General features: G+C 42.2%; 2 protein-coding genes across 3 annotated transcripts in view; both read left to right on the plus strand.

The window, feature by feature from the left end:
- The window catches only part of klhdc3 (kelch domain containing 3), a 56,412-nt gene extending 55,524 nt beyond the window's left edge, over positions 1-888 (plus strand). For both annotated transcript variants that reach the window (XM_061961035.1, XM_061961046.1), the window contains one exon: positions 1-888. This exon is cut by the window's left edge and continues 1,295 nt beyond it. The gene's annotated coding sequence lies outside the window, so the exon portion shown is untranslated.
- Positions 889-38,267: 37,379 nt separating this feature from the next.
- On the plus strand, positions 38,268-53,778 carry npas4l (neuronal PAS domain protein 4 like). Its single transcript, XM_061962424.1, has 7 exons — positions 38,268-38,665; positions 38,766-38,905; positions 38,994-39,099; positions 44,171-44,417; positions 44,494-44,603; positions 48,045-48,174; positions 52,244-53,778. Exons 1-7 carry the CDS (start codon positions 38,488-38,490, stop codon positions 53,373-53,375), a joined length of 2,043 nt encoding a protein of 680 aa, XP_061818408.1. The 5' UTR covers positions 38,268-38,487; the 3' UTR covers positions 53,376-53,778.
- The last annotated feature ends 18,311 nt before the right edge of the window (positions 53,779-72,089 follow it).

Genomic DNA, 72,089 nt, shown 5'->3' on the forward strand with positions numbered 1-72,089 from the left:
TTTATATCTCTGGTGGGTGTGCTCCCTAGGGCTGGTCACAGTAGGGTTGCTGATGTTCTCTGACATGGCTAGAGAACAACTGTGTTGCATACCAATAGGTTGTTACGCCTGCTGGCGTAACAACTCGCTAGTGAACACCAGGAACATTAACAGCCCTTAAGTTTAAAACTAAATAAACTTTTTAGACAAAAGGCTAAACTTATTCAACATACAGGAAGACTCCAGTTACCTCGATTCAACTTTTGCAGATATCCATTAGCTGGATGACAGAGAATATACACAGACACATTCTTCGTAGTAGCCACAACTCAATGTTCAATCAAGTAGTGCAGAGCTGCTCTGCCGACTTTTGTGGGAGACTTCCAATAACTGCCCTTGTGTCCAGACACCCTGAGTGAAGCTAAAAATCTCCTGGATTGTGGTGTTTTTGTGTGGATATAAAATATTGTACCGTCTGCCTGGATGTTGAAAGGATGCCAAGGCATTAAAGCCCAAACATACTCAAATGCAATGTACACGGAACGTTGTCCGCAGAGGTCCACGCATAATCAAAACAGACGTCCGCCAGACCTATGCTGTGTGCGAAGTTCAAATTTTCTGACTATGCTGTGCGTAGTCCTGTCACACATAGCATTGCCTGGAGTTTTTTATTTATTTATTTTTTTACATCAACCCACTTTGTGTGACACCGATCAGGCAACTATATGAATGAAATGTTTACACGACTCACTGAGACAATTTCCGACAGTTGATGTGCCTAGTGAGTAGTTTCTGGTTTCAACACTTACTCCCTCTCCTCCTTCCTTTGCTTTGCCTCCATCGTTTGCGCAGCCTGTAGACATTCATGGCCTCACAGACAGTTGGAAATTAAATAACTCTTACGTCTTACCACCACCCATATCAGTCCAAATGCTACACATAGATGTCAAGTTTGCTGCTTTTCTTGAAAAACTACCATATTTTTTCTTTTTTTAAAAGAAGTTTCCTGTTGTTGTTGTTTTTACTTTCGTAAAAATTTAAAAATCCAATCTGATACTGCAGGTGACTACAGTTACAGAATCCTTGCTTGAGCTACAGCAGTTTGTGCACAGCAGTAGTGGTAGTGGACGGGGACGGTTGGGGATCTCTCCCATACACCAATTGTTGACTTTTAGAAAATCTACACATTTGCACTGTGCAATTAGACTTGCATTCCTCTAAATGTATATATTGTACAACAGGTATTAGACAATCCAAGCAGTGTCAAGCCCCTTTCCTCATGACCTGCTTTTCGAGAAACTAGGAAAGTGTGCATGTACATACTTTTAGACATGATACCAATGTATAAGGGCTCTCTTTTAGATTTCTCACTGCAAAAAGAAAATCCCACTTTTGCATCCATCCATGTTCAATTTACAGCTAAAGGCTGCGCGCTAATATTCTAGTATCCTTGATGGCCTCAGCCAAAGTCTGTTCTGCTGAAGTTTCTTAAGCATTAAATAATATTAAGAAAATTAATGATTTTACGAACTGCCAACATTACCCAGACTGGCATAGATAAAGTGCATTTGTGGTTGGATTGTTGTCCATTAGGTTCATATTTACAGCATCAGGATCATTATGTGTTCTTAGAACCTGAGGAAACATACCAACTTCTCGCTAAGTGATGTGGTCATTGTAGTGTTCATCGTTTTTCGTGTCATGGAAGGTTCAAACTGAGTTATGGAAGATTTGAAGAATAGGTTTTGATTACACAGGCATTATGATCAATACATTGTAGAGCTTGGCAGCTTCTTTCTTGGAAAAAGTCATTGTAACACAACTAAGTTAATAAGGTGGAGATAATTAATCTCTGTGTTGCCTTTCTTTCAGCATTGGAACCACACACTTCAGTTGTTTCTGATGCAGTACTGATGTCTTTGTGAAGGACAGTTTTCCTTTAGTAATAGTTTGCATGTCTTTAACTTATTTGGCTGACTGACAAATTATTTTGACTGAACTGGCTTGCACCGTAGCTGTTAACCAATGAGTGTATGTCCATGATGTAAGACTCCACATTACTGCTAAAGCATATCAGGCAATCAGACAAGATGATGCTGGTTTGTGAACAAGTGCAGGTGGTCTTTGGGTTATAAATGACTTCCGTTCTTATGACGTGTCAAGTCAATTTGTTATATCTATATTTACCCTTAAAGGACCCATAGCGTCGAGATGAACACAATTTCACTAACAAGTTCTCTTTATGCATTGTTTGTTCCTAAAACTAAATCTTCCAGTCTTTGGTTTTTGAGTAATAGGTATAACTAACTGTACTTGGAACGCCCCTTTTCCATCGCCAGACTCTATATGCTGCCCCCTCTTGATGAGACGTCATCTACAGAATTGGAGCCCATTTACCCGTGTAGACAGTGTGGCTAAAGGCATGTAAAACTATTATTTTGATTACTTCATTGCATATTTTGGTCTCCTTGGTCCATGATTACTTTAGAACTGATATGATTAATGTTATGAGAAAAAATATATTCAAAATAATCACCATTTCTAGACTTCCCTGCTCGTTTTATGTCCTCTTCCATAGACACCATAGCCTGTGTTTATTCATGCTCTTTTGGCATTTTCTCAAGCATCTTGAGAAAAACATCAGTAGAGGAGGATTAGGGTTAGAATAAGCGTGCCTTTTTCTCTCATTTTTGAGCTCCTCTTTCTCCATTATTCTGCAGGTTCTAACTTAAGTTTTTCTCCCATCGAGTGTGCTCCTGATTCTCGGGATCGCATTTGAGTTGAGTCTTTCAAGCCAAACTCTGATTAAAACCCTTCTTTGAAGACATAATCATTAAGAATACCACTGCAAATTGTACTCCTCTCACTTTGTCCGTCCCATTATGTTAGAGGGGTCCATACTTTCCTCATATTCTCATCATTTGGAATTATATGCAGGCTGACCCCTTCTTTAGTTGTGTTGCTACAACCTGCAACAATGCATCAGGCAGCCATATTTACAAATGCCTTTAAATTATGATGTTCATTTTCACTTCAATGGCAAAGGTTTTACTTTTATTTGGCACACTGTCATCAGAAGAGCCTGTGTATGCCTAAGAAACATGATGAAGTGCAAAATGTCAAGTAATAAGTTCTTCTCAGTGTTAGGCACGTGATGTATCCTTACCACTATCCGTATGTGCACTGTTACTGGTTTTCAAGCAGACTAAAATTTGTTTTTTATTTAATTAATGTATGTCAGTTTGTAACCACGAAATGTGACATGGAATGAGGAAAACCTTTATGGACACAAACCAAGTCTAATAGTTGGCGTTCACACACACACAAATGATATACACCAGTCCCGCAGTGTAAAGCAGCCAAGCAACTCATATGTGATGTGACACTGAAAGGACATTATTAAAACTAATGTAATTAGTGATGGAGTTTTTTTTCTCCTATTTTGTGTAAAGATTATGGATGACAGAATTCTTCAGGGATAACAACACTTTGTAAAAAACTTTCTCTGAAAATGATACAAACACTTCCAGCTGGGCAATGCTGATGCTTAAGTGTGTTTATTTACATATGTTGGCATTACATTCTTATTGGTGGTGATTAAACCCTCCCTATTAGATAGAGTTAAAATACAAGGAAAGCGGTGTGCCTTGCTTTCAAAAATGGTAAATGCTCTTGGAATATTGTGCCAGACGATTTAATTCTGACATGGTAGCATAATAGTGTCTCCAATCAATGGGATAACTAATTCCTTCCTAACAAATACTTAGAAATAACAGAACAAAGTGTATAATCTTTCAATTATACACACACACTTGGCTATTGTTGTATTTTTTTACTTTTTTTTTTTTTTTTCATTTTCTTTGGAGATTGTAAAGTTGGTCAGGACTTTATGTGCAATATTCTTTATGACAATACCAGGAATAAATCTGAGACAAGTTGACTTAACTGCCAAAATGTCTTTGTGTGAAAGATCCCACATCACTTACCAAAGTAGCAACACAACTTTAATAATGCAACATCATGAGATCATCAATTACAAGGGGCTTACAGAATACTGGTAGAGTCAGTTAAGCTAGAACTAACCAGCACTAAGCTGGAAAATTCCTGCACACATAAAAAAAAGTCAAAGTTAAAGTCCCAGCAATAGTCACACACGCACACACAAGGTCTGGTGAAATTACTCTCTGCATTTGACCCATTCCCATGTTCACCCCCTGGGAGGTGATGGGAGCAGTGAGCAGCAGCGGTGGCCGTGCTCGGGAATCATTTGGTGATTTAACCTTCATTTCCAACCCTTGATGCTGAGTGCCAAGCAGGGAGACAACGGGTCCCATTTTTATTGTCTTTGGTATGACTCGACCAGGGTTTGAACTCACGACCTTCCAGTATCAGGGCGGAGACTCTAACCACAAGGCCACATACCATTTCTTTTAAAATAATACATACCTCACATAATGCTCTTCCTTCAGACATTGTGCCAGAGGTTGATATGCAAATGATGTTTTAACAAATCAACCGCAGCACCTACCAATTAATTTCTAGACACCAACCATACCAATTCCTAAATGTGCTTGGAGCTATTTGTGACACGCTTCGCAAGATAGACGTAATCTCAATAATATTACTACTATCGATACCGTTAACAAAAATGTCTCCAAACAGCCTGTAATATGGGTATTTTGAATATTATATCATTGTCTCTGTAATTAGTTAATGAGGTCATTAGAGACAACAATCTTGGTGTCATTGGTCTCAGCGAGACATGGTTAAAAGCAGATTAGTTTTTTTCCGCTTAATGAGGCATCTCCTCCAAACTATGCAAGTTCACATGTAGCTCGTCCCCTTAAAAGGGGTGAAGGGGTCCTACTAATCTCTGATGTAAACCTTAACCTTAGGCCCTGTTTGCACTAAGCTGGATACGGTTATCCAGGGTAAATCACACCTAACCTTATCCGTGTCCACACACAACAATGCCACCGTTTAAGACCCCCGCCCCCCTTGGTCCGCCGGCGCAACGTAACCTAGTACCTATGCGCGGAAAATGCGCACATAGTACTCATCTCCAGTGTTGCTTTGTGTGCAAATTCTTGAATTTAACATATCGGAACAATATCCAGTGTTGTGGCATTTCAATTAACTGGAATCCAGTGTGCTGTGGGGCCCTATTGTAGTGAATCACAACTGAGACATCATTAGTTAATCAAATCTTTATTAGACACGTAAAACAATGTGATAAAGAACATTTATCAATCTAGGGATCTAGATGACTGGTCAGGACACTCCTCACTCTTTTGTCTTCACCTTCATTGTCCATTCGTTTTTGGTGACTTTATATATTCTGGACCTAGACGTTGAGTCTGCGACATACATGGCGGACAATAAATGATACAGTCTGCTTTGCCAGTCCAAATGCATTCGCTTTTTTCTTCGACGGCCAGGTAATACAAAGCACTCGCTACCATTTTTATCTAATCCACGGAAGCTCGCATTCTCATTGTCTCTCCTTCGACAAACGGATGAAGTTTTTCGCTAAGTAACATCACAGCTGACCTGGACATTCGAAAGTTCTCTTGCCGTCTACGAAGTGTTGTATCCGAAATAGCTACAATCGCTTTCTCTTAAGGTATTTATGTGTGATTTTTTTTTTTTTTACAAGCGTCTGTACATGTAGAGGAAGGAGAAACACGGGCATGTCTGGATGATATTTCCAATTGTTAGCTCCGAGCTACAAAACTGTTTCATTATGAAGCTGGCTGTGGCGTGTTCTGTCTGATGTCATTTCCTGTGTGGGCGAGGTCTTTCTGGCGTCACTTCCTCTCCGAACTCACTTTGTAAACGATCAACGAGTCCATACAAAGTTAAGTGCTGGAGATTCAAGAATTTCCCGGCTGACTTACCCGTGTAAAAATTTGTCCGAGGAAGGGGACCTTAAACGCTGGTTTAGTGTGGCTGAAACGGGGCTTAGACTAAATAATTATTCGGTTAAGGGGTTAAACGACTTAGTGTAGACATGGCCTTAGCTTAAGTAATAGATATATATAATTTGAGGTTCTTACTACGGCGTTGGTTACACCTTTACCACTCCCCTGGCTATTATCTACCGCCCCCCTGGGCCTTATTCAGACTTTATCAAATGATTAATTTGAATTTGTTGCTGACCTAGTGACTTCTGCGGATAATATATGGTAAATGTCATGGGCAATTTTAATATCCACATAAATTCCCCGTTAGACCCTCAGAGCATGGCGCTTCAAACTATAATGGACAGTTGTGGTCTTACAAAAACAATACATGAACCTACGCACCGTCACGGTAATAGGATAGATCTGTTCCTACAGAAGGGTATCACTGCCTCAAAGCAGTGGTTCTTAACCCGGGTTCGATCGAACCCTAAGGGTTCGGTGAGTTGGCCTCAGGGGTTCGGCGGAGGTCAAAACACACCCGACTCGTGGTGTAAATAAAAACTTCTCCCTATCGGCGTATTGCGGATACGGCAAAAGCAGAAGTCACACTGATTTGCAGGTATGTAATTTGTTGTGAGTTTATGCACTGTGTTGGTTTTGTTGTTTGAACAAGGTGATGTTCATGCACGGTTCGTTTTGTGCACCAGTAAAAAAAACATGGTAACACTTTAGTATGGGGAACATATTCACCATTAATTAGTTGCTTATTAACATTCAAATTAGTAACATATTGGCTCTTAACTAGTCATTATTAAGTACTTATTAATGCCTTATTCGGCATGGCCTTATTGTAACCCTAATCCTCTAACCCTGGCCCTAACCCTCTAACCTACTGGTCCCCAATCTTTTTGTAACTGCGGACCGGTCAACGCTTGAAAATTTGTCCCACGGTCATTAAAAAATACAATCATGCGTGCTTACGGACTGTATCCCTGCAGACTGTATTGATCTATATTGATATATAATGTAGAAACCAGAAATATTAATAACAGAAAGAAACAACCCTTTTGTGTAAATCGAGGAGGGAAGTTTTTTGGGTTGGTGCACTAATTGTAAGTGTATCTTGTGTTTTTTATGTTGATTTAATTTAAAAAAAAAGTTTTTAATTTCTTGTGAGGCCCGGTACCAAACGATCCACGGACCGGTACTGGGCCGCGGCCCGGTGGTTGGGGACCACTGCTCTAACCCCAACCCTAACCAAATAACTCTAAATTAAGTCTTTGTTACTTAGAATATGTTCCCCATACTAAAGTGTTACCAAAAACATATACTGTATTTTTCGGAGTATAAATCGCACCGGAGTATAAGTCGCACATGCCGAAAATGCATAATAAAGAAGGAAAAAAACATATATAAGTCGCACTGGAGTATAAGTCGCATTTTTGGGGGAAATGTATTTGATAGAACCCAACACCAAGAATAGACATTTGAAAGGCAATTTAAAATAAATAAAGAATAGTGAACAACAGGCTGAATAAGTGTACGTTATATGACACATAAATAACCAACTGAGAACGTGCCTGGTATGTTAACGTAACATATTATGGTAAGAGTCATTCAAATAACTATAACATATAGAACATGCTATACGTTTATCAAACAATCTGTCACTCCTAATCGCTAAATCCGCTGAAATCTTATACCTCTAGTCTCTTACGTGAATGAGCTAAATAATATTACTTGATATTTTACGGTAATCCATCCATCCATCCATCCATTCATCCATCCATCTTCTTCCGCTTATCCGAGGTCGGGTTGCGGGGGCAGCAGCTTAAACAGGGAAGCCCAGACATCCCTCTCCCCAGCCACTTCGTCCAGCTCCTCCCGGGGGATCCCGAGGCGTTCCCAGGTTAGCCGGGAGAGATAGTCTTCCCAGCGTGTCCTGGGTCTTCCCCGTGGCCTCCTACCGGTCGGACGTGCCCGAAACACCTTCCTAGGGAGGCGTTCGGGTGGCATCCTGACCAGATGCCCGAACCACCTCATCTGGCTCCTCTCGATGTGGAGGAGTAGCGGCTTTACTTTGAGCTCCCCCCGAATGACAGAGCTTCTCACCCTATCTCTAAGGGAGAGCCCCGCCACTCGGCGGAGGAAACTCATTTCGGCCGCTTGTACCCGTGATCTTGTCCTTTCGGTCATAACCCAAAGCTCATGACCATAGGTGAGGATGGGAACGTAGATCGACCGGTAAATCGAGAGCTTTGCCTTCCGGCTCAGCTCCTTCTTCACCACAACGGATCGGTAGAGCGTCCGCATTACTGAAGACGCCGCACCGATCCGCCTGTCGATCTCACGATCCACTCTTCCCCCACTCGTGAACAAGACTCCGAGGTACTTGAACTCCTCCACTTGGGGCAAGATCTCCTCCCCAACCCGGAGATGGCACTCCACCCTTTTCCAGGAGAGAACCATGGACTCGGACTTGGAGGTGCTGATTCTCATCCCAGTCGCTTCACACTCGGCTGCGAACCGATCCAGTGAGAGCTGAAGATCTTGGCCGGAGGAAGCCATCAGGACCACATCATCTGCAAATAGCAGAGACCTAATTTTACGGTAATGTGTTAATAATTTCACACATAAGTCGGTCCTGAGTATAAGTCGCACCCCCGGCCAAACTATGAAAAATTTGCGACTTATAGTCCGAAAAATACGGTAACTTTGTCTTGAATTTGAAAAAAAACCTAAATTTTATTTTTCACTAAAGAAGGGTTCGGTGAATGCGCATATGGAACTGGTGGGGTTCGGTACCTCCAACAAGGTTAAGAACCACTGCTCTAAAGTGATAGTACTCCTGTACACCAAAAAAATGTCCAATTACTGCCCCATACAATTTGAAGTCCGGACCCATTGACAACAAATTGTTAATAACCAATGCTTTAGCAGCCGTAATATTATTGTTGCTACAACTGCGACTCTCGGACTACTGCCCTCGGTAATGGCGCCGTTCCCAAATTATATAGGCTCCGTTGACAGCCTCACTAACAACTTTAATGATGCCTTGTGCAATGCCATTGATGGCATAGCACCGTTAAAATTACAAAAAGGCCCCTAAGACACATACCCCATGGTTTACGGAAGAAACCAGAGTTCTGAAATAATCATGTGGAAAGCAGGAACGCAAAAGGCGTGTGACTAAACTACAATGTCTTCCATCAAGCATGGAGTGATAGTTTAATAACCTATGAAGACATACTTACCTTTGCTAAAACTAATTATCACTTTAATCTTATTTGCCTGAATAAAAACGATCTTAAATTTCTGTTTAACAGCATAGCATCGCCAACCCAACCAGCGTCTTCTCCCAGTAGCTCCACCATTTCGGCTGAGGACTTTATGCAATTCTTCACTAAAAAGATTGAGCTCACTAGAAAAGTTTGCATTACGGCAAATGCTTTCCAAAATAATCTCTCGTTTTGAAGAAGAAACAGAGGAACTCTCACAACTCGTTAATCGGACAAAACAATAACATGTCTACTTGACCCTCTTCCTGGGAAACTCATCAAGGAGTTGTTTGTAATATTAGGACCATTAGTGCCTACATTATCACTCTCCTCCGGTACTGTTCCCTTAGCATTCAAAACAGTGGTTTTTCCATCCTCTGCTTAAAAGACAACCTCGATTCTGACCTCCTGCTAACCTACAGGCTGGTGTCGCACCTACCATTCATCTAAAAAAAATCCTAGAAAATAATAATTGCACAACAGCTAAATAAATACTTGGCGTCTGAAACAATCTTTGTGGATTCTTTCAGTCGGGGTTCAGGGCAAATCACTCAACTAAGATGGCCCACGCAAAAGTGACTAATGATTTTTATGAGCTATGGATGCTGATGCTTCATATGTGTTTCTGCTACTTGATCTCAGCGCTGCTTTTGATACGGTTGATCATAACATTCTATTCGCAAACAAAAGTTTTAGTTTTCACTGTTATGCTGATAACAGCCAACTTTATATGCCCTTACAGCTGACCAACAAGCCAGATTGTAGTCACCTGAAGGCTTGTTGTAATAATATTAAAGGCCTACTGAAACCCACTACTACCGACCACGCAGTCTGATAGTTTATATATCAATGATGAAATCTTAACATTGCAACACATGCCAATACGGCCGGGTTAACTTATAAAGTGCAATTTTAAATTGTGCGCGAAATATCCTGCTGAAAACATCTCGGTATGATGACGCCTGCGCGTAACGTCACGGATTGTAGAGGACATTTTGGGACAGCATGGTGGCCAGCTGTTAAGTCATCTGTTTTCATCACAAAATTCCACTATTCTGGACATCTGTGTTGGTGAATCTTTTGCATTTTGTTCAATGAACAATGGAGACAGCAAAGAAGAAAGCTGTAGGTCGGAAGCGGTGTATTGCGGTAGGTGTTGTGCCGGATAAGGCACCCCCACCGTAGAATGCACCCCCTGACTGTTGTGCCGGATAACACAGCCGGTATTTCATTGTTTACATTCCCGAAAGATGACAGTCAAGCTTTACCATTGGCCTGTGGAGAACTGGGACAACAGAGACTCTTACCAGGAGGACTTTGAGTTGGATACGCAGACGCGGTACTGTGAGTATGCATGCAGCTGCGGCTTCCAAACATTTGATCGCTTGCCCGTACGCGCGTGCCGCTATGTGCATGTCACGTACATAACTTTTGGGACTTTGGGGAAATATATGTGCTGTATGAACTTTGGGGAGTTGAACGGTACTTGATTGAGTGTGTTGTGCAGGTGTTTGAGTTGTATTGGCGGGTTATATGGACGGGTGGGGGGAGGTGTTTGTTATGCGGGATTAATTTGTGGCATATTAAATATAAGCCTGGTTGTGTTGTGGCTAATAGAGTATATATATGTCTTGTGTTTATTTACTGTTTTAGTCATTCCCAGCTGAATATCAGGTCCCACCCGCCTCTCACAGCATCTTCCCTATCTGAATCGCTCCCACTGCCCTCTAGTCCTTCACTCTCACTTTCCTCATCCACAAATCTTTCATCCTCGCTCAAATTAATGGGGAAATTGTCGCTTTCTCGGTCCGAATCGCTCTCGCTGCTGGTGGCCATGATTGTAAACAATGTGCGGATGTGAGGAGCTCCACAACCTGTGACGTCACGCTACTCGTCTGCTACTTCCGGTACAGGCAAGGCTTTTTTATCAGCGACCAAAAGTTGCGAACTTTATCGTCGATGTTCTCTACTAAATATTTTCAGCAAAAATATGATAATATCGCGAAATGATCAAGTATGACACATAGAATGGACCTGCTATCCCCGTTTGAATAAGAAAATCGCATTTCAGTAGGCCTTTAAAGAATCGATGTCCGGCAACTTCCTGCATCTTAACGCTAAGAAAACAAAGATGTTGATTATCGGCCCTGCTAGACACAGTCACTTGCTTAAGGATACCACTTTGAAATTTAACAATAAAACAATTATACGAAGCTACTCGGTGAAGAATCTCTGTGTTATTTTCAACCCAACTCTCTCGTTTGCGCTGCACATTAAGAATGTTACTAAAACAGTCTTCTTTCATTTTTCCGTAATATCAATTAAAACCGTCCCGTTTTGTCCTTTAGTGACGCTGAGATCATTATACATGCGTTCGTTACGTCTCGTCTCGAGTACTGTAACATATTATTTTCGGGTCTCCCTATGTCTAGCATTAAAAGATTACAGTTGGTTCAAAATGCGGCTGCTGGACTTTTGACTGGGACAAGCAAGTTCAATCATATTACGCCTATTCTGGTGCACCCGCACTGGCTCTCGGTACACTTAAAATGCGACTTTAGGTTTTATTATGTGCGTATAAAATATTAAACAAATTAGCATCATCTTATCTTGCTGATTGTTTTGTACCCTATGTTCCGTCCAGAAACCTAGGTTCCAAGAACGCCGGCTTATTAGTGATTCCCAGAGCCCACAAAAGTTTTTCAGAGTTAATTATATTGGAAATCGAGCATACATTCGACTAATCAGTATTGTAATATTTGTTAATATATGTTCTTTTTTGTGCGAACACCTAGTGTTTTGGTAGTTACCGCTATTTGTTTGCAAGGTAGTATCATATTCCCTCAATCTAAATCAGGGGTGTCAAACTCAAATACAGTGCGTCGGTTGAGGTGGGCGGGCTTTGGTGGTAGCGGGGTTGTATATTGCAGCCCAGAAGAGTTAGTGCTGCATGGGATTCTGGGTATTTGTTTTGTTGTGTTTATTTTGTGTTACTGTGCGGATGTTCTCCCAAAATGTGTTTGTCATTCCTGTTTGGTGTGGGTTCACAGTGTGGCGCATATTTCTAACAGTGTTAAAGTTGTTTATACGGGCACCGTCAGTGTAACCTGTATCACTGTTGGCCAAGTATGCTTTACATTCACTTGTGTGTGCGTGCTGAAGCCGCACATATATTGTGACCGGGCCAGCATTTGCTGGACTGGGTGAAAATTGGATTTGACAACTTCTGGGAGGGGCACTAAAATTTGAGGGTCTCCCGGGAGTATGAGAATTAGCGGTGAATGCGGTATTACCGCAGCACCGCCGCTGAATATAATCGGCGGCCCAGCTTTAGTGATAATTTGATATCGCCTCAAGGGCCAAGTGAAATTACACGGCGGGCCAAATTTGGCCCGCGGGCCAGAGTTTGACACCCATGATCTAAATGCTTAATATTAGCTCATACAAATATTGAAGAAATAGGATTTAATTTTTTAGAAAACTGTTAGTGTCAGTTGAAAATAATTACCCACATAATGAAGAAAAAAACATTGACATTACTGTCAGGCTTCTGAACACTACCTAATGCATCATTGAAAGGTGTGTAACAAATAAACACAGACAAATACCTTACGCTTTTTTGTAGAAAAATACACAGAATGCAGTGCAGTTAAATCAGAAATGATGTATTAACCGTGAACAACTCATCCCTAAGTCTACAAAAGGAAAACAATAACAGAGAACACACGCAAATTGACACAATCACTACATCACTTCCTGGTCAAAAAACAGGGGTGTGGCTTAAATAAATTATAAATAAATGATAAATGGGTTGTACCTGTATAGCGCTTTTCTACCTTCAAGGTACTCAAAGCGCTTTGACACTACTTCCACATTTACCCATTCACACACACATTCACACACTGATGGAGGGAAAATCTATAAAAATATTTTGTCTAGGTAGTAACATAAAAATTAGGGACATGATTTTTTGAGGACAGTTTTTTAATATAAAAATTAAACCCACAATAAATAAAAGTCTTTCAACCTCTGTTTAAAGGTGAACTACACTTGTTTTTGGAATTTTGCCTATCACTCACAATCCTTATGTCAGACAAGCACACATATGTTTTTATTTTTTGTATACATTCTAACTCGTAAATAAATAAAAGTCTGCTTACAATGGAGCCTATGGGAGCCGCTCTATTCTGCCCATAAAGTGCTTAAAAAAACATCCAAACTTCCATCAAGGTTTTATATACACACTGTAAGTATATATTTAATGTAGTAACAGGCACATTAATAATAACATGTAATATTTACATATTTTGGTCTTTTTTAAGTATACGGTCGTGTATTAATTTAAAAGACGCATCTCGATGTTTGCTTTTTCCTTCGACAGCATTGCTGATTACTACTCACTGTAGACTTCATGAGATATAACAAACATAATAAAACATTACTTACTGTACAATGTCTGCTCTCACTGGGATTCCAACTGATGGGATGTTCATATATTCCAAATCAGATGAAGAATGACTCATAATCCTCGCGAAGAGGAAACGGAGGTGTCTTTCTCGGCGTCCCCGGGTCTAAATTGTATGCCAAAGTTGACCAACTTGTCGGATTATGTTCTCATCCTTCTACTATCAAGGTGAGAGGCATTATTTATGATCTAGAATAAACTTTCACAAGCTCCGAGGCGAAAAAACAGCTCACCGGCTCGTGAGTGCTCTGGGATCATGGCGCCGCTATAAATAGTTTGTCTGCGTTAGTGCTTATGATAACAATATCACTAATACTTGGTTAATATTCAAATCACGAAATGTAAATGGAGTATTGTTGGCGCTTTTTGGGTGGTTAATTATTGGATTTTAATGACTCTATTATAAGCAGACTTTTATTTACGAGTGAGAATTCATAAGAAACAAATACATTTGACATCCTGTCTTTCATAATGATTGTGAAAGATAGACAACATTCCAAAAAAGTGCAGTTCCCCTTTAAACTTATTCATAAATATCTTTTAAATTCCACCATTGAAAAAAAAGGTTTTAAGTAGGGATGTCCGATAATGGCTTTTTTTGCCGATATCTGATATTCTGATATTGTCCAACTCTTAATTACCGATACCGATATCAACCGATACCGATATATACAGTCGTGGAATTAACACATTATCATGCCTAATTTGGACAACCATGTATGGTGAAAATAAGGTCCTTTTTAAAAAAAAAAAATTAATAAAATAAAATAAGATTAATAAATTAAAAACATTTTCTTGAATAAAAAATCAAGTAAAACAATATGAAAACAGTTACATAGAAACTAGTAGTTAATGAAAATGAGTAAAAGTAACTGTTAAAGGTTAGTACTATTAGTGGACCAGCAGCACGCACAATCATGTGTGCTTACGGACTGTATCCCTTGCAGACTGTATTGATATATATTGATATATAATGTAGGAACCAGAATATTAATAACAGAAAGAAACAACCCTTTTGTGTGAATGAGTGTAAATGGGGGAGGGAGGTTTTTTGGGTTGGGGCACTAATTGTAAGTGTATCTTGTGTTTTTTATGTTGATTTAATAAAAAATAAAAAAATAAAATCGATACCAATAATTAAAAAAAAACGATACCGATAATTTCCGATATTACATTTTAAAGCATTTATCGGCAGGCCGATATTATCGGACATCTGTAGTTTTAAGCAATATTTTCATAAATTGAAATTTAAAGGACAGGTACTTCTCAATAAAAAGTACCCTATCAATGATGTTGATTTTGTATCTATGTATCTTATCACTGTCTTAGTTCAGTCCCTGGGTTTGAACAGATCATCATGTACAATCCACTTCTGAATACGTCATTGTTTCATTAAACCTTTTTTTAGTAATGGGACAGCACTTTGAACTAATTCGGTAGAATGCCCCATAAATGCAACGTGCATATACTTTAGAGTAGTCAGTGTGCAGCTTGTATAGCTGTATAGATTTACTATCCTTTTAAAATGAGTCAATACAAAGCCATTATTGTCCAAATATAAGGTTTTGATAACAAGATAATGTAGAGTCAAGCATGTTAGTGGTTGCATCATACAGTATTTTGGGGCTGCATGTGTGGAGCTGCAGTTCATTGAGAACTTTAATAGAAAGTGTCGAACACCTACAAGCTCAGTGATGTTATCATGGAGGAGTGGAAGGGGAGTCGAGTAGCAACCTGTGCACCTCTGGTGAATGCCATGCCCAAAGGGATTAAGGCACTGCCTAAGACTAAATATCCACACTTTGCTCAAGTTCAATGTGAAGTGTGCTCACTTGTGTTGCCACTTATTCAGACAAATATGACTGAGTGTTGATTTTCAGAAGACACTAACTCTATACTGCCTTCTACCAAGGATAGGTTAGGATAGGATCGACTTTAATAACACCATTAGTGCCACTTATGCACATACAGTTGCGATCAAAAGTTTACATACACTTGTAAAGAACATAATGTCATGGCTGTCTTGAGTTTGGAATAATTTCTACAACTCCTATTTTTTTGTGACAGAGTGATTGGAGCACATACTTGTTGGTCACGAAAAACATTCATGAAGTTTGGTTCTTTTATACATTTTCATGGGTCTACTGAAAATGTGACCAAATCTGCTGAGTCAAAAGTATACATACAGCAATGGTTACATGTCCCTTGGCAAGTTTCACTGCAATAAGGCGCTTTTGGTAGCCATCCACAAGCTTCTGGCAAGCTTCTGGTTGAATTTTTGACCACTCCTCTTGACAAAATTGGTGCAGTTCAGCTAAATGTGTTGGTTTTCTGACATGGACTTGTTTCTTCAGCATTGTCCACACGTTTAAGTCAGGACTTTGGGAAGGCCATTCTAAAACCTTAATTCTAGCCTGATTTAGCCATTCCTTTACCACTTTTGACATGTGTTTGGGATCATTGTCTTGTTGGAACACCCAACTGCGCCCAAGCCCCAACCTCCGGGCTGATGATTTTATGTTGTCCTGAAGAATTTGGAGGTAATCCTCCTTTTTCATTGTCCCATTTCCTCTCTATAAAGCACCAGTTCCATTGGCAGCAAAACAGGCCCAGAGCATAATACTACCACCACCATGCTTGACGGTAGTTATGGTGTTCCTGGGATTAAAGGCCTCACCTTTTCTCCTCCAAACATATTGCTGGGTATTGTGGCCAAACGGCTCAATTTTTGTTTCATCTGACCAAAGAACTTTCATCCAAAAGGTCTTATCTTTGTCCATGTGATGTCAGATGAAACAACAATTTAGCTGTTTGGCCACAATAACCAGCAATATGTTTGGAGGAGAAAAGGTGAGGCCTTTAATCCCATGAACACCAAACCTACCGTCAAGCATGGTGGTGGTAGTATTATGCTCTGGGCCTGTTTTGCTGCCAATGGAACTGGTGCTTTACAGAGAGTAAAGAGGACAATTAAATAGCAGGATTACCTCCAAATTCTTCAGAACAACCTAAAATCATCAGCCCGGAGGTTGGGTCCTTTGGCGCAGTTGGGTGTTCCAACAGGACAATGACCCCAAACACACATCAAAAGTGGTAAAGGAAGGGCTAAATCAGGCTAGAATGAAGGTTTTAGAATGGCCTTCCCAAAGTCCTGACCTAAACGTGTGGACAATGCTCAAGAAACAAGTCCATGTCAGAAAACCAATTAATTTAGCTGAACTGCACCAATTTTGTCAATAGGAGTGGTCAAAATTTCAACCAGAAGCTTGCCAGATATTAACATTGCTGTATGTATATTTTTGACCCAGCAGATTTGGTCACATTTTCAGTAGACCCATAATAAATTCATAAAACAACCAAACTTCATGAATGTTTTTTGTGACCAACAAGTATGTGCTCCAATCACTCTATCACAAAAAAAATAAGAGTTGTAGGAATTATTGGAAACTCAAGACAGCCATGACATTATGTTCTTCACAAGTGTATGTAAACTTTTGACCACGACTGTGTATTTATATTGCTCACTAAATGATTGCACTATGGACGTCCATGTTGCACACAATGAACAAACATTTTTCACACCAAGATAAAAAGCACTTTTTAGGATATGTATACTGACTACTGTATAAAGTAAATCTAGTTTTTATTTCCACAGTATTGTCATTTGAGAAGATACACCTTAATGATGTTTGCTTGTTTTGTGTACACACACACACACACACACATTTGTGTTCATATTCATGCTTATTGGCCATTAAACTGAACATGCAAGTTTATGGAATGTAAGAGGTGAGTAGAGAACCCTCAGTAAACCAAAACACATTGAGAATGCTAACTTTACACAGAGTTGTCAGCTAAGATTTAACCCCAGAACCCCAAAAGGCTTGTACATTTCAATCATAACCCATAATAACCAAAAGATAAAGTACTTGCCAGAAATTCCTGCAGCTTCTATATAAATATGTATATATATATATATATATATATATATATATATATATAACTGTAGTTTGGAGTCCCCTGCTACTGTATCATCTTTGCATCCTCCATCTGTAACGTGCATATGGCTCTGTATATTATCCACTTCTCTCCACAGTCTCCACACAATGTTCCCTAGTATTATGTTATGTTATGTTACGGTGTGTATTATGTTATGCCAATTGTTTTTTTCTAACTGATAGCTTTGAACAATAAAGAAGTCCCTTGATGCTTTGTCATATCTCCTTTTGAAGCTTTCGCTGTTGGAAGCGACTGTATGGATGTCAGGAAAGAATTAATCAATCACTTAAATAAAAAAAACATTGTTTACCTTAAGAAAATGTTTTATTTAACCCCTAGGAGACAAAGGCTGATTTTCTGTCCTTTCTGTAAGATATTGCTGTATTTTGGCCATACTTTTTCTTGTGTTATTCTACTACACTTTTTTTTTTTTCATCCACCCATCCATCCATTTTTACCGCTTGTCCCTCTTGGGTTGCGGGGGTGGCGGGAGCTTTACCTAGCTGCATTCGGGCGGAAAGGTTAAAAAAAAAAAAATCAGAGTCCACTTCTTTCACAGGCAGTTATTCAACAATATCTCAATTCCAAACAGGACATAAAAGTCCTTTATTTTTCAAAGGGGTTAAAAACTTTTTGGATTTGTATTCTTTTATTTTATTTATTTTTCTCAAATATACCTTCAGCTCTAAACAAAAATACCAAACTTTTTTTTCACCATCCATCCATCCATCCATCCATCTTCCTCCGCTTATCCGAGGTCGGGTCGCGGGGGCAGCAGCCTAAGCAGGGAAGCCCAGACTTCCCTCTCCCCAGCCACTTCGTCCAGCTCCTCCCGGGGGATCCCGAGGCGTTCCCAGGCCAGCCGGGAGACATAGTCTTCCCAACGTGTCCTGGGTCTTCCTCGTGGCCTCCTACCGGTCGGACATGCCCTAAACACCTCCTTAGGGAGGCGCTCGGGTGGCATCCTGACCAGATGCCCGAACCACCTCATCTGGCTCCTCTCGATGTGGAGGAGCAGCGGCTTTACTTTGAGCTCCCCCCGGATGACAGAGCTTCTCACCCTATCTCTAAGGGAGAGCCCCGCCACCCGGCGGAGGAAACTCATTTCGGCCGCTTGTACCCGTGATCTTGTCCTTTCGGTCATAACCCAAAGCTCATGACCATAGGTGAGGATGGGAACGTAGATCGACCGGTAAATTGAGAGCTTTGCCTTCCGGCTCAGCTCCTTCTTCACCACAACGGATCGATACAGCGTCCGCATTACTGAAGACGCCGCACCGATCCGCCTGTCGATCTCACGATCCACTCTTCCCTCACTCGTGAACAAGACTCCGAGGTACTTGAACTCCTCCACTTGGGGCAAGATCTCCTCCCCAACCCGGAGATGGCACTCCACCCTTTTCCGGGCGAGAACCATGGACTCGGACTTGGAGGTGCTGATTCTCATCCCAGTCGCTTCACACTCAGCTGCGAACCGATCCAGTGAGAGCTGAAGATCCTGGCCAGATGAAGCCATCAGGACCAAATCATCTGCAAAAAGCAGAGACCTAATCCTGCAGCCACCAAACCGGATCCCCTCAATGCCTTGACTGCGCCTAGAAATTCTGTCCATAAAAGTTATGAACAGAATTGGTGACAAAGGGCAGCCTTGGCGGAGTCCAACCCTCACCGGAAACGTGTCCGACTTACTGCCGGCAATGCGAACCAAGCTCTGACACTGATCATACAGGGAGCGGACCGCCACAATCAGACAGTCCGAAACCCCATACTCTCTGAGCACTCCCCACAGGACTTCCCGAGGGACACGGTCGAATGCCTTCTCCAAGTCCACAAAGCACATGTAGACTGGTTGGGCAAACTCCCATGCACCCTCAAGGACCCTGCCGAGAGTATAGAGCTGGTCCACAGTTCCACGACCAGGACGAAAACCACACTGTTCCTCCTGAATCCGAGGTTCGACTATCCGGCGTAGCCTCCTCTCCAGTACACCTGAATAGACCTTACCGGGAAGGCTGAGGAGTGTGATCCCACGATAGTTAGAACACACCCTCCGGTTCCCCAACTACCTTGCGGCCACAGCTCCAATCAGCCGCCTCGACAATAGAGGTGCGGAACATGGTCCACTCGGACTCAATGTCCAGCACCTCCCTCGTGACATGTTCAAAGTTCTTCCGGAGGTGGGAATTGAAACTCTCTCTGACAGGAGACTCTGCCAGACGTTCCCAGCAAACCCTCACAATGCGTTTGGGCCTGCCAGGTCTGTCCGGCATCCTCCCCCACCATCGCAGCCAACTCACCACCAGGTGGTGATCGGTAGAAAGCTCCGCCCCTCTCTTCACCCGAGTGTCCAAAACATGAGGCCGCAAATCCGATGACACAACTACAAAGTCGATCATAGAACTGCGGCCTAGGGCGTCCTGGTGCCAAGTGCACATATGGACACCCTTATGCTTGAACATGGTGTTCGTTATGGACAATCCGTGACGGGCACAAAAGTCCAATAACAAAACACCACTTGGGTTCAGATCCGGGCGGCCATTCTTCCCAATCACGCCTCTCCAGGTTTCACTGTCGTTGCCAATATGAGCGTTGAAGTCCCCCAGTAGAACGAGGGAATCACCCGGGGGAGCACTCTCAAGTACTCCCTCGAGTGAATCCAAAAAGGGTGGGTACTCTGAGCTGCTGTTTGGCGCGTAAGCGCAAACAACAGTCAGGACCCGTCCCCCCACCCGAAGGCGGAGGGAAACTACCCTCTCGTCCACCGGGTTGAACTCCAACATGCAGGCTCTGAGCCGGGGGGCAACAAGAATTGCCACCCCAGCCCGTCGCCTCTCACTGCTGGCAACGCCAGAGTGGAAGAGAGTCCAGCCCCTCTCGAGAGAACTGGTTCCAGAGCCCTTGCTGTGCGTCGAGGTGAGTCCGACTATATCCAACCGGAACTTCTCTACCTCGCGCACTAGCTCAGGCTCCTTCCCCCCCAGTGAGGTGACGTTCCACGTCCCAAGAGCTAGCTTCTGTAGCCGAGGATCGGACCGCCAAGTGTCCTGCCTTCGGCTACCGCCCAGCTCACATTGCACCCGACCTCTATGGCCCCTGCTATGGGTGGTGAGCCCATTGGAGGGGGGACCCACGTTGCCTCTTCGGGCTGTGCCCGGCCGGGCCCTATGGGGACAGGCCCGGCCACCAGGCGCTCGCCATCGTGCCCCAACTCCGGGCCTGGCTCCGGAGGGGGGTCCCGGTGACCCGCGTCCGGGCGAGGGAAATCTGAGTCTCGGTTCTTGCATTTCCATAGAAGTCTTCGAGCTGCTCTTTGTCTGATCCCTCACCTAGGACCTGTTTGTCTTGGGAGACCCTACCAGGGGGCATGGAAGCCCCCGGACAACATAGCTCCTAGGATCATTGGGACACGCAAACTCCTCTACCACGTTAAGGTGGCAGCTCAGCTTTTTGTTCAAATTATGTCACAGTTTCAATTAGAATAAAGTTACAAAAGTTATTTGACTAGTTTAAACCTGTGACATTATCTGATTAAAAGGCCATCAAAATAACAATTAAAAATAATTTCATGGTTAATCATTTTGTTTAGGAGTGATGTTTATGAAAAATAAATAATAATAATATTCATATATATATATATATATATATATATATATATACACATTAGGTCAGGAAAAATTTCATCTCTACAGGTTTCTCTAGCAGAAATAATTTTGTTTAGGACTGATGTTTATTAAGAAATTTGTATTAAAAAAAATAAATAAATAAATGTTATATATATATATATATATATATATATATATATATATATATATATATATATATATATATATATATATATATATATATATATATATAAACATTTCATCCCTACAAGCCTGTTTCACAGGTTTCTCTAGCATAGATAATTTTGATAATTTTGTTTAGGACTGATGTTTATTGAGAAATTTGTATTAAAAAAATAAAAAATATTTATATATATATATATATATATATATATATATATATATATATATATATATATATATATATATATATATATATATATATATATATATATATATATGCACGTGTAGCCTGACCTAACGTAGACTCCGCTCTACCCCGGTATTGAGCACTGTATAACGGATAAACCACAGAATTAATATATACATATATATATATATATATATATATATATATATATATATATATATATATATATATATATATATGTCATCCCTCAACAAGCGCAGCGAAATTGTAACAGCATGCCGCCACAGACGGAAACACCTCCTAGGTAACACATGAGCCAATCACCACGCCCCTACGCCAGCCTGTACCCACCCACTCTGTGCCCTATATAAACCATGGTATGTGAATGCTCCCATTAAAATCTCCTGATGATTGAGGGAACCCCCCCCTCATGAAACAGGCCTGTAGAGATGAAATAGTCTTGTGATTTTTTTTCCACACATACATATATATATATATATATATATATATATACAGTATATATATACAGGATGTACCCCGCCCTCCGCCCGAATGCAGCTGAGATAGGCTCCAGCACCCCCGCGACCCCAAAAGGGACAAGCGGTAGAAAATGGATTGATGGATATATGTGTATATATATATATAAATATATATATATATATATATATATATATATATATATATATATATATATATATATATATATATATATATATACATACACACATACATACATACATACAAATATATATATATATATATATATATATATTAATCCAAAATGTTTTTACACCCTTCAACAACTAAAGGACTTGTATGTCCTATTTGGCATCAAAGATGGTCCAAATTATAATAAATTGTATATTGAAGCAAATTTCTCAAACAATGAAAATATTATTAATGGGTTCCAGCCTCGACAAAAGTCAATATTTGAGTAAAAGTGTCTACACTTTGAACACAACATAAAAGGCTACACAGTACTGTATATCAAACAAACATAACAAAGGGTTTCTGGAACAACTTTCTCTTTAATAACAAAGTCAAAACAACAACAAACAAGATGAACTGTCCTCATTTACAGCTGCCCTGCCGACACGCACACACCCTGTCACTAGCATTGTGGTGCGCTCACAGTTTGAAATCACAAAACTCCTTAACTTTAACAGCTAGATTGCTACAATAATTAGTAGTGAAAAATAAAATCAGATTTACCTAGTTGGTTAATCTTTTTTGAGAGGGGTAGAGGGAGGCAAGGTCGATACTGTGTCGATACTTCCTGAATGTTTCAAACCACACAACAGTTGTCTGTTGCTTTGTTGGACACATTTTGAGCTAGCAAAACTCAAACCTGATGTAAAAAGGATTAAACAAACAAATAAAATGTATGCAAAGTAGCAACAATGAGCTGACAAGGAGCACCAGCGATCAATAAGTCCGCCCACAATGGATGTGCTACCGGGCACAAAATGGTTGCACTGCGAAGCACACAATGGGTGTATGAAACATTCATTACATGTAAACAATATTCATATTCCAAAGCATATTTTTATACTGTCTGTGGTTCGCAAATTGAAAAGTTTGCACAATAACCTTGTGGTTAGAGTGTCCGCCCTGAGATCAGTAGGTCGTGAGTTCAAACCCCGTCCGAGCCATACCAAAGACTATAAAAATTGGACCCATTACCTCCCTGCTTGGCACTCAAGGGTTGGAATTGGGGGTTAAATCACCGAAATGATTCCCGAGTGCGGCCACCGCTGCTGCTCACTGCTCCTCACCTCCCAAGGGGTGGAACAAGGAGATGGGTGAAATGCAGAGGGTAATTTCACCACGCCTAGTGTGTGTGTGACTATCAGTGGTACCTTAACTTTAATAAGGGGTTTGTAAGTACTCTGCTCACTTCTTTACCAACGTGCTAGTACTCACAACTTTCTTTGGCCCCATGGTGGCTTATTTTTTTGCAGCCCAACTCAATAAAAAAAGATTCTGATTCATTGTTTGGGTACATGATTGTGCGGGATAATACGCAGGCAAACCTTGTTACAAACTATAAACATGCAGTACTTTGTTACATGCAATGTTTAGGGGTATGACAACTGAAGGTGTGCAAAAACTGTGGCAAATTATTGGTGAAAAAGTGAGTTTTAAAATACTTTATTCTGATCTAACTTTTTACATCGGAAAAAACTCTGGGTGGGTTGACTTTCTATATTGGACATTTGAATGGTCAAGGTTAGACTATTGACTCATCACAATTGAACACATATTAAATCCTGGCTTACAAAATGAATGAATGCATGCAGTATGAGGGCTTTCTTTGAGACAAGCGTTATCTCATGACTGAAGTATCATACGCTCCAATTGTATCACTTCAAAAACCTCAGCTCCCCTTTTTTCTGCTTCCTGCACAGCGCCAGAGAGTCATATCTTCCCCAGTCGGCTTGTCTGATAGCCCCTCGGTGTCTCCCACCCCCTCGCCAAATGACTTTCAGTGGGGCGCGTGCGGCTCTTTTGCGGGGTCCCCATTGCTGTGTGTGAACCCCCGGCTCATGCAGTCGTTGCCCCCGTGCCACCAGCGGCGTCCTGGCAGTTTGTTCCTGTCTGTCAGCAGCCCTGGGCTATAAAGTCACTGTTATCTCCACAGTTAAGTGCAGGCCACAGACGGAGGGTGAGCTCAAAGTGAGGCAGCAGAGACACGCTGTCCCGCCTGGCACCACAGCACACAGGAAGCGGGGCTACGCCGTGTCCCCCTGTCTGGCCCCGGAGCCCTCCTCGCTCCATAACCCAGGCGTTAATGCGGGGAGACCCTCGTCCAAATTACTCTCTAATTTCCCTTCAGGACGCAAACGATCCCATCGGCCCTTGAGAATCAGACTGAGGATTTGTTCAAAGTGGTTTGTTTTGTCTTGTCCCCTCACGCCGCGCTCCAATTCCATCACTCAAGTTCTAGTTTTCGGCTCACGGCCAGTAAATTGGGGGATTTGAGAAAAGAGGCGTTTAAAGAGTCCCAGAGAGGATAAAAAAAAAAAAAAACATCAGAATTTACGCTGTCCTGTTGTGTGCAGGACAGCTCCAGTTGTCAAACCTGAGTTCCCATCATCGTTTTGTCACGATGTCATCATCTGAGCTCTCAGGGCTCTTTGCGGCACATTTTCAGACCTGTAGCTCCCGTCAGGGGATAAATTGGGTGACTAATGCTCTTTGAAGACAAACTGACACAGCTGATCAACTCTTGCTCACACATGAAACAATCATGCACCCAGATGCTTCGCTGCAGAGACTTGAATATTAATAACCCTGCAGCATTTTCACAATCTGAAATGTTCTTTCACTCTTGAATGTTTTTGCAGCTTGTTATTTCTGTCTAACCAACTCTATTATCTGGCAAAATATTACAGAAGTACGACTAACATACAATATTATACCCCCCTGGTGACCTTTAAAGGAACCAAAGCATCTGGATGACCAAAATCGTCTCTGATTTTTTTTGCCCCGGCAGTCATTTTCCATCATCCATCCATCCATTTTCTACCGCATGTCCCTTTCAGGGTCGCGGGGGGTGCTGGAACCTATCTCAGCTGCATTCTTCAATTACAAAATCCAAAACCAGTGAAGTTGACACATTGTCCATCCATCCATCCATCTTCTTCCGCTTATCCGAGGTCGGGTCGCGGGGCAGCAGCCTAAGCAGGGAAGCAGCCTAAGCAGGGAAGCCCAGACTTCCCTCTCCCCAGACACTTCGTCCAGCTCTTCCCATGGGACCCTGAGGCGTTCCCAGGCCAGCCGGGAGACATAGTCTTCCCAACGTGTCCTGGGTCTTCCCCGCGGCCTCCTACCGGTCGGACGTGCCCTAAACACCTCCCTAGGGAGGCGCTCGGGTGGCATCCTGACCAGATGCCCGAATCACCTCATCTGGCTCCTCTCGATGTGGAGGAGCAGCGGCTTTACTTTGAGCTCCCCCCGGATGGCAAAGCTTCTCACCCTATCTCTAAGGGAGATCCCCGCCACCCGGCGGAGGAAACACATTTCGGCCGCTTGTACCCGTGATCTTGTCCTTTCGGTCATAACCCAAAACTCATGACCATAGGTGAGGATGGGAACGTAGATCGACCGGTAAATTGAGAGCTTTGCCTTCCGGCTCAGCTCCTTCTTCACCACAACGGATCGATACAGCGTCCGCATTACCGAAGACGCCGCACCGATCCGCCTGTCGATCTCACGATCCACTCTTCCCTCACTCGTGAACAAGACTCCGAGGTACTTGAACTCCTCCACCTGGGGCAAGATCTCCTCCCCAACCCGGAGATGGCACTCCACCCTTTTCCGGGCGAGAACCATGGACTCGGACTTGGAGGTGTTGATTCTCATCCCAGTCGCTTCACACTCGGCTGCGAACCGATCCAGCGAGAGCTGAAGATCCTGGCCAGATGAAGCCATCAGGACCACATCATCTGCAAAAAGCAGAGACCTAATCCTGCAGCCACCAAACCAGATCCCCTCAACGCCTTGACTGCGCCTAGAAATTCTGTCCATAAAAGTTATGAACAGAATCGGTGACAAAGGGCAGCCTTGGCGGAGTCCAACCCTCACTGGAAACGTGTCCGACTTACTGCCGGCAATGCGGACCAAGCTCTGGCACTGAGCATACAGGGAGCGGACTGCCACAATCAGACAGTCCGAAACCCCATACTCCCTGAGCACTCCCCACAGGACTTCCCGAGGGACACGGTCGAATGCCTTCTCCAAGTCCACAAAACACATGTAGACTGGTTGGGCAAACTCCCATGCACCCTCAAGGACCCTGCCGAGAGTATAGAGCTGGTCCACAGTTCCACGACCAGGACGAAAACCACACTGTTCCTCCTGAATCCGAGGTTCGACTATCCGCCGTAGCCTCCTCTCCAGTACACCCGAATAGACCTTACCGGGAAGGCTGAGGAGTGTGATCCCACGATAGTTAGAACACACCCTCCGGTTCCCCTTCTTAAAGAGAGGAACCACCACCCAGGTCTGCCAATCCAGAGGTACCGCCCCCGATGTCCACGCGATGTTGCAGAGTCTTGTCAACCAAGACAGCCCCACAGCATCCAGAGCCTTAAGGAACTCCGGGCGGATCTCATCCACCCCCGGGGCCTTGCCACCGAGGAGCTTTTTAACTACCTCAGCAACCTCAGCCCCAGAAATAGGAGAGCCCACCACAGATTCCCCAGGCACTGCTTCCTCATAGGAAGACGTGTTGGTGGGATTGAGGAGGTCTTCGAAGTATTCCCTCCACCGATCCACAACATCCGCAGTCGAGGTCAGCAGAACACCATCCTCGCCATACACGGTGTTGATAGTGCACTGCTTCCCCTTCCTGAGGCGGCGGATGGTGGTCCAGATTTGCTTCGAAGCCATCCGGAAGTCGCTTTCCATGACTTCCCCGAACTCCTCCCATGTCCGAGTTTTTGCTTCTGCGACCGCTGAAGCCGCACACCGCTTGGCCTGTCGGTACCTGTCCGCTGCCTCAGGAGTCCTATGAGCCAAAAGAACCCGATAGGACTCCTTCTTCAGCTTGACGGCATCCCTCACCGCCGGTGTCCACCAACGGGTTCTAGGATTACCGCCACGACAGGCACCAACTACCTTGCGGCCACAGCTCCAATCATCCGCCTCGACAATAGAGGCGCGGAACATGGTCCATTCGGACTCAATGTCCAGTACCTCCCTCGTGACATGTTCAAAGTTCTTCCGGAGGTGGGAATTGAAACTCTCTCTGACAGGAGACTCTGCCAGACGTTCCCAGCAAACCCTCACAATGCGTTTGGGCCTGCCAGGTCTGTCCGGCATCCTCCCCCACCATCGCAGCCAACTCACCACCAGGTGGTGATCGGTAGAAAGCTCCGCCCCTCTCTTCACCCGAGTGTCCAAAACATGAGGCCGCAAATCCGATGACACAACTACAAAGTCGATCATGGAACTGCGGCCTAGGGTGTCCTGGTGCCAAGTGCACATATGGACACCCTTATGCTTGAACATGGTGTTCGTTATGGACAATCTGTGACGGGCACAAAAGTCCAATAACAAAACACCGCTCGGGTTCAGATCCGGGCAGCCATTCTTCCCAATCACGCCTCTCCAGGTTTCACTGTCGCTGCCAACATGAGCATTGAAGTCCCCCAGTAGAACGAGGGAATCACCCGGGGGAGCACTCTCAAGTACTACCTCGAGTGAATCCAAAAAGGGTGGGTACTCTGAGCTGCGGTTTGGCGCGTAAGCGCAAACCACAGTCAGGACCCGTTCCCCCACCCGAAGGCGGAGGGAAGCTACCCTCTCGTCCACCGGGTTGAACTCCAATGTGCAGGCTCTGAGCCAGGGGGGAAACAAGAATTGCCACCCCAGCCCGTCGCCTCTCACTGCCGGCAACGCCAGAGTGGAAGAGAGTCCAGCCCCTCTCGAGAGAAGTGGTTCCAGAGCCCTTGCTGTGCGTCGAAGTGAGTCCGACTATATCTAGCCGGAACTTCTCCACCTCGCGCACTAGCTCAGGCTCCTTCCCCCCCAGCGAGGTGACGTTCCACGTCCCAAGAGCTAGCTTCTGTAGCCGAGGATCGGACCGCCAAGTGCCCTGCCTTCGGCTGCCGCCCAGCTCACATCGCACCCGACCTCTATGACCCCTGCTATGGGTGGTGAGCCCATTGGAGTGGAGACCCACGTAGCCTCTTCGGGCTGTGCCCGGCCGGGCCCCATGGGGACAGGCCCGGCCACCAGGCGCTCGCCATCGTGCCCCACCTCCGGGCCTGGCTCCAGAGGGGGGCCCCGGTGACCCGCGTCCGGGCGAGGGAAATCTGGGTTCCTTGTCAGGGTTCCTCATAGAGATCTTCGAGCTGCTCTTTGTTTGATCCCTCACCTAGGACCAGTTTGCCTTGGGAGACCCTACCAGGGGGCATAGAAGCCCCCGGACAACATAGCTCCTAGGATCATTGGGACACGCAAACTCCTCTACCACGTTAAGGTGGCAGCTCAGAGAGGAGGTTGACACATTGTGTAATTCGTAAATAAAAACAGAATAAAATGATTTGCAAATCCTTTTCAACCTATATTCAATTGAATAGACTGCAAAGACAAGATACTTAATGTTCGAACTGAGAAACTTTAACTTTGAATTTAATGACAGCAACACATTGCAAAAAAGTTGGCTCAGGGGCATTTTACCACTGTGTTACATGGCCTTTCCTTTTAACAATACTCAGTAAACTTTTGGGAACTGAGGAGAACAATTTTTGAAGCTTTTCAGGTGGAATTATTTCCCATTCTTGCTTTGATGTACAGCTTAAGTTGTTCAACAGTCCGGTGTTTCCGTTGTGGTATTTTAGGCTTCATAATGCGCCACACATTTTCAATGGGAGACAGGTCTGGACTACAGGCAGGCCAGTCTAGTACCCGCACTCTTTTACAATGAAGCCTGTGGCATGTGACTTGGCATTGTCTTGCTGAAATAAGCAGGGGCGTCCATGATAACGTTGCTTGGATGGCAACATATGTTGCTCCAAAACCTGTATGTACCTGTGTTGATGGGCATTCCTCAACTTTGTCAGTCTTTTTTGCCACTTGTGCCAGCTTTTTTGAAACATGTTGCAGACATCAAATTCCAAATGAGCTAATATTTGCAAAAATTAAAAATAAAGTTTTCCTGTTCGAATGTTAAGAATTTTGTCATTGCAGTCCATTCAATTAAATATAGATTGAAAATGATTTGCAAATCATTGTATTTGGATTTTATTTACGATTTACACAACATGCCAACTTCACTGGTTTTGGGTTTTGTAGTTAAGTAACTGTACTTGGAACGCCCCCTTTCCATCGCCAGACTCGATAGGCCACTCCCCTTTGGTGTGAAATAACCTACAGAACTGGAGCCCATGTTCCCATATAGACAGTGTGAATAAAGACATGTAAAACTATTATTTTCATCACTAAATTGCATGTTTTGGTCGCCATGGCCCATGATTTTTTTTAAACTAATATGGCTCAAAGTATGAGCAAAAACAAAATATAAAAGAATGGCCATTTCCAGACTTCCCTACTCTTCCATAGACGTCATATCCTGTGTTTGCTCATGCTCTTTCAGGACTTGAGAAAAACATCAGCAGAAGAGGATGCCAAATAGAATACTAGCGGCTTACCTTCTTTGTCTTTCGTTTTTGATCGTCTGGTCTGTTCTTCTTTCTCTGTTTTTCTGCAGGTTCTCACTCAGTCTTCCTCCCCTTAAGGGTACGCCTGATTTTCAGGATCACATTTGGCTTGAGTCTTTTAAAGAAGTCAGAATCATTAAAATGATCGCTGCAAATTACTCTTTTCTTGCTTGGTCTGTCCCATTTTGTGTGAGTCAATTTGACTGGAGAGGTCCATGCTTTCCTCACATTCCTAACATTTGGAAACGTATGCAGGCAGACTCTTTTTTTAGTTGTATTGATACAACCTGCAACAATGCATCCGTCAGACATATTTGATGATTTCTTTAAAATTTGCACAGAAATATGATGATTTACTCACAAAAATATTATAATGTATTTTTATATATATTTTATGAATATATAAACACTTTTCAGTATGACGCTGTGCATTTATCATTTGCTTTAATCATCACCACTCTCATTGTATCAATCAAAACTAACCAATAGCAGACATTTAGATATAACTCTTGTCTTGGATCTCAATTCATTTCATTGAATCTGTGCTGTTTGCTTGTTGTAATCTTATACAAATAAACCTAAATTTCTGTCTATTTTTAACTATCGGCTTGACCTATTCAAGGTATGCATTTACTAAAACACTTTCAAACTTGATTGCTCACAAAGCTGATTTACCAAGTTGGACTGCTGATGATTGTGTCTCTTAAATGAGAAAAATAGACAGCACAATCCTTTGTCTGTCCTAATGAATATGCAGAATACATGCTTATTATTGCAACACCCACAATACTTGGGGAGGAGGAGATGCAAATACAGTATAGTAATTTAACACCCACAACGAGATTGATCAATACTGGATTTGTTTGAGGCTTTTGTTTTTGCCTCTATATTTAGTGCATTTGAAATGGACGTGCAAACTGGCACAGGTATGCACAAACGGCTGTGAGAAAGGAAGCGATCATGCTGCAAAGACAAACTATGGACAGAGAATCCGCCGTCATTCATGTGTGTGTTAACATATTTGAACCTTTAGAAATAAAATATTTGACAGAAATCATTTTATATCTGCATACCATTGCCTGTTAGATAAGTGTGTTTCAGTTGGCTTTAATGAACAGATGTTTTTAGGGCTCATCATTATCTTCTATCCTTACTAACACAACACATTTTTTTCTCTCTTTTGGATGAGGTTCAGGTTTGCGCAATAAAAGAGAAATATCTCCCCTTTTATTTGGAAAAAAAAAAGTATTATTGTGAAACCATTTTAATACTCTGACAGTTTACCAGCGCAGCACTAACATGACATGCCACAAAGGGCAATGTGAACAACTAGGGGAATGTGCCATTATATAAATATCACTGACAGAACAGGAAGGGGCTAGGATATTTAAATTTCATAGGAAACGTCATGCCATTCATTGATTGACATTTTATGCAAAATGGGGCTCCACACGGATTGCAGCGCCATGAACACACACACTACACACAAGAGACTGACCCCACTGTAGGCTGGAATCTGCATATCGGAGATAAAGACCACCTTAAGGTCCATCTGGATCAATTCACCGAAAATGTATCAATGCATTGATTCACGGCTTTTGATTGATTGATTGAGAAGTTTATTGACATCTTAAAGAATTGAATCCGTGTAATGCTTTAAAAAGGCAAATGGATAGCACAAAAAGCCAAAAGGCTTGTTTCCATTGTGGTCCATTAAATATTCATCACATTTGATACATTCAATAATAAAAGATATATAACCTGCAACATGTATATAAAAAATTACGTTAAATTTTTTTATAAATTATGTACATATACACAGTATACATGTCAGGTGATTTGAAATACAGTATATACAAAACAATGGGCGGGGGGGGGGGTATATACACTATGTACATCAATCAATCAATCAATGTTTATTTATATAGCCCTAAATCACAAGTGTCTCAAAGGGCTGCACAAGCCACAACGACATCCTCGGTACAAAGCCCACATAAGGGCAAGGAAAAACTCACCCCAGTGGGACGTCGATGTGAATGACTATGAGAAACCTTGGAGAGGACCGCATATGTGGGTAACCCCCCCCCCCCCCCCTCTAGGGGAGACCGAATGCAATGAATGTCGAGTGGGTCTGACATAATATTGTGAGAGTCTAGTCCATAGTGGATCCAACATAATAGTAAGTGTCCAGTCCATAGTGGGGCCAGCAGGACACCATCCCGAGCGGAGACGGGTCAGCAGCGCAGAGATGTTCCCAGCCGATGCACAGGCGAGCGGTCCACCCCGGGTCCCGACTCTGGACAGCCAGCACTTCATCCATGGCCACCGGACCTGTGCCCCCCACCCTCCACAAGGAAGAGGGGAGCAGAGAAGAAAAGAAAAGAAACAGCAGATCAACTGGTCTAAAGGGGGGTCTATTTAAAGGCTAGAGTATACAAATTAGTTTTAAGATGGGACTTAAATGCTTCTACTGAGGTAGCATCTCTAATTGTTACCGGGAGGGCATTCCATAGTACTGGAGCCCGAATAGAAAACGCTCTATAGCACGCAGACTTTTTTTGGGCTCTGGGAATCACTAATAAGCCGGAGTTCTTTGAACGCAGATTTCTTGCCGGGACATATGGTACAATACAGTCAACAAGATAGGACGGAGCTAGACCGTGTAGTATTTTATACGTAATTAGTAAAACCTTAAAGTCGCATCTTAAGTGCACAGGAAGCCAGTGCAGGTGAGCCAGTATAGGCGTAATATGATCAAACTTTCTTGTTCTTGTCAAAAGTCTAGCAGCCGCATTTTGTACCAATTGTAATCTTTTAATGCTAGACATAGGGAGACCCGAAAATAATACGTTACAGTAGTCGAGACGAGACGTAACGAACGCATGAATAATTATCTCAGCATCGCTAGTGGATAAAATAGAACGAATTTTAGCGATATTACGGAGATGAAAGAAGGCCGTTTTAGTAACACTCTTAATGTGTGATTCAAACGAGAGAGTTGGGTTGAAGATAATACCCAGATTCTTTACTGATTTGCCTTGTGTAATTGTTTGGTTGTCAAATGTTAAGGTGGTATTATTAAATAAATGTCGGTGTTTAGCAGGACCGATAATCAGCATTTCCGTTTTCTTGGCGTTGGGTTGCAAGAAGTTAGCGGACATCCATTGTTTAATTTCATTAAGACACGCCTCCAGTTGACTACAATCCGGCGTGTTGGTCAGCTTTAGGGGCATGTAGAGTTGGGTGTCATCAGCATAACAATGAAAACTAACACCGTATTTGTGTATGATGTCGCCTAGCGGCAGCATGTAATAACTAAAGACTGCAGGGCCAAGAACCGAACCCTGAGGAACTCCGCACGTTACCTTAACATAGTCTGAGGTCACATTATTATGGGAGACGCCCTGCATCCTGTCAGTAAGATAAGAGTTAGACCACGACAAAGCTAAGTCTGACATACCAATACGTGTTTTGATACGCTCTAATAAAATATTATGATCGACGGTATCGAAAGCAGCGCTAAGATCAAGAAGCAGCAACATAGATGACGCATCAGAATCCATCGTTAGCAGTAGATCATTAGTCATTTTTGCGAGGGCTGTCTCCGTAGAGTGATTTGCCCTGAAATCGGATTGAAAAGGTTCACAGCAAGTGTTAGACACTAAGTGTTCATTTAGCTGCTGTGCGACAATTTTTTCGAGGATTTTCGAAATAAAGGGAAGGTGGGACACCGGTCGGTAGTTTACCATGAGGTCAGGATCAAGGTTAGGTCTTTTGAGCAGAGGATGAATAACCACTTTCAAGAATGCTAGGGGAACAGTGCCAGAGGAAAGTGATAAGTTTATAATATTTAGCACTGATGGACCTAATAATACAAAAAGCTCCTTGATAAGTTTCCCAGGAAGTGGGTCAAGTAAACATGTTGTTTGTTTTATCCCACTTACACGCCGTAATAGTTCCTCTAATGTTATTTCATCAAAAAGAGAGAGACTATTTTGTATTGCAGTATCCGTCGTAGATGCGTTGTCTTTAATCTCCTTTCTAATGAGTTCAATTTTCTTATTAAAGAAATTCATAAAGTCATCTGCCGAGTGGGTGGAGCTATTGGGAGGAGTCCCTTGTTGGGTTAGCGATGCTACTGTACTAAACAAAAATTTAGGGTCGTTTTTGTTGAGGCGGATGAGATTTGAGTAATATTTAGCTTTAGCTAAGGTAAGCATGCGTTTATACGATATTAAACTATCACTCCATGCTTGATGGAAAACCTCAAGCTTGGTCGCGCGCCATTTGTGTTCCAACTTTCTACATGATAATTTATGAGCTCTGGTTTCTTCTGTAAACCATGGGGTGCGCCTTTTAGGGGCCCTTTTTTGTTTTAGCGGTGCTATGCTATCAATGGTTTCGCGCAGGGCATTGTCAAAGTTGTTAGTTAGGTTATCAATAGAGCCGACATAATTTGGGAATGGTGCCATTACCGAAGGCAGTAGGTCAGCAAGAGTCATCGTTGTGGCAGCATTAATGTTGCGGCTGCTATAGCAGTTATTATTATTATTAGTTTGTTGACAATGAGTCAGAACTTTGAATTTTATAAGGTAATGATCGGACATTACTTTAGTACACGGGAGTACCATAACTTTGGAGGTGGTGACACCCCTGACCAGCACTAGATCTATCGTATTACCGTTGCGATGCGTAGGTTCATTTATTATTTGTGTAAGACCACAGCTATCAATTATAGTCTGGAGCGCCACGCACTGAGGGTCTGATGGGGTATTCATATGGATATTAAAGTCCCCCATTATGATTATATTGTCTGCGTGCGTCACTAGATCAGCAACGAACTCTGAGAATTCATTGATAAAGTCCGAGTAGGGCCCTGGGGGGCGGTAGATAACAGCCATATCAAGAGGCAGCGGTGCAACAGACCTCAGAGTAAGCACCTCAAACGATTTGTATTTATTACTTAGGTTAGGGGTAAAGTTAAAGTTTTCATTGTATATTAGTGCGACCCCCCCACCCCTTTTGAGGGGACGGGCAATATGCGCATTCGTATAGTTAGGAGGAGACGTCTCATTTAGCGCAAAAAAATCGTCTGGTTTGAGCCAGGTTTCGCTAAGACCAATGACGTTAAGATTGTTGTCTCTAATGACCTCATTAACTAATAACGTTTTGGGAGACAATGATCTTATGTCTTATGATCAAATGTATATATTTCTCTTCCATGTTCGCACATCACCATCTTTCAGTGCAGAGTGCAAATCTATGAGCCAACCCACGTTACGCAAAAATGGCATAGCCTACTACCATGTCAATACACAAAGTAGTCGTTTTATGCCACAAGTTTGTCTCATTTTGTCCATCAAACGTTTTATACTGTGTGTGAATGCACAAAGGTGTTTGTAGGTATATTTGAGCTCATTTAATTTATTTTGGTTATGTCCTCTGTGTATTTAATGTATATTTGCATGTTTCATGACACATTATCTGTATGTATTATTGGCTGCATTTCTGATAGTTGTTTTTGTGCCATGTTGTTCCAGACCACAGCAAACGTTAGCCAGCTTGCAAAGATTGTAATAAATCCATTAGAAGAAGACAGCCGGACATTTCTTTTAACTTGGACACACACATCTATACCTTTGGCCATTCTAAGAGAGTCATTTCCAGGAGTTTTCTCATCATCTGAGAAGTTTTACTAATATTTTCCAATGTTGTAAAAATGTGTAGAATAAATATTACATTTGAATATTTCTGTCAACGAAGATTTGCGTCAGCCTGCGACACATAGTCATTTTGATAGTAGGCTATTATAGCTAATATAGACACGTACGTCATGTGTTGCCTTCATTATAAGACTTATATAAGACTTTTAAAGTAATTTTGATATTAGGCTAATATAACTAATATAGACACTTACGTCATGTGTAGCCTTCATTAGAACACTTATTTAAGGCTTAAATTTTTTTGTGGCTCCAGACAGATTACTTTTTTGTATTTTTGGTCCAATATGGCTCTTTCAACATTTTGGGTTGTATTCTAAGTATTCATTAAAAACAAGGCACAGATATTATTTATACATAAATATGTGTATTAGGTATATATTTTGTGCCACTGTAACAGTAACACTGGGTTTAGAAATAGAAAAATAATACACTAATCACAAATTACACTATGTCCTCCACGTCAATTATTTTCTGCCACGCCCCCTCTTGGAGACAAGAAATTTTCACACTAACCGTGAATTAAAATCCTGAAGAGAACCTGACAATGTATTTATTTATATCCTTATTACCAGTTATGTATGTATATTTGGTCATATTTCCTGTTTGAGCCTCCACAAATATAGAAACCCCGTTTCCATATGAGTTGGGAAATTGTGTTAGGTGTAAATATAAACAGAACACAATGATTTGCAAATCATTTTCAACCCATATTCAGTTGAATATGCTACAAAGACAACATATTTGATGTTCAAACTGATAAACATTTTTTTTTTTTTTGCAAATAATCATTAACTTTAGAATTTGATGCCAGCAACACGTGACAAAGAAGTTGGGAAAGGTGGCAATAAATACTGATAAAGTTGAGGAATGCTCATCAAACACTTATTTGGAACATCCCACAGGTGAACAGGCAAAATGGGAACAGGTGGGTGCCATGATTGGGTATAAAAGTAGATTCCATGAAATGCTCAGTCATTCACAAACAAGGATGGGGCGAGAGTCACCACTTTGTCAACAAATGCGTGAGCAAATTGTTGAACAGTTTAAGAAAAACTTTTCTCAACCAGCTATTGCAAGGAGTTTAGGGATTTCAACATCTACGGTCCGTAATATCATCAAAGAATTCAGAGAATCTGGAGAAATCACTGCACGTAAGCAGCTAAGCCAGTGACCTTCGATCCCTCAGACTGTACTGCATCAACAAGCGACATCAGTGTGTAAAGGATATCACCACATGGGCTCAGGAACACTTCAGAAACCCACTGTCAGTAACTACAGTTAGTCGCTACATCTGTAAGTGCAAGTTAAAACTCTCCTATGCAAGGCGAAAACCGTTTATCAACAACACTCAGAAATGCCGTCGGCTTCGCTGGGCCTGAGCTCATCTAAGATGGACTGATACAAAGTGGAAAAGTGTTCTGTGGTCTGACGAGTCCACATTTCAAATTTTTTTTGGTAACTGTGGACGTCGTGTCCTCCGGACCAAAGAGGTAAAGAACCATCCGGATTGTTATAGGCGCAAAGTTGAAAAGCCAGCATCTGTGATGGTATGGGGGTGTATTAGTGCCCAAGACATGGGTAACTTACACATCTGTGAAGGCGCCATTAATGCTGAAAGGTACATACAGGTTTTGGAGCAACATATGTTGCCATCCAAGCAACGTTACCATGGACGCCCCTGCTTATTTCAGCAAGACAATGCCAAGCCACGTGTTACATCAACGTGGCTTCATAGTAAAAGAGTGCGGGTACTAGACTGGCCTGCCTGTAGTCCAGACCTGTCTCCCATTGAAAATGTGTGGCGCATTATGAAGCCTAAAATACCACAAGGGAGACCGCCGGCCTGTTGAACAACTTAAGCTGTACATCAAGCAAGAATGGGAAAGAATTCCATCTGAGAAGCTTAAAAAATGTGTCTCCTCAGTTCCCAAATGTTTACTGAGTGTTGTTAAAAAGAAAGGCCATGTAACACAGTGGTGAACATGCCCTTTCCCAACTACTTTGGCACGTGTTGCAGCCATGAAATTCTAAGTTCATTATTATTTGCAAAAAAAAAAACGTTTTTGAGTTTGAACATCAAATATCTTGTATTCAGTTGAATATGGGTTGAAAAGGATTTGCAAATCATTGTATTCCGTTTATATTTACATCTAACACAATTTCCCAACTCATATGGAAACGGGGTTTGTATATATATGTATATATATATATATATATATATATATATATATATATATATATATATATATATATATATATATATACATATACACACACACACACACTGGACGTTATTACGTTGCATGTACTGTATAAGTGCATGTAATGTATAGTGTACCTATTGTTGTGGACAGGACATGACCTGATGAAAATATCTGTGTCATATTTGTGCCTGATGAATACTCCTGTGCAATCTATTCCAGGCACATATTGGAACATTAGATGTCAAAATGACCCTTTATGAATGTCCCTGCATGGCTGAAAATTGTGTTTAGATAATTGCCCCGCATCTTCAGACACACTGTCCTCAATTATATCATTATACGTGTCTTTAATGTTAGTTATTGGATGGAATATTAACATAATCCTCCTTTTGTGGCTACTTCTGCACGTCTCAGTGATGCGGGGTGTGCCCACTGCGCTTTAAAAAGGTAATGCAGCACGGGCCAGCCTCCCCTTGGAGTGCGACGCCCCCACACTGAAGCCCCGGCAGCTATAAAGAGGCTCAGGACAGATAGTGATCACACACACACAAGCACATACGCACACATACACACACATGCAGGGTCCTCAGAGAGCCCTCATCCTCCACAGCAGACAGCTTCTCATCACAGCCGTTGCCATAGGAACCCTTTATGTTCAAAGTCTGCTTTTGACTGCAAGGAAAATAGCACTGTAACTTTTTCAAAGAAAGAGGGTTATTTTTTAAACAGGCCTATGATGAATTTAATCGTCAATTGAGGCAGCGCTGAAGAGTTTCTTTGATCGAACCGAGGCGCCATGGTCCATCACAGGTCCACCAAAGGAGCGTCCAAAGCGCGACGTGACCACATCAATCACGAGATCAGGAATATGCGAGCTCTGCTGCCAATCCCCCAAGAGGAGCAGGAGCGCCTCTCCTACCTGCACTCCATGTCCGCCATCTGCACCTACATCAGGAAGTCGGTTGTCTTCAAAGGTGAGTCATCCATCTTTCATTCCTCGAAACTCCATTCAGCCTGCATCACTTCAAAATGTCAAACTGTCCTGGGGATTACCTTGCACATTTCATCCTTAAGGGATCTCCTCGGGTGACGGCTGCTCTCTGCCTTATGAGGCCTTTCTTCAAGCCCTGCATGGCTTCATCCTGGTCACTACCGCCCAAGGGAGGCTGGTCTATGTGTCGGAAAACGTGGCCCAATATCTCGGCCTTTCCATGGTTGGTGTATAAAGCCTTCAATGCAGGCAGCATTTGATAGGAAGTTAAAAACTTCTATTTTTGGTAAAACCATCGGTTCAATTGGCAGGTAGACGTGCTTCAAGGAGACAGCATATATGACATGGTGGAACGTGCTGACTTCCACACTGTCCAGTCCACCCTGGAAGGATACGGCGAAAAGAGAGCATCGTCAGGTAAAACTTTGTTTAAAGAATGACCCAATAGTGTTTGCACGCCACAAATATGTTTTATGTGCAGTAGTTGTATTTGGTGTTTTAAATCCCAATAGAGGCCTAAAATTGTAAACATTTGATGACTTTTGCATGCGGAACTGCACAAATTGCACAGTAATTATATCTAATTCAATTAAATTGGAGTTAATTAAAATTAAATACATTTAATCAATTCAAAATACAATTATTTCCATACTATTTAATTTATTTTATATACATTGTATTTTATATGTATATTTTATGATAATTTTACTTGTTTTTACTGTGGTTTATTTTGCTTATTCTTTTTATCAAAGTTTTATGTCTTTTTTTATTTTTATTTTTATTTATTTTTAAGTAGTTGTCATAAAATAATGCCCTTAAAGGTTTGAAAAGGAAATTTGCAGTAAATGAATCCGCACTGAACCATTTTTTTTGCAGTTGAAAGAAATAAAAGTATTTCATTTTCTATATCTTATTATATTTGTTAGTTTCTGTACCTTTATTGTGTATTTTGTTAATTACACAATACATGTAAAGCCCTTTAGAAATAACCAGTGAACCAAAGTGTACACTGTACACCGCAGTGTACAGCACTTTGGTTCACTGGTTATTTTTAAAGGGCTTTACATGTACAGTTAGATTGGATTAGAATTTGTTTTTTTATTGTATTATTCAACACATTTCTTTTCTTTTTTGTCTTTTTAATTTGATATGATATGATTTAACATCCATCCATGTTCTACACTCTTGTCCACCTCATCGCAGGGCCAACACAGATAGACAGACAACACACTCACATCACACTAAATGCATTTTAAATTTAAAGTACATTTATTTAATTTTTTTTTTTTTTAAAGTGCAATATGCTCTTTTAAATATCATTGTATTATTCATTAAGATGCTTTTTTTTCTTTTCATTTTTATTGTAATCTAATTACATTTAATGTAATTTAGAATATTTGACATGCATTGTTAAATCTAAAGTAAATTCCTTTAATTTACATTTCAAAATGTGTTAAATGTTGGTTGGTTGAAGTTTATTTTATGTATGCAGTTTCAATATTATACATCACATATTTCACATATTTTTAATTTCTCTTTACAACATGCCCAAAAAGAAGTAGGAAGAAGTTAAGTTTATTTAATCCTCCCCCTTTATATTTCATAAAATGCACACCCCCCCCCCTCATTTCTAATTCAATTCCTTTGAATTTAATGTAATTTAGTTTACTTAACATGCAATGTTAAATCTAATTTATTTTTACAAAAGTAAAATATGGTCTATTGAATGTTATTCTATTATTCATTAAAATGCCATTTTCCCTTTTTAATTTAATTTAATTTAATGTAATTTGAAAAGTTTAACATGCATTTATTAAAGTAAAGTAAATTCCTTTATTACATTTTTTTAAGTGCAATATGGTCAGTTTAATGTTATTCTATTATTCAATAAAATGCAGTTTTTTATTTTTCTTGTAATTTAAATTGTTTACTATGCATTGCTAAATTTATAGTAAAGATCTTTATTTCAATTTCTTTGAACCAAAGGTTGAGTACTGAAGTACAGGGGTTCTTAACTTTTTATTTTTTATTTATTTATGTTTTTTAAAATTGGGGCCCAACTTTTCTACTACAGATGGTACCCGGGGACCACTCAAATATCAACACTGAATTAACATTCTCACTCGTGATTTTTTCGTATATAATTATTAAATCTAACCTATTTACAGATTAAAAGGGATGAATTTTGTCAAATGACATGGAACCATTTGCTAATCCCAAAGATTATTAACAAGATTTAGGTCAGGCTGATTACAAAAATAAATACTAACCAAATATACTGCTAAATAATTCATAAATACTGATGAAAAATAGATGTACGTGCCATTACCCAGGGCTAAAATAAATACATTCTAACTAAAATAATAATATATATATATAAGCTTCTTGGGGGGCAGCACAGTGGGAGAGGGGTTAGTGCGTCTGCCTCACAATACGAAAGTCCTGGGTTTGATCCTGCGCTCTGGATCTTTCTGTGTGGAGTTTGCATGTTCTCCCCGTGACTGCGTGGGTTTCCTCCCACCTCCAAAGACATGCACCTGGGTATAAGTTAATTGGCAACACTAAATTGGCCCTAGTGTGTGAATGTGAGTGTGAATGTTGTCTGTCTATCTGTGTTGGCCCTGTGATGAGGTGGCAACTTGTCCAGGGTGTACCCCGCCTTCCGCCCGAATGCAGCTGAGATAGGCTCCAGCACCCACCGCGACCCCGTAAGGGACAAGCGGTAGAAAATGGATGGATGGACAAGCTTCTTGAATAAACTGCCAATAAAATTAAAGTGCAAATGAAAATACAGCATCACCCCCTTACTAATAATTTTGGCGCTTAAGAAACGTCAATGACTTTAGCTCCGGACTTCTTCTGTTTGTTTGATATTGTCATTATTGCCACAAGTGGCAGAAAAGTGCATTACAACTGAGTACTGCTGCGGCCCATACGGACCCAGCTGAGGAACAGACATTTTTTTGGCGGCCCTTGAGGGGACATTCGCTATAGTACAGTAAACACTACTACATACAGACATATATATACATATATACATATATACATACATATATATATATATATATATATATATACGTACAGGCCAAAAGTTTGGACACACCTTCTCATTCAATGCATTTTTATTTATTTTCATGACTATTTACATTGTAGATTGTCACTGAAGGCATCAAAACTATGAATGAACACATGTGGAGTTATGTACTTAACAAAAAATGGTGAAATAACTGAAAATTGTCACAAGGTGTTGGTGACGAATCCCAAGATGCAGAGAAAGCAGGCTTGGTACAGGGAAACATGATTTAATGTTCAAAATAAGAAGGTAAAACACAAACCAGGAACTAGGCGACAGGAAACAGGAACTAGGAACTAGGAACAAAAAGACAGCACGCTGCAAACAGCTACTGCTTCAACGACGACAAGTATTAGCGACATCGACAGGTAGTGATGACAATCATTAGCGACATCGACAATACTCCAGCACAGACTGGCCGGCAAGGCAGGTTTAAATAGCATCTGGCTGATTGACACCAGGCGTGGCCAGGTGCCAATCAGCCGCAGCTGAGGGAACACAGCGCTCAGGGAGACAAGCAGGAAACAACCAAAATAAAAGCGCTGACAGGAAATAAAGACAAACACAGAGGAAAAACTAACCCTTTGCTCTGATTACTGCTTTGCACACTCTTGATGAGCTTCCAGAGGTAGTCACCTGAATGGTTTTCACTTCACAGGTGTCATAGTTTTGATGCCTTCAGTGACAATCTACAATGTAAATAGTATTGAAATGAGAAGGTGAGTCCAAACTTTTGGCCTGTACTGTATATATACATAATATATTATGCTATATGTACAGTATGCTGTGTATGATCGAAAATGGGGTAGTGAATGTATAGTGGAGTACATTATGGTTGTCTACGCATATGCCTAGCCAGAGGTGGGTAGTAACGCGCTACATTTACTCCGTTACATCTACTTGAGTAACTTTTGGGATAAATTGTACTTCTAAGAGTAGTTTTAATGCAACATACTTTTACTTTTACTTGAGTATATTTATAGAGAAGAAACGCTACTTTTACTCCGCTACTTTTACTCCGCTACTTTTATCTACATTCAGCTCGCTACTCGCTACTAATTTTAATCGATCTGTTAATGCACGCTTTGTTTGTTTTGGTCAGTCATAGTGCCTGCGTTTCAACAAATACAGTCACTGGTGACGTTCACTCCGTTCCACCAATCAGATGCAGTCACTGGTGACGTTGGACCAATCAAACAGAGCCAGGCGGTCACATGACCTGACTTAAACAAGTTGAAAAACTTATTGGGGTGTTACCATTTAGTGGTCAATTGTACGGAATATGTACTGTACTGTGCAATCTACTAATACAAGTTTCAATCAATCAATCAAAAGTGTGAAGGAAAAAAGACACTTTTTTATTTCAAACGTACATCCCGTCACAAGCCTAAAGACTGACTGCACAGTTCCTGTCTTCACAATAAAAGTGCCGCTCCATCGCGCCTGCGCTTTCAAAATAAGAGTCTCCGAAAGCCAGCGCAAACAAGCTAGCAAGCTACGGAATTTGCCGCCAATGTATTTCTTGTTAAGTGTATAAAAACGAATATGGAAGCTGGACAAATAAGATACCAAAAACCAACCACTTTCATGTGGTATTAGACAGAAAGGAGGAACTTTTTTTCTCCTGCATTTGAAAACGTGGACGCTATCAGCACTACTGTCTGATTACAATCAACGCAAGTCATCAGAATCAGGTAATACACCAACTTATATTCTTGTCAACATGAAAGAAAGGAATCTATATGTGTTAAACATGCATGTATATTCATTAAAACACCTTTAACATGTAAACAAAAACGGCAAAATAAATAAATATAAATGATATACTGTATATATCAATGTATGTGTATATATGTATATATATATATATATATATATGTTATGTGTGTGTATGTTACTCATCAGTTACTCAGTACTTGAGTAGTTTTTTCACAACATACTTTTTACTTTTACTCAAGTAAATATTTGGGTGACTACTCATTACTTTTACTTGAGTAATAAATCTCTAAAGTAACAGTACTCTTACTTGAGTACAATTTCTGGCTACTCTACCCCCCTCTGTGCCTAGCTAGTTTCACAATCTTTTCACTTATAACATTTCATCTTTGTGATTACTATAGCGTTCTAAAAATTAAAATAAAGATCATGTCCAGTAAATTGATACACCTGAAACACATGTCCGTAATTAACCTGAAAAATCATGTTCATCACCCATCGTGTTTCGGATTACGCCATTTTCTATTGTTTTGAATAACCACACACACAAATGTAATATAATTGAGACCAGTGCTGGATGTAGAAATCTAATTAAAGTGGTTTTGTTAGTAACATTTGCCTCAAAGTGGTCATATTTCCTGCGAGACCTCATGTGGAGAATGAAATGAAGAATATTGTGATATTGTTTCCACCTTGCAGAGAGGAGCTTTGTATGCTGCATGCAGACCTCCAGGGCCTTCAAACAGCAGCATGGCAGCTGCTCCATGCTGGTCAGGGGCAGCTTCCAATCCTTCCATCAGCAGTGTCCAGTCCCCAACAGCGAGTCCCTCTTTGTGGCGCTGTGCACCCCCACAGTGGACCGCCTGCGGGACACAGAGTCCCACTTGTGTCCCTGCTTCCACAGCAAACACAACTTGGACATGAGCTTGGCGCAGCTCTCGCACAGGTACTGTACATACTGTACTGTTTTTTTTAGCATTTGTCAATGTGTTTACTCACAAATATTCGCTTGTCTCTTCCAGTGTTTTCTATTTTTTGGGGTACTCAGCGGACGAAATGGTGGGACGATCGTGGTACACTTTAATCCATCCAGAAGATCTATCTTCAAGTTTGAATTACCACAGAGAAATGTGTGAGTATAATTAGGTTTGAATTATTCACAACAAAGGCAATTTGCTTGAAATGGACAAAAATGTTGGGACGCCTCGCTTTCGGACCTGCTCTTTACCATCATTACAACAGCATAGACTGTGAGAAATGTGTGTCCGTTCATGCAGATGGACATGTTTGAGGTCAAAGGTCAATGACAAGAGGGCCTTCTGGCTCATGCTATAAGTTGTAATTCATTCCAAAGGCGTTTGAAGGGCGTGAGGTCAGGGCTAGTGAAGTTTCTTCCACACCAAACTCATCCAAGCACGCTTTTATGGACCTTGCTTTGTGCACTGGGGCACACAGTGGACCTTTGCTAAACTGTTCCCGTGAGCATTCATGTCCAAAATGTATGTATGTATGACATATGAGATATTTAGGACTCTGCAAAGTGCATTAAATTGTGATAAAAAAAATAGTTCAGACTAGTGCTGTCAAACAATAAAAAATTTATCCAGATTGATCACTTGGTTAGAGTGGAATAAACATTGATCCACATTATTGTGGACCTGTTAATCCTTTTGTGTTACTAATGTGCTATTTTAAGAGATGTGCCTCTGTGAAAAAAACATTTACACATACACATACACATATACATTATATATATATATATATATATATATATATATATATATATATATATGTATCATTATGTATGTATATATGTATGTTTGTATGCATATACATTTATGTATATACGACAGAACAGGGGTTAGTGCATGTGCCTCACAATACAAAGGTCCTGGGTTCGGTCCCCGGGTACGGGTTTCTTTGTGGAGTTTGCATGTTCTCCCCGTGACTGCGTGGGTTCCCTCTGGGTACTCCGGCTTCAAAGACATGCACCTGGGGATAGGTTGATTGGCAACACTAAATTGGCCCTAGTGTGTGAATGTTGTCTGTCTATTTGTGTTGGCCCTGCAAAGAGGTGGCGACTTGTCAAAGAGGGACAATTGTCAGAAAATGGATGGATGGATATGTATATGTATATACATAAAGTTTAAGTTAAAGTACCAATGATTGTCACACACACACGAGGTGTGGTGAAATTTGTCCTCTGCATTTGACCCATCCCAATGCTCACACCCTGGGAGGTGAGGGGAGCAGTGAGCAGCAGCGTGCGCCGCGCTCGGGAATCATTTGGTGATTTAACCCCCAATTCCAACCCTTGATGCTGAGTGCCAAGCAGGGAGGTAATGGATCCCATTTTTTTTAAGTCTTTGGTATGACTCGGCCGGGGTTTGAACTCACGACCTTCTAGTCTCAGGGCGGATACTCTAACCACAAGGCCACTGAGCTATTTTATTGTAAGAATGTCATTTAGGAACATTTTTTAAACGTTTTACTTGAATGCATGCAACTAATTTGCACAAAACTCATCAATCAATCAATGTTTATTTACTTGGTAACAGTTTTATCAAAAGTTCTTTCAGGCTGTATTTTGGAGTGAAATTGTCTAGCGAGCACACCAGTCGGAGTCTCCTCACTCATTTTTGTACTAACTCTAAATCGCTGGCCTTAAGGTAAAAGAGCTCGTACAGTCAGACAGAAAAAAATGTGGACAGACAATTTCGGGGGCTGGTGCTCAAGCCGGAAACAAAGGCATTTATTGCAAAAATGATTCTTAAAATAGGGCTTCTGAATGCCGCTGAGCATTTTAGGGAATAATTCTCTCAAGAGAATCATCTTAAATAAATGATCAGATATCCAAACATATTTGGGGAGCATTGACAAGGGAGACAGTATTTTTTGTTCTTAAACAAATACAAAATTGGGTCAATGTGCATGTGCCTGACTACGGCGTGGCGCTATGGAAGAATGGCCGTGCGCGACCCGAGGGTCCCTGGTTCAATTCCCACCTAGTACCAACCTCGTCATGTCCGTTGTGTCCTGAGCAAGACACTTCACCCTTGCTCCTGATGGGTGCTGGTTAGCGCCTTGCATGGCAGCTCCCTCCATCAGTGTGTGAATGTGTGTGTGAATGGGTAAATGTGGAAGTAGTGTCAAAGCGCTTTGAGTACCTTGAAGGTAGAAAAGCGCTATACAAGTACAACCCATTTATCATTTATTTATCATTTACTTGGACAAACTGCTCCAAATGTGTTGCCAGAGAAATTTCAGGGATTTTAACTCATTAGTTCATTCTGTAACATTTGCAATCAGATAAGTCCATCCATCCATCTTCTTCCGCTTACCCGAGGTCGGGTCGCGGGGGCAGCAGCCTAAGCAGGGAAGCCCAGACTTCCCTCTCCCCAGCCACTTCGTCCAGCTCTTCCCATGGGACCCCGAGGCGTTCCCAGGCCAGCCGGGAGACATAGTCTTCCCAACATGTCCTGGGTCTACCCCGTGGCCTCCTACCGGTCGGACGTGCCCTAAACACCTCCCTAGGGAGGCGTTCGGGTGGCATCCTGATCAGATGCCCGAACCACTTCATCTGGCTCCTCTCGATGTGGAGGAGCAGCGGTTTTACTTTGAGCTCCTCCCGGATGGCAGAGCTTCTCACCCTATCTCTAAGGGAGAGCCCCGCCACCCGGTGGAGGAAACTCATTTTGGCCGCTTGTACCCGTGATCTTGTCCTTTCGTTCATAACCCAAAGCTCATGACCATAGGTGAGGATGGGAACGTAGATCGACCGGTAAATTGAGAGCTTTGCCTTCCGGCTCAGCTCCTTCTTCACCACAACGGCTCGATACAGCGTCCGCATTACTGAAGACGCCGCACCGATCCGCCTGTCGATCTCACGATCCACTCTTCCCTCACTCGTGAACAAGACTCCGAGGTACTTGAACTCCTCCACTTGGGGCAGGGTCTCCTCCGCAACCCGGAGATGGCACTCCACCTTTTTCCGGGCGAGAACCATGGACTCGGACTTGGAGGTGCTGATTCTCATCCCAGTCGCTTCACACTCGGCTGCGAACCGATCCAGTGAGAGCTGAAGATCCTGGCCAGATGAAGCCATCAGGACCACATCATCTGCAAAAAGCAGAGACCTAATCCTGCAGCCACCAAACCGGATCCCCTCAACACCTTGACTGCGCCTAGAAATTCTGTCCATAAAAGTTATGAACAGAATCGGTGACAAAGGGCAGCCTTGGCGGAGTCCAACCCTCACTGGAAACGTGTCCGACTTACTGCCGGCAATGCGGACCAAGCTCTTACACTGATCATACAGGGAGCGGACCGCCACAATCAGACAGTCTGATACCCCATACTCTCTGAGCACTCCCCACAGGACTTCTTCCCGAGGGACACGGTCAAATGCCATGTAGACTGGTTGGGCAAACTCAGATAAGTCATTATTTATATATTATTGCGCATAAAAGCGTAATTTTGACTTGAGCTTTTGTTTCTTTCATCCGACTGTGACGTTTGTGAGTGTGCATGCTAACAAGTGTGCATCCTTCTTTTCTTTCCTTGTTGCCTTCAGTGCAAGCAGACGAGGGCATCCAGCTGAGGATGATACTGAGACTTCAATGCAAAGATCTGTCATGGACTTGGTGCTACATTTGTGCTAACAAAGAGGCCACTTACATCTTCTGCACTAATTTCATCATAAGGTACCACACATAATTTTTCTACTGTATTTCACACATTTTCATCAGTTGTTCTATATCCTTTCAAGAGACAATATTATAGAAACGTGGTTATAACTCAACGAGGCCGCACCTCACTATCCACAATCCTTGCTTTGCGTGAATATGCATATGTAAAATGTCAATGAATGAATGACAGGGCGCTTCATATGAAATGTCACCACAAATATATTCCTAGCCTCTTCCTATTCACTGATAAGAATATTATGGCAAATTTCCCCTGTGCATTCTAAAAGTCCCCTGTGGCTTGATGTGTAAGTGTTAGACATGTCCACAGAGGCACAGGGATCAAATCCTAGCCCAATATTTATGTTTGAATCATGTAACGTTTGCACATAAAACAATATTTCTCATTAATTTGTTTTAGAAAAAATATGCATCAAAATAAATTCATTTATACTGAAAAAATGCTTCACATAAAAAGGGTGTGAAAAATTTTGTAATGAGGGGACGTCAAAATAAAATTCCACTTAGGGCCCCAATTTAGTCCTGTAACTTAAGAGTAGTCAGTGTACAGCTTGTATAGCAGTACTGTATATGTTTACTGTGAAAATTATTCAATCAAAGTTTATTAATATCATCAAGTGCCTCAAAGGACATTTAACTTAGTCAACATAGCCATTATACTCATGCAGACCATGACACTCCCCTCACCATGTTGACAGTAAGCAAGACCATTTCAGTGGTATCTCATTTTTGTTAGTAATCCTCTCCAAAAGGTCAGACGAAAACTGAATCGTAACAGAAGCAACTAACAGCAGAAACGAGAGACGGCGGATCAACTGGTCTAAAAAGGGGTCTATTTAAAGGTTAGAGTATACAAATTAGTTTTAAGATGGGACTTAAACTAAGTAGGGCATTCCAGAGTACTGGAGCCCATATCAAAAACACTCTAAAGCCTGTAGAATTTTTTGGGGCTCTAGGAATCACTAATAAGCCCGAGTTCTTTGAACGCAGATTTCTGGCCGGGACATATGGTAAAATCCAATCAGCCAGATAGGATGGAGTTAGACCGTTTAGTATTTTATACGCAAGTAGTAAAACCTTAAAGTCGCATATTAAGTGTCGAGGTGTGGTTTTCGCAGCTTATCAATCAATCAATCAATCAATCAATCAATGTTTATTTATATAGCCCTAAATCACAAGTGTCTCAAAGGGCTGCACAAGCCACAACGACATCCTCGGTACAGAGCCCACATAAGAGCAAGGAAAAACTCACCCCCCCCCCCCCCCTCTAGGGGAGACCAAATGCAATGTTATAATGCATAATATGCATAATAGTAAGAGTCCAGTCCATAGTGGGGCCAGCAGGAAACCATCCCGAGCGGAGACGGGTCAGCAGCGCAGAGATGTTCCCAACCGATGCACAGACGAGCGGTCCACCCCGGGTCCCGACTCTGAACAGCCAGCACTTCATCCATGTGTCTCCCCCTCCACAAGGGAGAGGGGGGAGCAGAGGAGAAAGAAAAAGAAACGGCAGATCAACTGGTCTAAAAGGGGGGCTATTTAAAGGCTAGAGTATACAAATGAGTTTTAAGATGGGACTTAAATGCTTCTACTGAGGTAGCATCTCTAACTGTTACCGGGAGGGCATTCCAGAGTACTGAAGCCCGAATAGAAAACGCTGTATAGCCCGCAGACTTTTTTTGGGCTCTGGGAATCACTAATAAGCCGGAGTTCTTTGAACGCAGATTTCTTGTCGGGACATATGGTACAATACAATCGGCAAGATAGGCTGGAGCTAGACCGTGTAGTATTTTATACGTAAGTAGTAAAACCTTACTGCGGGGTCGTTCTCCCAGGAAGGCAGACGGACTACTCCGGACAAGGCGTGCAGGTAAAAACATGATTTAATTATCCAAAACTCAAAGAGGTACAAACAAAAAAGAACACAAGGCGAAGGCACAACGCGCTGATCACACTTGGAGCTAAAGCACAAAAACTCAGCGCAGGAAACAGAAGCTAACACTCGTGATGGGTTGATGAGGCGTCATGAAGCGTTTCGACACATTGCAAAACTGTATTGATACTGTGTCAATTCTGTGTCACTAAATACTGACATCTGCTGGACATTAAAAATCCCTACAGGCAACCTATGGACCGACTCAACTGACACTGATTTTATGACCTAATATATACAATAATATAAACCAAGTCATTGTATTTCATTTAGGATTATTTCATATCTTCATTTAAATAAAAATATATTTTTATCTTTTTTAGATACAGTCAATAAATAATGTGAACATGTATCATAACATGGAAATCTAAGAGAACGTGTTGTGAATGCGGATGCTTGTGGACTCGGAGTTTTTTATTTTATTTTATTTTTTACACATTTTTATTAAAAAAAAACAGTTTTTCCAACGTATTAAATTTTAGACGATTTCTTTTCTTAGTTATTATTTCTCCGGCTGTAGAAAAGACCCGCTCACAGGGCACAGAGGAGGCGTCAGTGCGACACAGTTCGCGTATGGGTCACGTGACCGAAACAGCTCATGATCGGTCACGTGACTTTCTAAAAGCGGTACGCGCACCGACACAGGGTTTTGCTCTATGAGCTCGACGCATGCGCCGATGCATCGGTGTTATCGGATCCCATCACTAGCTAACACTTAGCATGGAGAACTGTGGCATGAAACTAACAAGACTTACGTGGCAAGGCATGAGGCAAACAATGACACCAGGACGACTGACTGGCAAAGGCAAGATTAAATAATGCCTCTGATTAGTGCTCGGGCAACAGGTGAGCGGGCGAACACCAATCAGAGGCAGGTGGAAACAATAAGCGACCATGGCAACTAAAACAAACAAGGGTGCAAAAAAAACAGGAACCATGGAGTCTAAAACTAACAGAACAAAACAAAAACATGATCCGGACCACGGATCATGACATTAAGTGCACAGGAAGTCAGTGCAGGTGAGCCAGTATAGGCGTAATATGATCAAACTTTCTTGTGCTTGTCACAACACAATTCATTGCGAATAGCTATAATTTTTAATGCATAAAACAAAGAACAATGATGAAATAAATGTATACATGAACCTTTAACATAAATATTTATTGAAGTCGTATTGGCAAAGACAGTGATGAGCTGGGAGGGTGAAGGGAGGGAAGAGCCACACGGACGTTACCTTCATACTTAACTACGAGTTTTTTCTTGAAATCAATAGTGTTTTGCACCTTCCTTATCAAAGTGCTGGCACTCTCTACTTTCTTTGGCCCCATGTTGGCTTATTTCGCAGGCATATTCAGCAAAAAAAAAAATAGAATAGCGACAACAGGTGGGATTTTTTGTTGGGATTGTGCGGAATGCTACGCAGGCAAACACATTAGTTTGTTTTGCACAATATTTTGGCTTTTTGATAACTGAGTAAGCAAAGGCCATTATTTAGACAATAAGGGCTGTGTGTTGAGTCATTATCAGGGAATAGTAAGTTTACACTGCTTTACAAGCTGTACACTGAGTACTCTTAGGTACACTACATCCACACTGTTTGCAAATGGGTCTTGGAACATATTCCCAGCCAAAAAAATGTGAATAATGAAGGCATCTGTCTTTTTATCTCTATATCTCAAAGTTATGAAACACATTTTAATTCAGTTCAAGCACCAAAAAGTAAGAATGACAGGAATACAGTATATACAGTGGCACAGTATTGTGCTTACAAAACGTGCAGCTACGCAACATTTTGTCAAACCATCTTCCTGCTGTAAAAGTGCTGCTGCAGCACTCTTTTCCACCTGCAGATAGCGCCATCAAACCATTCAAGTAAGCGTTTTAAAAATGCCGAGCCGAGAATAGGGTGCTCTACTGTACATCCCAATCCATTTTTTTTTCTTTTTTTTTTCTATAGTATTGTCCCTTCAGCTCCTTTCTGTGAGATACTGTGCCTTGTGTCGACCCATCAGCGTTCCTGTTCTGTGTGCTGAAAACAAAGTTTCGTTGTACTTGTGCACTGACAATAAAGACCTATCTATCTGATCTTTATTTAAACACTCATCTGTGATGCAATGTTTTTGCACCTGTAGTGAAGCAGAGGCCCGGTTTCTGCAGAAGACAATCTGCAATGATGCACTGAGCTCATCATCCTTATCATCACCATCATCCTCATCCCCATCATCCTTATCATCATCGTCATCATCAGTGGAAAGTGAACAGACTGAGAGTCTGACCTCCAGATGCTTTAAGAGGCAGCGGACGTCAAACAGCCAGAGTGAGGACGCAGCTTCCAGACCCAAGATGGAGTCTGATGAAGACATTTACTATGCGGCGCACGCCTCAGCTCCTCCTCTGGGGGGCAGCCCTGCTCTCTTCTCTCCTCCCTACAGTCCTGCCTCCTGCAGCTCCCCCACTCAGCAAGAAGTGCTGGGCCGTGACCTTCTGATGGATGTGCACGGATACGCCGATCAGCTGTTGTCCTCCCCTGAGGCTTCCTCTCCCTCCTACTTGTCCTACCCGGAAGCGGCGCTCACCTGTCACCTTTCACCCCGCGACGCCCTCCCCCCGCAGCGCACCTTCGAGCAGGAAGTCTACGCCAACCTCGACCCCCACTCTCCACTCTCGTCTTCATCCCCGCCGTATGATTTCCCAGCCTGCGCGTCCGACGCTCGATCCGTTCCAGATGGCTTCTCTGTGTCGGACATGAGCGAGAGCTCCGTGGACCGTGTCCTGCATCAGGAGGACTTCAGCCTTCTGGAGCCGCCAGAAGATGGCAGCCTTCACCAAGTGCACCACGTTCCCCAGCTGGGGTTGCTTCCCACGCCCAATCAGTCGCCGCCATCCGTGACGTCTGAGCAGTACAATGAGACGGAGCAGGCGGAGATCAGTATCCTGGCTCAGCAGATCTCCTCCCTGGCGTGCAGTTTCGACATGTTCGGCCCCGTCAATCCTCTCCAAAGTGTCCAAACCGTGTCCCCCCAAGACTGCTCATATGCTTGGCCTTCGCAGTCTGGTGTCCATGCTAAACCTGACCTGCCATTGTTAGACAGCCTCCTCAAGGACCTGGACATGGGTCCCTCCTTCGCAGGGAACACTCTGCCGACTAACGGCGCAGCTTTACATCCTTTCAGCCTTCAGTCGGTATGCCGCGACCAAACCACAGAGTTGCATCAACTTAACCACTTTATGCAAAGTAGCCTCCAGCAAGGACATTTCTGTTAAGGACACTCACAGTGAAAGATAAAATGATTACGCTAAATGTTGCTTTCTACCTGCGGTGGTTTTTTTTTTGATAGACTTGCTGAGGAAAACCTGTATTGAAATAAGTCTATGACTTGCGGCACTACCCTTTTTGTATGACATATTGTCAGGAAAATTGTCCCCCGACGGATTCCAAGAACAAAGGTACGAGCAAAGATATTTAAAGGACACCTTGTACTCAAGACACAATGCCTCCCCAGTGTGTATCTCTGAATCTTAACTAACTCCACAGCTTAGCTTGGTATTCATTTTTGCAAAACATCGCCATCTTTTCTCTTTTCCCCCCTGCTTGTTTAAATGTCTGACGACAATTTTACATAACAATGGAAAATCCTATCTTGTACTGAGCGACCACATTTCACCGTTGAGCACTTTATCGCAGTCCATAGCGCCATTGCTTTTAAAAACTGCCACATAGAGCAAGGGTGTCCAAAGTGCAGCCCGGGGGGGGGGGGGGGGGGGGGGGGGGGGGGGCCTTTTCAGCCGCTATTATGAGGATCCCCTGAATCTGTGCCTGTGCCAAACAATAAATGGGACGACTAATGAAGGAAAACTTGTTTTAAATGTTGCTTCTCTTTTGAAGGAATCTTTCACGTAAACCATGACATTAATTGTTATTTTTTTAATTTATCTAGTTTTATTTTATAAAAATATATTTTACATTTACAATTCAGTTGTGATATTAATGGGAACATTTCTAAAATCTACTTATAGTATATATATATATATATATATATATATATATATATATATATATATATATATATATATACAGTGCAGGCCAAAAGTTTGGACACACATTCTCCTCATTCAATGCGTTTTCTTTATTTTCCTGATTATTTACATTGTGGATTGTCACTGAAGGCATCGAAACTTTGAATGAACACATGTGGAGTTATGTACTTCACAAAAAAAGGTGAAATAACCGAAAACATGTTTTATATTCTAGTTTCTTCAAAATAGCCACCCTTTGCTCTGATTACTGCTTTGCACACTCTTGGCATTCTCTCGATGAGCTTCAAGCACACCTGTGAAGTGAAAACCATTTCAGGTGACTACCTCTTGAAGCTCATCGAGAGAAAGCCGAGAGTGTGCGAAAAAGTAATCAGGGCAAAGGGTGGCTATTTTGAAGAAACTAGAATACAAAACATGTTTTCGGTTATTTCACCTTTTTTTGTGAAGTACATAACTCCACATGTGTTCATTCGTAGTTTTGACGCCTTCGGTGACAATCTACAATGTAAATAGTCATGAAAATTAAAAAAAAACATTGAATTAGGTGTGTTCAAAATGTTGGCCTGTACTGTGTGTGTGTATATATATATATATATATATATATATAATGTATGTATATAGCATTATACACTTTGATTGTAGACACTAGTAGACCACTCAATTAGAACATGGAAAACCGGTTTCCGTGTTCGCAAAGGGATACACATCTCGTCAGGACATGGGCAGCTTATCCTTTATTGGGCTGCAGGACAATCTAAAAGTATGTGTGTGGGGACCCCGCCCAGGGGGGGGGGGGGGGGGGGGGGGTTTCCCACATCTGCGGTCCCCTCCAAGGTTTCTCATTGTCCTATTGGGTTGAGTTTTTCCTTGCCCTGATGTGGGATCTGAGCCGAGGATGTCGTTGTGGCTTGTGCAGCCCTTTGAGACACTTGTGATTTAGGGCTATATAAATAAACGTTGATTGATTAATTGATTGATTGAAAGAACAACTTTTGAAAAAGACAACAGCAAAAATTGTGGGGAAACATAGTAAAAAGTAATGTGAGGATGAAAGTTGTATTGTTGATGCTAATAACACAAAGCTGACATGCAGGCTGTTTTTTTCTTTAAATATCTATAAATAGCCTTTTTCTTTGTCATTTTTTTTTTTTTAAACAAAAAACATCAAAAAGACCCCTTGCACAGACTGTATTGTCATGTTGTATGCCTTAAAAGCTAGGGAACTGTAAAATAATAATTTTCTCTTATTTAGTTTTCTGTATTATACTGTGATGGACAGCCATGAATGTTTCCTCAACCTACCTCAGCAGTAACACACCCATTCTGAATGGAGATGTAGTTATTGCTTATTATTTCCTCAATGTCTATAATGGTACAATCAATGGTCACTGTGTAATTGCTTCAGCCTTTTCATGCATTTTGAATGTAAATAAAACACAGCAAAATACTTTGTGCTTTGCTCTTCTGTGGGTTATTGTATACATATGTTTGGTTTCCAACATTCGCACTGGTTGATTGATTTAGCCACAAGAGTGACATACAATATTATGGCCTTATAAAGTTGAGACGGAATTACTTTTTTTTGGGGCTAGTTACTGAATATCTATATCCAGATTTGTATTCCTCTAATGTGTTTTAAAGTAATTATGTCCCCAGACTAGTTGTGAGCCATTGTTTTGTACCAAACAAAACAAGCAATGCCACCGTGAGTGAAATCAAATGACACCTAAAGTCAAAAGTATGTCCAAAACCAAATCACACTCCCTGAAATGTGATTTGATTTGTATTGACACATTGTCAGCTGTCAGTATGTTTCAGCATAGTACAGTAATCCCGGGACCCATTCGTCAGAGGTGCTGCTCCAACCCTAGCGGCAGGGAGGAAATGGAATCCATCTGCAGCAGTCACAGTGGCAAAGACTGCCCTCAGACACCGGGATATAGTTGGGCATGTCCAATATGGCAGAGGGGGCCTTGGTTTGGAAGCAACAACACCCACGTGGCAAAAGGCAACTGCAACCAAACGGCGGCACATGGTGGTGGAGGAAGTGCGCCACCAGGAGGAAGCAGCCAGGTGTGCCAAGGCAGTCTCCCAAGCCCAGCAGGGCCGCTGGATAAGGTGGGAGGGCGTGGAGAAGAGAACAATCACGTGGAACGAAATATGGAGCATGGAGTCTAAAAGACTAAGTTTCATCATTAGAGCCACATATGATGTCCTGCCCTCTCCAACCAACCTACATCTCTGGTATGGAGAGGACCCAGCCTGTCTCCAGTGTACAGCCCCAGCAACCCTCAAACACATCTTGGTTGGTTGCAAGACCAGTCTGACTCAAGGGAGATACACCTGGCGCCACAACCAAGTACTGAAGTGCTTGGCTGCCGAACTTGAGAACAAGAGAGTAGTCACCAATGACATGCCTCTAAATGCTCAGGCTACCTTCCCACACAAAACAACTTTCATCCGGGAAGGAGAGAAACGGCGGACCAAGCCATCACCTCCAGACTTAGGCCCACTGAACGCAGCCCGAGATTGGGAAATGCGGGTAGACCTCAGCCAGAGGCTTATCTTCCCACCCGAAATCGCAGCAACCAGCCTGCGCCCAGACCTGGTCCTCTGGTCCATGTCCTGCCGCCGTGTCTTCATCGTTGAGCTAACGGTCCCATGGGAGGACGCCATCGATGAAGCATTCGAACGGAAGAGGCTGCGATATGCCAACTTGGCAGCTGAAGCAGAGGCAAGGGGCTGGGACGTGAAGGTGTGGCCAGTGGAGGTGGGCTGTAGAGGCTTTGTAGCCAGTTCCACCACAAGGCTCCTGAAAGAAGTAGGAATCAGAGGACAGGCCCAACGCAAGGCTATTAAAGAACTTGCCACCGCAGCAGAACGGAGCAGTCACTGGCTGTGGCTGAAGCGCAGGGATGCAGCATGGGCTGCCAAATAATCACGTGGTGCCACCATGCGACACACACCCAGGTCTGATCAGCCTGTGGTGGGCCAACCTCGGCAGAGGGTGTCTTGTGATAAATGGCCGAAACGCCCAATGACGTCGGGGAACACAACTGAAGATGTGTTGTACTGGTGGCACCACATGATTATTGCCAAACTCCACCCCACCCAAGAGGACATCTCCAACCCCATTTAATTGTTGTGCTGAATATTTAGGGATCTTTAACAACTAGTCCTATTAAGAATCCATCAATTTGGCTCCCTGACGGAGCTTTTAACTCAGAGCACTTGTATCTGAAATCAACATCGCCCATGGAAATGAATTGAAATTGATTTAATTCTGCATGGACCCCCCAAAACAGCACATTTTTAACATGTAACATGCCTTTTAAAAAGACACTTTTAGATAAGAGGAAATGCATACAAACAATACAAATAGAATGTGGTACTGACAACTAAAGTAGTTTTATAAAGTAATATAACAACAATGATGTTTACCGTACTATGGAGAGTGGACTTCTGTGGTATCTGCTTCCGTCAAACACACCATCAGCAGCTTTCCCATATTTTTATGAAAAAATGTCTGCCTTTTAGATTTTATTTCAACATCTTTGGCTAGCGTCAGACTCACGCTGCTTCAGTACGGTGCAGACTAGCAGTAATACGCTCAAATTGCTTCGCCATGTTGGCGACAGGCTCCGTCATCTTTTTGATGATTTCTATAAATATCATCCACTACTTCTTCTCAGCACTGTCCTTCACACTCACTTTCTTCCATCCTGTGGTTGGAAAAGCAAAGTTATGTTCATCTCTAGCTATAAGCCAATGCCAGCGAGTAAGACCAGATGTTTTGGGCGGATCTTAAGGGGTTCACTGTGACATATGCAACGCCAACTTATCGCGGAAATGCTTGTAACTCAAATTTTTGCTTGCAATTTAAAGTATAACAATTAGCCAAGGGACAGCTCTGATCTCAAACCATTTTTAAGTTGGGGCACTTAAAGTAAGTTGTGGAACCACTGTACAACCACAAATAATATATGTCATAACACACAACAATGAGTGTTTGTGTGGTATCATTTTATATATGTGTGATGAAAATGTGTACTAAACATGGAAGGCAGATCCTGGTAGAGATTGAATACTACTAAAACTGTTAAATTGGAATTGCAATTTAATAATTTTAGCAATATTCAATCTCTCTGCTGCCATCTGGCGGCCAAAGTTGCTAGTGCAACTCTTCACATATCGTTTCACTTTAAAACTGGTCATTAGGAGAATAAATCCATTAAAGTTGGCTGGATAGCTCAATGGGTATTTAAAGTTACAATGTGACAAAGGGGTCACGGTGCATTGTAACAGGCATCAATTTAAAATGATTATTTATATTTCTTACGACTATATGGATATTGTTCATATTTGTATATGATCTATTTTTTAACGACACTGGCCCTTGCAGTCTCTACTGAGAAAAAATATGTCCATTTGACAAATTTAATTGCTGACCCCTGATCTTGATGCATAAAAATGAGCAAATTCTCACATAAAGGCATGTGGTAATTTCACTGCTCCTCTTGCGAGTAAAACTTGGCCACCAGATTGCATAAAGTGTCAATAACTTGCTATTCAGACCCCATTAATGCAATACACTTAAGTGATACATGCAAAAAGTGTGTGAAGTGGGTGTGTGGGAATTCTGCATGAAGGGACATCATTCAGACCAATGATGAAGCAACAGTCCAGCAGTTTGCTCACATCCATCGAGACTTAATTAGGAGTGATGTCCTGTGAAGGGTAGAATAGCCCGCCCAAAAAAGTAATCCACAACGAGACTTCGCATCTGCTGCTGCTTGAGTCCCCGTGAAGATGCCTTAGAGGCACGGTGACACACACACTTAAAGGAGGCAGCACGGTGCTACAATCCACACCATCTCCACACACCAACACAAAAGAAGTGTGCGATATTTGGCACGATGGTGCGTTAACGAGATGGTGTTTTCACACTTCGACCAGCTTGAAAAGTAATCTTACTGGGCATTGGGCTAATTGTGGTTCCGGTCAGGTCGGTATTCTAAAGTTCTAACATTGGGCAATGATCTTGCAGATCCACACATATACACGACAAAAATAAATGACTACTTGAGGATTTACAGTACTTTATATATTAATAGGTTTAGTATTGTGTCCAAGAGGCGTTTATATAACATGTTATGCGTCTTTTATAAATACTGCATATGATGTATTCAATCTTTATTGCCATATTTATATTCATATAAAATCACACTGTTCATGTTTTTTATTGTTTAGATTCCGAATTAATGTGAAGTGAATTACATTTATATAGCGCTTTTTCTCAAGTGACTCAAAGCGCTTTACATAGTGAAACCCAATATCTAAGTTACATTTAAACCAGTGTGGGTGGCACTGGGAGCAGGTGGGTAAAGTGTCTTGCCCAAGGACACAACGGCAGTGACTAGGATGGCGGAAGCGGGGATCGAACCTGCAACCCACAAGTTGCTGGCACGGCCGCTCTACCAACCGAGCTATACCGCCCCATATAATAATAATCTGAGCTTTTCTGATGCATCTCCTACACCGAGGAAAATGCAATACCTATGTGGAGACACAGCCAACGATACATTTAGGATAAGTATATAGCTACGATTCACTCCAATGATGATGATGATATCAAAAAAGGTTAAAGAGGAACAATGTCGGACGCTGCTAGAGCCTCAAAAAAGGGAAAAGGTTATCAAAATCTTTGGAATAGGAACACAAATTCAACAAAATTGGGGAAAAAAATAATACTCTCTATTCTTAAGTTAAAATTATTTATTTTTCACAGCATATCTTAATGGACCTTTTAATCAGCCCCAAATAATTTCAGCCATCAGGCTTTTATCAGGGGTGCTAACAATCTCTATAGTATACCATGTGATCTTAAAACAAAGAATACCACTAATAGGGCATCCCCTCCTGTAAGAGGGTGTGCAACAGAGTTCCCGCTCATTTATATTAATTGAAATCAATTCATAAATTTTTCTGATGCCTGAAGTTCCCCATGGAAATTAATAAAGTCCAATAGAATGTTTTACAAATACCTAAAGTACAGAAGTTTTCTGAAGTGATGAAATATAACATTTATCTTGGAATGCCATGAGTTTGAGTTTATTTCGAACATGCATACAATTACAACATGATACATCACAATCGAAAAGGAGTAGGAAGAAGCAGAATGTATTTAATTCTACCCCTTTTCCTTTACATAGCATTTGCTAACACTTTTGTTCACTTCCTGTTCTCAATTTACTCACACTATACTCCATAAGTAATAACATAAAAAATAATAATAATAATTTGTGAAGTAAGTTGTATTTCATATGGTGAGCTAAATAAGATTATCAACACATTCATAATGTTTATCATGGTTCTTCTACTTTGTACTTTGAACAGTTTGACAGTTTCTTGAATTGGATCACGTTAGTACATTGTTTGATTTTTTTTGCTTAATCCATTCCATAATTTAACTCCACATACAAACCCCGTTTCCATATGAGTTGGGAAATTGTGTTAGATGTAAATATAAACGGAATACAATGATTTGCAAATCCTTTTCAACCCATATTCAATTGAATGCACTACAAAGACAAGATATTTGATGTTCAAACTCATAGTTTTGTTTTTTTTTTGCAAATAATAATTAACTTAGAATTTCATGGCTGCAACACGTGACAAAGTAGTTGGGAAAGGGCATGTTCACCACTGTGTTACATCACCTTTTCTTTTAACAACGCTCAATAAACGATTGGGAACTGAGGAAACTAATTGTTGAAGCTTTCAAAGTGGAATTCTTTCCCATGCTTGTTTTACGTAGAGCTTCAGTCGTTCAACATTCCGGGGTCTCCGCTGTCGTATTTTAGGCTTCATAATGCGCCACACATTTTCAATGGAAGACAGGTCTGGACTGCAGGCGAGCCAGGAAAGTACCCGCACTCTTTTTTTACAAAGCCACGCTGTTGTAACACATGCTGAATGTGGCTTGGCATTGTCTTGCTGAAATAAACAGGGGCGTCCATGAAAAAGACGGCGCTTAGATGGCAGCATATGTTGTTCCAAAACCTGTATGTACCTTTCAGCATTAATGGTGCCTTCACAGATGTGTAAGTTACCCAAGCCTTGGGCACTAATGCACCCCCGTACCATCACAGATGCTGGCTTTTGAACTTTGCGTCGATAACAGTCTGGATGGTTCGCTTCCCCTTTGGTCCGGATGACACAATGTCGAATATTTCCAAAAACAATTTGAAATGTGGACTCGTCAAAACACAGAACACTTTTCCACTTTGCATTAGTCCATCTTAGATGATCTCGGGCCCAGAGAAGCCGGCGGCGTTTCTGGATGTTGTTGATAAATGGCTTTCGCTTTGCATAGTAGAGCTTTAACTTGCACTTACAGATGTAGCGACAAACTGTATTTAGTGACAGTGATATTCTGAAGTGTTCCTGAGCTCATTTGGTGATATCCTTTAGAGATTGATGTCGGTTTTTGATACAGTGCCGTCTGAGGGATCGAAGGTCACGGTCATTCAATGTTGGTTTCCGGCCATGCCGCTTACGTGGAGTGATATTTTCCAGATTCTCTGAATCTTTTGATGATATTACGGACCGTAGATGTTGAAATCCCTAAATTTCTTGCAATTGCACTTTGAGAAACGTTGTTCTTAAACTGTTTGACTATTTGCTCACGCAGTTGTGGACAAAGGGGTGTACCTCGCCCCATCCTTTCTTGTGAAAGACTGAGCATTTTTTGGGAAGCTGTTTTTATACCCAATCATGGCACCCACCTGTTCCCAATTAGCCTGCACACCTGTGGGATGTTCCAAATAAATGTTTGATGAGCATTCCTCAACTTTATCAGTATTTGTTGCGACCTTTCCCAACTTCTTTGTCACGTGTTGCTGGCATCAAATTCTAAAGTTAATGATTATTTGCAAAAAGTTTGAACATCAAATTTGTTGTCTTTGTAGCATATTCAACTGAATATGGGTTGAAAATGATTTGCAAATCATTGTATTCCGTTTATATTTACATCTAACACAATTTCCCAACTCATATGGAAACGGGGTTTGTACTAAAGGTCTTTAATGTTTTACGTGATGTTGGTTTCATTTTGGTGGTTGGATATACTGTATAGCGGCAGTCAGTACGTGTCCATGAACTAAATTAGTCTGATTCCTCAAATAGTTCGATTCTAAATAAGCCTCCTTCAACGCATGAAAACACCTTAATCCGATTATTGTAAAGTCGGACCCATACACCTGGATTATGCGATTGAAAACCAGATCTCTCGACCGCCAAAGGGGACTCTTCGTATCGCGCATGCGCCAGTCTCATCGTGCAGGATAAAACCCGGAGCCAGATACCATTTAATAAAAACATAAACAATTGTAATGAAGAGTAGACTGTTTATTTGCTTCACAAAATAAAATAACAAAACATGTAGAAAATGTAGAATGCCGACTTAATTCAGACTCCTGAACAAAATACAAATGAGATGAAAGAGAACAAAGAAAGTATACTAAAGGCGAATATTAAAGCGTACACAAACCTCTTCATGTGTGCTCCAAAATGATTAACAATCACTTTGTATTCCACACAACTGGCAAGAAAGTCCAGAACAATAGCAACCTTTACCACAAACTGTCTTTTCCTTTGGATTTAAAACTGCTTCCATTAATCCAAAGAGCATTATCAATGAACTCGGAGACATTCGAAAGTTTTGTATCCATTATTCCCCGTGCAAAAATTCCTTCGAAAAAACACTCTGCCACCGGTCTTTCTTTGCTTTGGACCTGCATCTGCTCCGATACATTCTTGGTAGTCGCGTCATGTTCGTAGTGCAATATAAGGTCGTTCCTTGATGTTGTCTGCTTATTTAACATCAGCAAAGCCATTAGAGACGTAATATTCGTAATCTGTGTCAATATTACAGTGCACATCACAACAGAGCTACGCTGGTAATTTGTTAGGTAGCCACAGACCTCAGTGTGACGTCACATACTTTTGTCCACGCTAAAAAGAAATAGGCGTACCCAAGTGTATGGGAGGCATACGGTGTATGACCAATAGTTGCATTAGAGAAAGTGCATGCAAAAAAACAAAAATCAAAGACTTGTGTGTTACGTGGGAACAGTTGGTAATGGTTATGTGAGGTAAAACTTTTCATGAACTCACCTTAATGTGTCTTCTTAAATTTGTGTGGACGTCTTAGATGAAGAGAGCAGTGTGGATGTTGGTTTATCGAGTAAACAATAAAAACGAAGGTTTTGTTTTCTCTAAACGCATGAATGTGTGTAAAAATGGCCAAGGAAATGCATTATTGTAGATTTCCTGGATGCTTTCTTCGTCACGAAAGGAAAAATCTGCACAAAGAATCCCTCTGCCATTTTCAAGTATCTTTCTTTTTTTTTTTTTTTTGAGTCATCAGCTTGAAGCGTCCCTCTTTCTCTGACTCCCTTGTTGCCATGTGTCATGTGTGCATACTTGCCAACCCTCCCGAATTTTTTGGGAGACTCCCGAAATTCAGCGCCTCTCCCGAAAACCTCCCGGGACAAATATTCTCCGAAAATGGAGGCCACGCCCCCTCCAGCTCCATGCGGACCTGAGTGAGGACAGCCTTTTTTCACGACGGGAGGACAACAGGGTGACAAGAACTAAATCATCCAGACTAGAGATAAATTGTATTATTATGTTTATCTTACCTGAAAATAAATATATGTATTAATTAAAAAAAAAAAAAAAAACTAAATACATTTTTACTATATTTTGCTAAAAACATCAAAATAAATTGTATTTTTATTTGTATTTTTTCTGACTCCTTTTTACATCCCGCCATATGATTATACATTAAAATAAACATATTTGAAATAATTAATTTTAAATTATCATAATAATTCATTTAAAATGACCATATTTAATTATTAAAATAATTGCTTGTTTATCAACAACTTTAGCATTTTATTCATTACATTTTGAAGCTCTCAGAAGCCAAGTTATGTTATATTCCTCAATATTTATTTATGCAAGTTTGAAGTATCAATTATCTAAACACAGTTTTGTTTACATATTTTCAGGATGTAGATATATATATATATATATATATATATATATGTATATATATATATATATATTTGTATGAAATACTTGACTTGGTGAATTCTAGCTGTCAATATACTCCTCCCCTCTTAACCACGCCCCCAACCACACCCCGCCCCACCCCCGACCACGCCCCCCCCCCCCACCTCCCGAAATCGGAGGTCTCAAGGTCGGCAAGTATGCATGTGTGTCTTATTATTTTGCTTTCTGGTTTCGATGACCCGCCCTATCTTGCCTCTGATTGGCCAGTTTGCAGTGTTTTGCCCTAACCTTAGCCAATCGTGACTCATCATTTGTAAACCAACCAATCATCATGGATTATCTTCGTATTTTTGCAGTCCATTTTACATATTTGCAGCTTGTAGCTTTGTTCTAAGCTACCTCGTTACTTGGGTCTAAAAATAACTAAGCAACAGGAATCGATACTGGTTCAAAAAGTTGCGAAGCTACTGCCACGCTCCTGGGAAATGTAGTTAAGCACTGCCCAACATTGTGGTTTAGACAGTCCAGATAGGGAGAATACTGAGATGCAAACTGAAGGTATTATTATATTATTACTTTCTGCAGGAATGCCTCATGTCTCTGTGATATTAAAAAATGACTAAAGATTAAATCATCACCTCACAGGATCGTTAAAGTGTGCCAGTGGAGGTGTGTGATGAAAGGCATTAGAATGGCGATGCTGTGACTCATATCTGCGATGTGAGAACCGCACTGGGAAAGAACACGATGGTGCTCAGTTGTACTGACCAACAGGAACGCAGCCAAGCAGTCGTCAGTCCCACCTGAGCATCTCCTATATCAGTGTTTTTCAACCTTTTTTGAGCTAAGGCACATTTTTGTCACCACCTGCTGCCACCTTGTGGTTTGTATTAAGTTTTCCTTTGTTGGTGCAGTTGACCTTGTTGACCTTTACTTCATTTCTCCTTCCCCTTAGAGTTCCTGTGTTCCCATTGTCCCGGCGGGAACGTCTGCATCTTCTCCGCTGGTGGGAAGACTCCAAGTGGACGGTACTCTGTCATGGGGGGGGGGGGGCTCCAGCCCTATTACGGCACTAATTGACTCAGGGGCAGATGAGAACATTATTGACAGTGGGCTTGTTGAGTTGTTAAAGATTCCTACTGTGTGTGTGTGGAGCGCATTAAGACTGTTAGCTCACTTGACGGGCGTCACCTGGCTAATATAACGCATCAAACACACACCCCATCCCTCCTTATTTCGGGAAATCACAGTGAGAAGGTTAGTTTTTTGATAGTGCCTTCTCGTTCAGCACCCGTAGTTCTTGGCCTTCCTTGGTTGCAACGTCACAGTCCTAGCATAGATTGGACCACACTTAAAATTAGTAATTGGAGTATTTTTTGTCATAGTCACTGTTTGCGCTCCGCTTTGTCTCCTACTAAGCCTGTCACTCTTCCCAGTCCTCAACCCCCTGATCTTTCACTGATTCCTGAAGAATATCATTCGCTTAGTGATGTGTTTTGTAAAGACCTGGCTACGTCGCTACCCCCCCACCGCCCATATGACTGTGCCATTGACCTCCTTCCAGGGTCTCCGCTACCTTCTTCATGACTATACAATATTTCGCGTCCCGAACAGCATGCTATGGAGGAATACATCTCCTCTTCACTCGCCGCCGGACACATTCGTCCCTCTTCCGCTCCCGTGGCGGCTGGGTTTTTTTTCGTTAAGAAGAAGGATGGAGGGTTGCGACCCTGTATAGACTACCGAGCCCTAAACAAGATCACTGTTAAGAATAAATACCCCCTTCCACTACTGGAGTCTTCGTTTGCGCCTCTGCATGGGGCGGTAGTATTTACCAAATTAGATCTACGTAATGCGTATCACCTTGTGCGCATCCGTCAGGGCGATGAATGCAAGACTGCTTTTAACACTCCTCTAGGCCACTTTGAGTATTGCGTCATGCCGATCGGCCTAACAAATGCTCCCGGTGTTTTTCAGTGTTTGATCAATGATGTTCTACGTGACATGATAGGCCGTTTCGTAGTAGTGTACTTGGACGACATACTTATCTTTTCACGCTCCATTAAAGTACACCATCAGCATGTCCGTCTGGTCTTGCAGAGACTTTTAGAAAACCGATTATTTGTTAAACCGCAAAAATGCACGTTTCATTTTCCCACAGTGTCGTTTCTGGGGCTGATTGTAGAGAGGGGGCAGGTTAAGCCAGACCCAGCTAAGGTCCAAGCTGTGGTAGACTGGCCTACGCCATCATCCACGTAGCTGTTGCAGCGGTTTCTAGGGTTCGCAAACTTTTACCGACGTTTTATTAGAGACTTTAGTAAAGTAGCGCAGCCTTTAAATAGATTAACGTCCTCTAAAGTTCCTTTTGTGTGGTCCTCAGAGGCTGACCAGGCTTTTAGACGCCTTAAATCTCTTTTTACCTCTGCTCCTGTATTAGTCCACTGTAATCATGATCTCCCATTTTTTGTTGAGGTGGACGCATCTGACACCGCTGTCCCAGCATTCCAGTGCCGATCGGAGGCTGCACCCCTGCGCCTTCTTCTCCAAACGCCTTTCACCTGCAGAGAGGAACTATGATATTTGGAACCGAGAGCTTCTGGCAGTGGTACTGGCCCTACAAGAATGGAGGCACTGGCTGGAGGGTGCTAAACATCCTATCATCATTTATAAGGATCATCGTAACCTAGCCTACCTCCGCTCTGCTCAACGCCTCAATCCCCGCCAGGCTCGGTGGGCCCTATTCCTCACAAGGTTTGACTTCTGCATCACTTTTCGCCCAGGGTCACTCAATGGTAAACCTGACGCCTTGTCGAGGATGTTCTCTCCCCCTACAGAAGACACTCCCCCAGAGACCATCCTCCCCCAGTCCCGGATCCTTGGCGCATTACAGTGGGAGGTTGAGAGGCGTGTGTCGGAGGCTATGAAGGACTCCCCGTCTCCTGTTGGCTGCCCCCCTGGTCGCCTTTTTGTGCCGAGAACCCTCCGTCCAGAAGTCTTGTCTTGGGCTCACACCTCCAAGATTGCCTGCCACCCAGGTGCCACACGGACTGAGTTCCTACTCACTCAGCGGTTCTGGTGGCCAACCATCCACACTGACACGAAGAAATTTGTGGCTGCATGCCCTGTCTGCGCCAGGAGCAAGGCTTCCCATCAGGCTCCTGCGGGGTTGCTGCAGCCCCTTCCCATCCCCTCTCGTCCATGGTCGCACATTGCTCTGGACTTTGTCACTGGTCTACCCATCTCCAGGGGGTTTTCTGTTGTCCTCACCATTGTAGACAGATTCTCTAAATTCACACACTTTGTACCCCTTGGTAGACTTCCCTCCTCCCTAGAAACCGCCAAACTTCTGGTCACCCATGTGGTTCGTCTTCACGGGATCCCCATGGATGTGGTGTCAGACAGAGGTCCTCAATTTTCATCTGCTACATGGAGATCATTCTGCAACCTGTTGGGGGCCACCGTTAGTATGTCATCAGGATACCACCCGCAATCTAATGGACAATCTGAAAGAGCCAACCAGGACTTGGGGGCGGGCTTGAGATGTGTTTGTCACCAACATCCAGCATTGTGGTCCACCTACCTCCCTTGGGTGGAGTATGCCCGTAACACTCTCATTTGTTCTTCTACTGGCCGGTCCCCTTTTCAAGTGGTGCATGGGTTCCAACCTCCTATATTTTCCTCTCAGGAAGTAGAGTCTGCAGTCCCTTCTGTGACTGCCTTCCTGCGCCGGGTGCACCGTGTGTTGCGTGATACCCGTGCCGCCCTATCTCGCACTGCCAGACGAAACCAAACCATGGCTAATCGTCATCGTAGACCAGCCCAAAAGGTTTGGCTATCATCCCGAGATATCACACTGCCAGGAGAGTCGAAGAAACTGGCACCGAGATTCATTGGACCATACGAGGTGAAGCGGATGATTACTCCCGTCACAGCTCGACTCAAGGTACCTAAGTCTTTTAAGTCATACCCAGTCTACCATGTCTCCCGCCTGAAACCCGTTGAGTTGAGCGACCTTAGCCCTCCATCAGTGTCTCCCCCAGCGCCTCTGCAGGTGGAGGGTCATCCGGCCTTCATTGTCAACACCATCCTGGACGCCAGGAGGCGAGGCAGGGGGGTGCAGTTTCTGATCGACTGGAAGGGTTACCCTCCAGAGGATCGTTCCTGGATTTCTCGTTCCCTTATCATTGATAAGACGCTAATTACCGATTTTTACCACAGATTTCCTGAAAAACCAGGAGGTCCGTCAGGTGGCGTCCGTTGATTAAGGGGGGATACTGTCACCACCTGCTGCCACCTTGTGGTTTGTATTACGTTTTCCTTTGTTGGTGCAGTTGACCTTGTTGACCTTTACTTCATTTCTCCTTCCCCTTAGAGTTCCTGTGTTCCCATTGTGGGCGGAGTTGTGAGACGTGCACAGCTGCTCCCAATTTACCATAATGCTATTTAAGCAGCACCTTGGCAGCTGGATGGCACTTGGTGATTCCATTCCTCGGCTCTCCACTTCTGACGACTTCCATGCTTCGAGTTTCTTGCTGCTTGTTATCCTGGCCACTCCCGGTGCCATCCAGCTTGGTGTCTATGTCGGCGGTAGCACGTCTTGCAACTCCGACCCAAGTTTGTTCTATTTTTATATATTAGTTATTGTTTTCTCCACGGTGCCCATTTTGAGTTTTCCTTTTTGCACCGTCGCTTTTTGTTCCCTCCTGTGAGGAGCACCTTTTTGTGAGTACGCAACTCTAGTAAAGAACTGTTCAACTCACCTTTTGTCTACATCTTTGGGTTCCTCTCAAACTGTATTATACAGAGCTGTGACAATTTTTTAATAAAGAAAATACGGAGGCACACCACCAGCAGAAAAGGTCACCAAAAAATGAAACTCCACTAGGTTGTTGTGCCTTATTTTGAGTTTATTGTTGTTTTCCTGTGTGTAGTGCTTTAGTTCCTGTCTTGCGCTGTTATTTTGGAGGACCCTTCCTTCCTGTTTTGTTGGTGTTTTCCTGTAGCAGCTTCACACCTTCCTTTGAGTGCTATTGCCTGACCTGCTTTGTGTTAGCAATCGAGACTATTTAAGTTGTGCGTACGCTATCCTTCTTTGTGGGGACATTGTTGATTGTCATGTCATGTACGGATGTACTTTGTGGACGCCATCTCTGCTCCACACGCTGTAAGTCTTTGCTGTCGTCCAGCATTCTGTTTTTGTTTACCTTGTAGCAAATTCAGTTTTGCTTTCGTTTTGCATAGCCATCCCTAAGCTTCAGTGCCTTTTCCTTTCCTTTTTGTTCATTTTTGGTTTAATCAAAACATAACTGCGATGTGGCCCTCAGTGAAAACGGCCGCGGTTCAACATCCCTTATAATTAGGTTACATTCAGAATTAAAATATATTTCCAATTAAATCGTTTTAGAACAACACACGTCGAATTAAATTTAAGTTTAAGCAGCGTGGCTTTCCGGAGAAATTTCACATTTACGACCATATTGATACAAACTAACTTTGAGTTTGGAGTGACGGCGTGTTTACCTGAAGTGAAGACAGAGAGGAGGCTAGCGGGCAGGAGTGGCGAAGGGACCCTGCGGAAGACGTCGGCGGCGAGAGAGAGGCCCGGCTAGCAGCTAGCAGAAGCGGGACCACCTCGCGACGACAGGACCGGCAGGTGACGGCGGCGGCGAGTGACGGCAGCGGGGCGGCGAGGGAGAGGCCCAGCTAGCAGCCAGCAGCAGTGGGACAACCACTTCACGGCGGCGAGAGCGACAGCTTCTCGCGGCGGCGTGTGACGGCAGCAGAGCAGCGAAGGAGAGGCCCGGCTAGCGGCTAGCAGCCGCTAGCAGAAGCAGGACCACCTCGCGACGACGGGACCGGCAGTTGACGGCGGCGGCGTGTGACGGCAGCAGAGCGACGAGGGAGAGGCCCGGCTAGCGGCTGGCAGCAGCGGGACCACATCGCGGCGACGAGACCGGTGACAACGGCGAGGCTAGCGCGAGAGAGGCTAGAGCGAGGCTTGCCAGGCCAGACGGGATCCCATCGAAGATCTTGGGCATCAGACGACATCTATCGGGACCGGGGACAGCCTAGGCCGAAGGCAGTGAACACCTGCGACAGCCAAGATCAACATGGGGCCAAAGAAGGTGCTCTCTCCTGATGAAGGTGAGGAGATAAGGAGACCGCTTGAATTTTTAACAGCAGAGGTATCAGCCATAAAGCAGTACCAACAGACAATTATGCAGCTGGTGGAGGAGGTAAAAATTCTACGAGTCGAGAATGACGCAAAAAATTTACAAATAGAACAATTAACGGACGGAGTGGACGAACTGGAACAGTACACAAGAATAAATGACGTTATTCTGACCGGGCTTAATATAAAGCCCCGTTCATATGCTCGGGCGGTGACTGCTAATGGTGGAGAGGAGCCCGGGAGTTTGGACATCTCCACAGAGAGGCAAGTGGCAACATTCATGGAGTCAAAAGGTATATTCATGGACATGGCAAATGTGGAAGCTTGCCACCCACTCCATAAGAAGAAGGATAATTCGGCACCAGTAATAATAATGAGATTTGTCAATAGGAAACATAAAACTGCATTACTAAAACAAGGGAGGAAGCTGAAAGGAACAGACGTGTACATAAATGAACATTTAACAAAGAAAAACGCAGACATAGCCAGAAAAGCACGTAGCTTAAGAAAACAAGGAAAAATACAACAAACATGGACAGCAAACTGCAAAATATTTATTAAACTAAATGGAACACCAGAGGAAGCAAGAGTAATAGTCATAAGGAAAATAGCAGAGCTGGATAAATTTCAATAACGATAAAAAAATTAAACACAACCATGACACAAACAAACAATAATCAATCAAATAGAGAATTTATAACCTTTTCCAGCATTGAATATAACAGTGCTATAGATCCAGACACACATATTTTTTCTCACATGGACAATAATTGTTTATATTATACAGAAGTACAGTACAACACCAACATTAATTCCAATAACAAACTGTCAATTATTCACATTAACTGCAGAAGCTTGTATGCCAATTTTAACAATATGAAATCATTTTTGGAACAATTTAAAGAACGTTTCAAAATTATCGCTGTATCAGAGACATGGATGGATCCAAAAAAAGGAATGGACTTTGGACTAGAAGGATATGAACTCAATTATATTAATAGAGTAAATAAGAATGGAGGCGGAGTTGCTGTATATGTGATGAAGGACTTCCATTACAAGGTGTTAAAAAACATGTCACTGGCTATTGACAATGTTTTAGAGTGTATAACCATTGAGATATGTCATGAAAGAAGTAGAAATGTATTGATCAGTTGTATATATAGGGCACCCAACTCAAGTATTGAAGGATTTGAAGACTGGATTAAGGGAACTTTCAATGGAATCAGTCAAAAAGTACTTTTTTTATGTGGAGACTTCAACATTGATCTCTTGAACCCCAACAAGCAAAAGTCCATTAATGATTTCACAGATACAATGTATAGTATGAGTTTGTATCCCCAAATCACAAGGCCAACCAGAATTGCAAGTCACAGTGCTACACTTATTGACAATATCTTCACTAATGTCTTTGAAAATAATACAACAAGTGGACTGTTAACAACCGACATCAGTGACCATCTGCCAGTCTTTACTATTTATGATGGGAACTACAGGAAGAAGAACATTGACAAAAAGACATTTCAAAGACTATGCACAGAGGAAGGAATGATTTCCTTCAGGAAGGATCTGAGGAAACAAATTTGGTACAACGTATATAATGAAGATGATGTAGATGATGCATATGGGAATTTTGTTAACACCTTTCTTACACTCTATGATAAACATTGCCCATGGAAAGAACGTAGTAA

Source organism: Nerophis lumbriciformis, linkage group LG02, assembly GCF_033978685.3.
Source record: "Nerophis lumbriciformis linkage group LG02, RoL_Nlum_v2.1, whole genome shotgun sequence".
NCBI classification, from domain to species: domain Eukaryota; kingdom Metazoa; phylum Chordata; class Actinopteri; order Syngnathiformes; family Syngnathidae; genus Nerophis; species Nerophis lumbriciformis.

Excerpts from the sequence above, each read along its gene's own strand:
- npas4l (XM_061962424.1), top strand. The coding sequence starts at position 38,488 with ATGGTCCATCACAGGTCCACCAAAGGAGCGTCCAAAGCGCGACGTGAC. Across the intron at positions 44,418-44,493 it reads TTGGCGCAGCTCTCGCACAG|TGTTTTCTATTTTTTGGGGT; the intron begins GTACTGTACATA and ends TGTCTCTTCCAG. Across the intron at positions 48,175-52,243 it reads TGCACTAATTTCATCATAAG|TGAAGCAGAGGCCCGGTTTC; the intron begins GTACCACACATA and ends TTGCACCTGTAG.